Source organism: Nansenia antarctica (genome assembly GCF_963989245.1).
Source record: "Nansenia antarctica genome assembly, chromosome: 2".
Classification (NCBI taxonomy): domain Eukaryota; kingdom Metazoa; phylum Chordata; class Actinopteri; order Argentiniformes; family Microstomatidae; genus Nansenia; species Nansenia antarctica.
Genome location: NC_137675.1, coordinates 45,119,165 through 45,176,664, shown reverse-complemented (window position 1 = coordinate 45,176,664; position 57,500 = coordinate 45,119,165). Strand labels below are relative to the sequence as shown.

The window sequence follows — 57,500 nt, the reverse complement described above, 5'->3', positions numbered from 1 at the left end:
ATAGATAAAACATCTTAGGGGGGGGGGGGGGGGGTAGAAGTAAAGGGAGGGGTTTTGATAGTCTTCTGTTTTCAGAGTGAGGGAGGAGAGTGGAGAAGAAAGTGGGAGAGGAGAGGAGGCAGCAGCGACTGTTGGTGAAAGCGTCCAGCCTTGACGGTGGACTCCAGACCGATGGGCGATTGTTTAAGTCAGCATACTGCTTTCATCTTTGTTTGAGTTACGCCACAATGGACCAGTTGACGCATCAGAAAGGTTTTGATACTCAAATACCCCACAGTTCGGCTTATTTTGGTGTAATCTCCCATGCCTCTCTCTCTCTTTCAAGTTTTAGACTCAAGTGTTCCTTTTGGTTTGTTTATTTGTTCATTTGTTTCTAATAAAAGACTGCTGGTGCTCCGTCCCAACTCCCTGTCTTGTTCTTCGCCGTTTTTTTAACGGTGATGTCATGATTTGTAGGATTTTTCAGGGAGTCCATGTTAGACGGTGATACAGAAACCTGGCGACTGGACTGAGCAGACGTGTCCTCGTTTAACCTGACAGGAGCTGGTACGGGCTCCCACGGGTCCTTGAAATCCATGAAAGTTTGTGAATTTGCGAGAAAAAAAATCAAGGCCTGAATAGTTTTGGAAAATAGACATGGGTCATTGAAAGTGCTTGAATTCCCCTCTCTCTCTAAAAGAATTACATATATTCCCCCAAATGTAATTATAGTAGATATGTCTCTGTATTGCTTAACTTAACACAGTATCTTTACACATATTTCACAATATATTGTTTTGCTGTGCTGTGGTAGAGAAGGCAAGCGACCATCTAGTGTTCAAGCCTCTACATTCAAAAGCCTCTCTTTTTAATTGTTGTCTGTGAGAGGATAGTTCCTATTATATCAATTCTTATCTAGATCTGTCTCAAACTGTGCCGTGTTGGGTCCTTGAATTTGAGGGAATTGAGTCTTGAAAGTCCTTGAAAGGTACTTGAATGTGATGTTTCAGAAGGTGTCCCTGACTGGTAGGGTTGGCTCCCGTGCAGGTGTCCCTGTCAGCGGGGACGCTGTGCTGATGCTGTCCTGATGGAAGTCCTTGAAAGGTGCTTGAATGTGATGTTTCAGAAGGTGTCCCTGACTGGTAGGGTTGGCTCCCGTGCAGCAGGTGTCCCTGTCAGCGGGGACGCTGTCCTGATGCTGTCCTGATGGAAGTCCTTGAAAGGTGCTTGAATGTGATGTTTCAGAAGGTGTCCCTGACTGGTAGGGTTGGCTCCCGTGCAGGTGTCCCTGTCAGCGGGGACGCTGTGCTGATGCTGTCCTGATGGAAGTCCTTGAAAGGTGCTTGAATGTGATGTTTCAGAAGGTGTCCCTGACTGGTAGGGTTGGCTCCCGTGCAGCAGGTGTCCCTCCCTGTCAGCGGGGACGCTGTGCTGATGCTGTCCTGATGGAAGTCCTTGAAAGGTGCTTGAATGTGATGTTTCAGAAGGTGTCCCTGACTGGTAGGGTTGGCTCCCGTGCAGGTGTCCTCCCTGTCAGCGGGGACGCTGTGCTGATGCTGTCCTGATGGAAGTCCTTGAAAGGTGCTTGAATGTGATGTTTCAGAAGGTGTCCCTGACTGGTAGGGTTGGCTCCCGTGCAGCAGGTGTCCTCCCTGTCAGCGGGGACGCTGTGCTGATGCTGTCCTGATGCTGCTGGAGACCAAACGTTTGGCTTTCCACCCCACTGTCTCCTGCAGTAGATGAATACCACGCAGCATAATCCACCCTGTCATCTCAAACTCTACACTGGCTTCCTGTTAAGTTCAGAATAGATTTCAAGATCTTTCTGCTTGTTTCTAAAGCTCTCACTGGCACAGCACCAGAATATCTGAAAGACCTTTTGCTTGCATATCAGCCCAATAGAGCTCTCAGGTCTTCTGACGCTGGTTTTCTCTGTGTACCACATGTACAAAAGAAGAGATTTGGTGAGGCTGCATTCCAAATTGTGGAATGCACTGCCAGTTGACATTAGGGATGCAACCTCAGCAAATATGTTCAAGTCAAGACTAAAAACACATATTTTTAATATTGCCTTTAAATGACTAAATAATTAAATTATGATTATATAATGATTGGAGCACTTTGAGCTGCAACGTTTGCAGGAAAAGCGCTATACAAATAAAAAGTTGTTAATAATAATAATAATATCATCCCCTCACGAGAGAGAGAGAAAACACACCTGCATGCTGCACCCTAAGCCAGCCCCCACCAGAGTGAAAGAGTATCTTTTCACGGTGACACCCCTGCTGTTGACCACTCCTTTATTATTTGTTGTCATGGCAGCGACAAAGTTGGTGATTGTAGAGTCAATATTTGGCCACCAGTCCACTTCCTGGTTTCTTATCGTATGTGAGCTTTTATTAGACCGGTGTTGTTTGTGAAGTGATAAGGTGTGGGTGGTGCCCATGGGCGTCAGCAGCTTTTTGAATGTGGGGGGGACACTTATTTTTCGGGGGGTCTGGGGGTTCTCCCCCCGAATTTTTTAAAATAGTAGATTCAATTTCCTGCATTCTGGTGCGTTTTACACCCAAAATAATCTCCCTCTTTCTTTGTTTTTCCTTGGAGCTGGCATGGTCTGCAATTACTGACTACTATTATGTTTTGGTTTAACTCACAGAGGCCTGACACTGACACTTTGCACTTTTTAGGTACTTTATTAAATATGAAGATTCAAAAAGAATCAAAGAGTGAATTAGAAAAGAATGAGGTAACTTTGAGTCAACAAATTGAAAAAGAAAGTTATGAGGAAACATAAAATATGTACCTAGGCTACTCAGAGCCTATTACAATCAAACTTAGCCCTCTTCAGTGCATTGCAGAACATTCAACTATAATGACAGGACAGGTAAGCACTGTGAGGTGTTTGTCGCCATTCTGTGCTTTTGATGACATTTCGCCTGTGTCTGTTCTGCATTTAAACATGTCTAACCGCACTAGTAATGCCTAACAAAACTGCTAGTGCCATATAGCTGATCTAGCTCGTATTTGGTTGCTAGTAGGCTATGCTAATTCTATTGCTAATACAGAGAATGTCTAAGGTGCTAACATTCTTATCAGAAAAGCTGGCTGTGTTTGACCTTGGGAGAACGCAATGTTGCTGTTTGGCCACTCACGGGAAAACTTGGATGACTTTGACTTACTTTTCTCTTCTTAGAATTTTTTTTCCTTATATCCATCTTGGTGGATGATCTAAATATCGTCTTGCCTCAGTCTGAATGTTTTGAATCTGCGTGCGTGTCTGCTGCTGCCGTGTTACGTAAAAACAGAAGTAAAACGTGGAGTGGATTTCTGGATATGGGCAATCCCCTACTCATAAAGTGGAACGGATTTGATTGTGAAGCAATGAAAATAACGCTGACCAGTCATGCAACATATTTTTGATGGCAAATGTGGGGGGGTCCAAACGACCTTGTTTCAAAGGTGGGGGGGACACGTCCCCCCCCAAATATATGGTGGTGACGCCCATGGTGGTGCCCAAATGCAAGCTATTTAGTAGGCTTTTTTCGCTATGCCAGTATTGCAGTGAAATTGACTGAAATTAAGGATGTATAAAATGCCAGGATGTCATACTAGATATGCCTTTGCATGTAGTATGAATTCCCTGCACAATTAGTTGTTGAATTCACTGAGGAAGTCCTGTCCAATTTTACGGAGCAGATAAAGGGAGGGAAATTGAACCAATTACCGTGAACATCATGGTTGAAATGTGTCACTTACATTTGACTAAACAGTAGGCTCTAAATAGTATGTAGTATGGTTAGGATGTAGTAGATACTTTTACAGGGTTGCCACGCTTGCCTTGAAATCATTTTCCATACCACAGGTACCATGGTTCCAGGTACCATGTTTTGTGATGATATCTAGAGTCACCACTGGGCTGAAAAACTTGGTTCCCTAAAACGTATAGGTGATGGTGGTGATTCCAATTCATCAGAGCAGTCATACGTCATCTCCCTGTCATCAGAACGATCATGCCCCCTTTTGGGTGGTAGAATTGTTAGAAGTTTGACTTGCGGTCAATGCAAATTTATGGTCTTTGCTACTTTTATACATTAAAATAAGAAAACACTCAGTATTGCTTTTTAGCTATTAGGAGCCCAAATCCGATGGCCAGTCAGGCAAACAATTGTATAGTGTCGTTTCCGATCAATGATCTACGTCGTTATATATTTTAAAAATCATGAAATAGAGGTTGATGTGTGTCCTTTCAGTCTGCCTCCATCTATGTGGCTGAACGACCCGACGGCCTGAGATGTCATATAACCCTAACCTGACACAGAGCTGCCAAGTCTCACGCTTTGGCCGTGAGACACACGCATATCAACCAGTTCACACTCCCACACGCCACACCTCATTTCTCACGCCGAGAAATAACAATTGTTTTGCGGGACTTTGCTACCAGACACAAGTTTCGTGGCGTCTTTCTGCACGCGCGTTAACTTGAGTCTGCAATCAAGCGGGAGGCGAGCGCTAATGGAAGAACCTGTGTTCACGCGAGCTACATGTAAGCTACTTTTGGTCACGCTGAACGGGTGGATTCGGCAGCTTTTAGACTGGTTGGGCTGGAAATTGTCAATTCCGTCTGGCAACCCTGGTAGCAAAATATGTGCATGATACAACATTGTGGGCCGGTTTCACTGACAAGGCTTAAGCCTAGTCCTGGACTAAATCACACTTTCAATGTGAAATCTCCATTGAAGGTGCTTTTTAGTCCAGGATTAGGCTTAAGCCTTGTCTGTGAAACTGGCCCTATATATGGTAGCCTACTGGTACTTTCAAATCGCAAGTTGTTTCATCCGGTAACATAAGTTACTGGTTTACGTTTCTCTGTTCTCTTCTTCGGGGTGATGGAGGAGAGATTGGCAGTGAAATTCCACATAAAATCCATGATGGGACTTTGCTCATCATCCTCTGTCCTCTCACACTCATGTTTTCCCCCTCTATTAATCTTCAATTTTAATCTTCAAGTGTGAAAACAGATTATATCCTTTATCTCAGAGACACTTGAACGGGTGCATCGGACTGGAAAATCGACTGAACAGAGAGCCAGCAGACCAATTGTTGCAAGATTCTTTAGATTCAAGGACAAAGCCAGAGTAATGGAGAAAGCTAAAGACCTAAAAGGGACCGATGTGTACATCAACGAGGACTATCCAGATGCTGTTCGCCAAAAACGCAAAGAACTCATACCAGTGATGAAGGCTGCACGTGGGAGAGGAGAAATAGCATTCCTGCGCTATGATAAACTCATCGTCCACCCTGCATCCCGACACTCAAGCAAAGGAGCGGGAGGCAAAGACGAAAACGCAGCCAAGTTTGAAGGTTCGTAACTCAAACATCTCAGGCCTACTGGGCCTGCGATGATGTTAGATTCATTTTAGGTTACTGCTTAATATCATGGACTTGAACTCTTTAAATCTTCCAAACAAAGGCTTGGTGATTGCACATGTGAATATATGTAGTATCAAGAACAAGACTCATGAATTGAACTGCCTAGTGCAAGGTAATACCATTCACATACTGGCATTGTCTGAGACTCACCTTGACTCTTCCATTCAAGACTCGGCGGTATCATTAGAGGGTTACTCTCTGTTCAGGAGGGACAGAGACAAATATGGAGGGGGAGTGGCTATTTACATACAAAGTCATCTTCCTTCAAAATTGTGTGTGGAATTTATGTGTAATAATGTAGAAGCACTGTGGGTTCAAGTACATCTACCCCACTTGAAACCAATATTGGTGGGCTGCTGCTACAGGCCCCCTGGAGCACACTCTCAGTATTTGAATGATGTATGTGATATGATTGACAGAGTTGCTGATACAAAGAGTGAAATTTACTTGCTTGGAGACATGAATGTTGACTGGCTAGCTAGTAACTGCTCCTTGAAGAATAAGTTGTCATCACTAATTAGTGCTTGTAATTTGTCACAAATAGTCTCTATGCCAACAAGAATCTTTACCAATCATGCAGGATATACTTCTTCAACATGCATTGATCATATTTACACCAATGTCTCTGAGCACTGTTCAAAGCCAGTTTCTTTGCCAGTAGGATTCAGTGATCATAACATGGTTGCTACTGCAAGAAAATCAAAGATTCCAAAAGCAAGCCCTAAAATTGTTTCCAAAAGGACATACAAAAGTTTTAATGAAGACAATTTCATACATGATGTTGGAAATTTAGATTGGAATGATGTGTACACTGCTGATGACCCAGAGATTTCTTTAAATGTTTTCATGAATGTTTTTATGGAACTAGTTAATAGACATGCCCCCATGAAAAAGTTCACAGTGAAATCCAGAACTGCCCCTTGGATTGATGAGGGTATGAAATGTTTAATGAAACAAAGGGATGAAGCTAAAAGGGTGTCAGTAAAATCTTGTTTACTAGATGACAGACTAAATTATTGTAGATTGAGAAATCTGGTAACTAAATTGAACAAAACCAAAAAGAAGGAATATTATAAGCAAAGAATAAGTGATGTTAGACATGATGGTAAACAACTTTGGAACACTGAATGAAATCATGGGAAGAAGGAAAAATGGGTGTGCTTCATTTGTTGAAGCCAATGGGATGTTCCTAACAAAACCACTAGATATTGCTAATTACTTTAATAAATGTTTTGTAAGTAAAACTGACAAATTGAGACAGAACATGTGCTGCACCAATTCCAACACTTGTAAACTAATAAGCAACGAAATAATGAAGGGTAAGAACTGTTCATTTGAATTTCAATGTGTTGACACTGAGGAGGTTAGGAAGTTGCTGGAGTCCCTCCCTGCTTATGGTTCGGCGGGTACTGACAACCTAGACAGTAAGATATTGAAGATAGCCGCTAATCACGTTTCTGGGCCTATAGGTCATATATTAAATAGATGTATATTAAGTGGAATGTGTCCTGGATTGTGGAAAGAGGGTAAAATTATACCACTGCCAAAGGATAGTAGAACAACTTTCAGTGGACCTAACAGTCGTCCTATAAGTATTCTTCCTGTACTCAGCAAAGTCATGGAAAGGATTATTTATGTTCAGATTCAGGACTATTTCACGTCAAATGGACTAACCACCAAATACCAACATGCGTACAGGCAAGGCCATTCTACCTCAACTGCGCTCACACAGATGACCGATGACTGGTTAGGAGATATTGATAACTCAAAGGTAGTGGCTGCAGTGTTGCTAGACTTCAGTGCTGCTTTTGACGTCATTGATCATGAGCTGTTAATTAGAAAGCTCACGTGTTACAGGTTCACACCTCCTGCCATTACCCTAATTAAAAGCTATCTCTGCAAGAACACAGAGAGTGTACTATAATGGCAGCTTATCGAATAGTAGCAAATTAGCTTGTGGTGTGCCTCAAGGAAGTTGTCTTGGACCACTCCTCTTCTCTATTTTCACTAATGATTTGCCTTATGCTATAAAAAGTTCTTGTATTGTGATGTATGCCGATGACTCTACAATTTATTATGCAGCAAATACGTATAACGAACTCAATCAAGTTCTTTCAGAAGAATTAGAAATGGTGCATGAATGGATTACATTGAACAAGCTTGTTTTGAATATATCCACAACTCAGAGTATTGTTTTTGGGTCTAGGCACAAACTGGCTTCTATGCCTAAATTGAATCTATATATAGCCAAGGAACCCATCGAACAAGTGAAGAAAGTAAAGTTACTTGGTTTGGTCATTGATAACAACCTGTCATGGTCAGAGCATATAAACAGAATCATTCAGAAAATGGGTGTTGGCATTCACATCACAAGACAATGTGCACCATTTGTACCATCTCATATCCTGGAACAAGTCTGTAGATCACTAGTTTTAACTCACCTGGATTACTGCTCAGTGGTGTGGGCCTCGGCCTCAAAAACAGAACTATCTAGATTACAAGTAGCTCAGAACAGGGCTGCTAGGCTCGTTCTGGGTTGCTCTTCTAGAACTAGCATTCATAAAATGCAGTCTAGCCTATCGTGGCTTAATGTGGAGAAAAGGCTAGCCTCAGGCACAGTGACATTTCTTAGCAATACACTGCGAACACACAAACCTGAGTTCCTGCAAGATCACATAGTATTTTGTAATACTGTTCATAGCCATAATACCAGGAAGGCCGGCAATGGTGACATTATGAAAGCCCACCCAAGAACAAATTTTTTGAAAAGAACAGTGCTTTATAGAGCTAGTACAATTTGGAATGGATTACCTCTTGATATCCGCCAAGAAAAAAGTAAAAGGTTATTCAAAAAGAGACTGAAGAGGCACCTATTAAGTGGCTGATGACAGGTAGCTGTTTTATTTCACTTTGTTTATTTTGGTTGATTCCTTTTTTCATAGAAGAGATGACTGCGTTAGGATCATGTCTTTATAGGTCTTTATATTTTAATGGATTTATAATATTTGCCCTTTTTGTAAATTTTTATTTATTTTAGTTTATTTTGTTGTATTTACTACTGTATCGGGGGGATAGTGTGTGGATGTCGCGGAGGGTCACGCATTGTCCCTTTAATGTATTATATGTTGTATTAATGTATTAGGTGTTTGTCTGTTGATTATATGTGGACCCCAGGAAGATTAGCAAACTGCTACGGCATAAGCTAATGGGGATCCTTTTAAATAAACAAATAAACTATGGCATACAGTTTCTTAATAGGCCTACTCACTTAATTTGGGTGAGATGATAGGCCTACTTTGCAACTTTACAGTTTTGGTAACCGTTTTTTGGTACATTAATATTATTACAATTTACAATATTGGGGGTCCCTCAAAAGAAATTGGGCGAGCTGCACACGCACAAGATCAACCGCCAAGGCCTCATTCTGACCCAGGAAAAACCCTGGTATGTACTGTATAACATGATAGCCATCTATGAGCAATGCACTGTATATAAGATCATGACCAAGGGTCTTTCTGCTGCTGACCAAGGGGCTGATGGGGCCTAATTTTCTTTTAGACTCTGTAGGCTACTGTATTTGTTTATTAAGATTTAATAAATATGATATATTGTCTGAATTTGTCTTGTTTTATCAAATGTTCCAATTATTTTCATTTCTTGTGCTGGTTTATTATGAACAACATGTAAAATTGCAGGAAACTAGCACAAATAATTGGGTGGGAGAGAGGGGCCGCCGCTGCCAAAACATGCACAGTTTTGGGTTGCTCCACCGCCAAAAAATTTCACTCCAAACTTTTGGTGAAACTTGGCAGCCCTGCCTGACATATACAATTACCTTATTGAATCTCCAGATAATGTATTTTTGACATCTATCACTTGCTGAAGTTAAGATACTTTATTTTTCTGTTTTGGTAGTCTGTCCAATGTGACACTTGCCCTCCTCCACCGGCCCTAGTTTTGGATCTAGCTTGCTGTTCATTATTTTGATAATAAATCCTAGCTAGCTAGCTATAACATCTTCATATAAATATATACTATACACACATACATATACTATATATACCATACAGAATAAATACTGATCACTTTAGGTGGTGGGCCGAACGCGTTTATCGCGAAGTTTATCTTTTTCCATCTACAGAGTAAACGATCTCTTACATACGATATTAAGTAATTCTCTTAAGTCTATAACAATTTGTTGGCAGCTGTATTTATAACGGAGATTTTCACAAACTTTTAATCGTCTGTCTGCTCAGGGACATCGCTGGTCGCTCTAGTTGATAAACCAATCAGAATTCGAGTACGGCTTCATTAGGACCCCGAAATGTAAACACTGGCTGTTAACCCTAGCAACCGCGGAAAATTGAAAAAAACTTTTATTAGAAGATTTGCAGAAGTAGGTACATGAAAGTACATATTACATACAAGGTCAACTAACAGGATAAAAACCCAAGAAAGCCACTGGCTTATTTCAATTGGGGTCCTTGATTCTCAAATTGATTCTCAAATAACGAGATGTGATGAATTATGGAGTGTTGTATGCATTTAACAAACCGAACGGACAATATTATAGCATTTTCAGATGCAAGTTGGACCAAATTTGTACATTGTTCTCTACAGTGGGTGAATCTTCACACTGCAGAAAGCCAAATTGCAGAAAGGGCTGTAAAAAAATATAACCTAGTAGTAGACAGTTACATTCCAGATGTGGCAGCTAATATTGTCTACCATAGACAATGCTATATGCAGTATGCCAACATATGAAACATTGAAAGAGCCCGCAAGAGAAGGGTAAAAATCAGTACGGTGTGTTTTATAGCAATATAAGTTATTTATAAGAACAATATGATAAACAAGCTAAGATTAATATGACATGATATGACATGAACATTATTAACAATATGATATAAACAAGCTAAGATATGACATGAACATTATTAACAATATGATATAAACAAGCTAAGATATGACATGAACAAGCTATGAACAAGGCTTCAATGGGTCAGGGTCAGCCCTGTCAGGTCAGGTCCAGAAGATGTGCAGTGCAGTCCAGGGCTGAGCATCTGGGGTTACCTGGGGAAACAGATTAGGAGTTGTAAATAAACTAGGCTATAACTTTGGAAGCATTACTATTACAATGCATAGAGTATCATATGTCTCTCTCTCTCTCTCTCTCTCTCTCTCTCTCTCTCCCCTCCCCCCCTTACAATGTAGTAGAAGCAGAAGGTCAAACTGAAAATGATACACCACCAAAGCCTAGACTTCTCCGCTCAAAGACTACCACTACGTTCAGCCTAAATAAAAAACCACATCTCCTTCCCGCCCAGTGCATAATATGCAGACGGGACAAATATTTCACACTTCACCACAGCCGGAAGAGAGTCAAGGAGAATCTTCAACTGTGTGAAACACTGACAGCTGGTAAGCTGCTTGCTGCAGCAAAGGCACGTGAAGATGAAAATCTGCTCATCCAAATAGGCGGGATGGATCTTGTTGCCTCAGAGGCAATGTACCATGTTACCGCAACTACACACAATTTATGTACCTAAAGAAAAATGTGACACCACATGTAGTCCAAGATGAAGTTGCCACAGCTGGATCATCATCATCATCAGATGAAGACAACACAAACAACGACACAAAAACTGAAACAGATGACACAAATCAGACAAGACTGTTGTTCCATGCAGCCATGACACTGAAAGATGTGATGGTGGATGCATGCAAAAGAAACCCCAAACTCACCTCGCCACCAACAGTACAACAACTGACTCTGTCAGCTGCCTCAAATCTAATACCAAATAAGGTCTTCAATTTCATGGCCTGGACCACAGGCATGTCAACCGATCCCTCTACTGATGACAAAAGAGTGAATATAAGTGAAGAGGCGACTCAGAAGGTTATGTCTACTTGCCAGGATGTCATGAACCTAACAATGAAAGGGAGATGGCTCATGCCCAAACATTGTTCGTTAGCCATGGCCGTTAGACACATGACAGGATCAGCTCAGCTGATCAGTGTATTGAATGGTCTTGGTCATTGTTCCTCAAATTCTCAGGTGTTAGAACACGACACAGCTTTAGCACAGCTACAGTTACAAAGAGGTGTCACATACATCCCCCAAAAACATCCAAGTAAAGCTGCAAGCAACTCTGGTTTGGGACAATAATGATTTTGGAGAGGAAACACTATCTGGCAAGGGGACTACACACAACACTAATGGCATAATTATTCAAAAAATGATTCCATGTGTTGCACCTACCCCTACTCCTGATCATCAGTATCTACTTAAAACAAGGAAGAGGTCTCTTGATCCACCCCCGACTAATCTTGAGACGTACACCAGAGGAAAGCGGAGAGGCCCACAACTTTTTGGAAAAGAAGTTAATCTAGATTTAGAGAACCACATGCTTACCAGGAAAGCAGCACACACCTTAGACAGTGCCTAAAACATGATGAACCCATTCGAACAAACACTTAAAAAAAAAAAAAAAACGTTACCATATTACATCAGGTCAGGTAGCATCAGAAGAAGTCTCAGCTGATCTGTTGAGTGCAAAGGAGAGAGGTGAGGAGGCATTTGTTGAATTCTTTCAGAAACGCCTCATAACAGATGAGGTGGAATTTCATGCTCCAGTGAAAAATATGAAACTGAAGACATTTAAGGACACGGCAACCTCAAGTGTAACCAAAGTGAGAGGCCAGGAGATAGCCCTCAAAGCAGACAGAGATCTCTTCGCAAGGCGTATTGTTGTGGGAACAGTGAGGAAGATAGACATAGGGGAAATGCTGGTCTATAGTCTGGGACCCTTTCCTGCAGCAATTGCGAACATAGATGGCTCTCTTGTGAAAACTGACAAAACCAAATTAATGCACTTTCTAGAAGGATCAGTAAATCCACCAGCCACAGTTGAAATCCCTGATGAATCAACCTGGGTGTGGGATGCAATGGCACTAGTACAGGCTATGAAACCCCAAGATACATTTGGAAGATTTGTGCACTAATGTACCTGATCAACACAGCCAAAGTGAGTAAATCTAAAGTGGTGCATTTTGTCCCTGACACCTACAAAACACTGAGTATAAAGAACGCAGAACGAGGTCGACGAGCAACAAAAGGATGTCAGTTGACAACAATATATTCAGCTGACCAGAAGACACCAAGACAATGGTCCAAGTTCTTGGCTTGTGGCCAAAACAAAGAAAATCTACAACAGTTTCTTTTTGACATGGTCCAAGTAGGAAAGACCAAATTCAAGACATCACTTTGATTGTTGGACATGGGTCTGAGTGTCATGTGGTCAGAGTCAACAGCAGTGGCACAGAACTTGAGGTTTTACCACTGCTCACACTGTTCTCAATACAGGAGGAGGCAGACACCCGGCTGTTGCTTCACTGTGCACATGCCTCACAGTATAGCTCACATGTTGTGATCAGCAGTCCTGACACAGATGTGTTTGTACTGGCTATCGCTTTCTGTAAGGAAATAGGAGCAAACCTGTACTTCCACACAGGGAAAGGGACAAACAAACGCACCATACATGTACAGAGAATACACAGCCATCTTGGAGATGAAGTCTCTGATGCGCTAATTGGATTTCACTGTTTCACCGGCTGTGATACAGTGAGTGCACTGCATGGCAATGGAAAAGTGAAGGCCGTAAAAACACTCCTGTCCAACAAAGAGCATTGTGCTACTTTCCAAAAGTTGGGAACAGCTTTTCAACTGCCAACAGAGCTTTATGAGGAAATTGAGGCATTTACATGCGACCTCTACGACCACAAAGGCTGTAGGGATGTAAATTTAGCTAGGTGTCAAATGTTTAAGAGTGGGAAGTGCAATGACCGAAGTCTACCACCATGCCTTGCACAAACATACTCAGCGGGCAAACTACCAGGCAGCCATATACAGGAGGTCCCTTGAGAGCCAGCCAGACATCCCTCCGCCAATGAGCCATGGCTGGAAGATAGAGGGAGATTTCTTTGAGATTGACTGGATGTCACTTCCCCCAGCCCCAGTCGACACAACAAAATGTGTGAAAGGGAGATGCACATGCAAATCTAACAACCTACCATGTACAGACATGTGTCTGTGTTTGCACTGCGAAAACACACATACATGTTCTCTAACACTTGAATCTTTGTCTAGTCTCGTCAATTATCGGCAAGGCAAGTGAAGATACACTTAGTCTTGGGTTTTGTCTTACCAGCTCACCTCGTAAAAGTGAGACGATTGACAATATCAAAAACATGCTTGCACACACATATAACATACTCACACACAAGTTAATGTTACTGGTCCCAATTTGGCACAATTATTACTGAAAGTATTGAGAATAGACATAGTTGACATAGGTAAATTAGCTATTGTACCCTTTAAAGTTAGATAACTAGCTTGTTAATTAATTAGCTTCACAATCGCGGGTGACGTTAGGTCGGGTATTTCACTAAAATAGAATATCAGAACATGTTTGTATTGACACAACATGACATGGACTTGTTCATTAATATGTGATATGAATTAGTATGACATGCAAATCTTACCTGAAACATTACTTGACAGTAAAGTTATCCGAAACAACTCAGTCTTCCCGTCTTTCCAGATAATACGTTGTTTACTTCATAGTTCCGTATTTTGAAGGAATATCATTGGCAGACGTCAAGTCAGGTGACGCTTTAACAGGTTTTGATTGGTTAGCGGCATAGTAGCCCCAAGCATTCTCCTTATTAACTTATGTATCGTAAGTTTACTTTTCATAAAACATCGTTCGAAAATCGGCTGCCAACAAACGGAAACATGTTCCAAAAAAAACAATTTAGCTTATATGAAAAAATCAACTAGTCTGCAGTTGTAGATCGATCATTTCACAAACGAAAGCAGATAGACAGCTTCGGCCCACCGCCTACTTGGCAAATGCATCATCTATTAAAGTAGCAAAGATCACACATTTGCATTGATCGCCAGTCAAACTTCTACCACTTCCTGAGTAAATCCAACGTTCCTACGCTGAAATATGACCGTTTTAACTTGCGCCCCCCACTCGCGGATATCAGGAAGTATTAGCGCTATAGCGCTATTGGCCGTTACCGTTAGCAACACATTCCAAGCGCTAGCTAGCAAGCACATCAATGTTTGTTTGCAACAATGAACCATGTGCTTGCCAACCAACATTGATAAAGCCACATTTAGAACAGCCACAGACAGTTCCAAGCCAACTACTTACATTTGAGAATAAACTTAAATTATTTTTTTTTGTGATCAATTTTTTATTATTATTTCAGGGAGTAAAACAAGGGGAGTGGTAACATACAAATAAACAAAGGAGAAAATAGAATAACACAAATACGGTTTACCAGTACAAATACAAAATGCGCATAAACCTTTCAACCCCCCCCCCCTCCCCTTCCCTTCCCAATCTCCCTTTACCCCAATAATTCCCCACCTACCCCTCCTCCCACAAATGTCCCTCCCGCCAGATACCTCCCACCCACCCGCCCAATCACAACCCCCCCGCCACCCACCCCCCCCTATCACAGCCCCCCGCCCACCACCCCCCACCCAATCACAGCCCCCCCCCCCCCCCCCCCTACAGGACCCTATGGAAGGAGCAAATCGATTAGCCTATAATAGTGTCTTGAGGATGGTTATAGTTTGGTCCCAGCATGAGACATTGTCCGAAATTGCATGATGCCTGTTGGCTATCCAGTGTTCCATGCTGGCTATGTCAATGAAGTCTAATATCCATCTCTGCGTAGTCAAGAAATGGGGTGACTTCCACCTGCAAGCTATAAGCCTTTTGGCTGCTGTAAGGCCGGCCAGCCAGATGCGTCTTTGTTTGATGTTTAGATCCAGGTTTGAACTGTCATTTAACAATAGGACTAATGGTGAGTGTGGAATGTGTTTGGACAGGATCAGGGACAATGCATCACAAACTGTCCTCCAGAAATCAGCCACTCCCGGGCATTCCCATACCATATGAAAAAAGGTGCCCACTGTATTTCGGGTGCAAAGAGTACAGTTAGGTGAAGGTATGGTCTTTATTTTATGTAGCAGATATGGAGTGAAGTATGTCCTATGAGTAAAATTGAAATGGATAACCTGGTGGTTGGGATTTCTGGAGGAAAGGGATATGTTTTGCCAAATTAATTGCCAATTTAAGTTATTGTGTGATAAAGTATCTTTCCACACTCTGTCAATGTGTAATGGTTTTAAAGAAGCCTTAACCAGGATGGAGTAAAGAGCTGAGACCAGACCCCTGGGTCTGGTGAATGCTATGTGAAATGGATGTATGTCTAATGAGCTATTCCAGGGTACCCCGTATGTGCGCATAGCTGTACGTAATTGAAGGTAGAAAAAAAAGGACGTACCCGGTAAATTAAAGTTTCTCTGAATGTCTTGGAATGAGCGGAGACCCTCAGCCCCAAATAAATCTGAGAATGTGTGAACTCCCTTGTCACTCCACTGGGGAAATGAGATTGGACGGCCTCCCAACTGGAGAATTGAATTTTTAAATATAGGCGAATGGAGGTACCATTTGGTTGAGATTTTGCAGAGCTTTTCTGCGCATCGCCAAACTGAGATTAATTCAGTGATGATGGAGCCGAATTTCAATTTGGACTGTTTAATAGAAATGTTACAGTATATTACATCTTGTAACCTATGAGGATGGACAATGTTTTCCTCTAAGGGGCGCCAAGAAACACGAGCAGCCGGATCAAACCATGTGGAGAGAGGACGCAGCACAAAGGACCAATAATACCATTCGAAGTTTGGTAGCCCCAATCCCCCTTCGTTTTTTAGCCTCTGGAGGGTTGAGAATTTGAGTCTGGGCTTCTTCCCCCTCCATATAAAATGAGAAGAGATAGAGTGTAGTTTCTTCCAATAACCACTTGGTGGGGCTAGAGAGAGCATGGAACTAAAAAAGTTTATTCGTGGAAGAATATTCATTTTAATAACTGAGATACGGGAATGAAATGTGAGGGGTGAAGTTTTCCACCTTTGTAGATCAGAATCTACCTCCTTCAGCACATTCTTATAATTAATTGATACTGTGTTTGAAATTGAGGGGTAGATAGTGATACCTAGATATTTAATATTCTGGACCACTGGGATGTTCAGTGAGATATCTAACTGTCTAGCTGAGGCATTCAGTGGTAATAGAGCTGATTTTCCCCAGTTAATTTTGTAACCTGAAATTCGGCTAAAATTATTAAAGATGTTTAGAAGGTGAGGGAGTGACTGAGGGATATTCTGAATAAAAAGAAGGATATCATCAGCATACAGAGATATGTGATGTTTGGTGTTCTGGACCGTAATAGGATCATGGGTGACTGACTGGCGAACGGCCTGGGCCACAGGTTCCAGAGATAGGGCAAACAGCAAAGGAGAGAGAGGGCAACCCTGGCGCGAGCTGCGGGATACTGGGAACTGTTTAGAGCATGTGTTCCCTGTCAGAACCATTGCTGTCGGGTTAGAATATAGTAGTTTTATCATATCCACATAATGATCTCCAAAGCCCATATAGCGTAAAACCGCCCATAAAAAGTGCCACTCGAGACGATCAAAGGCTTTCTCAGCATCAAGTGAGAGAATAGCATTTGCTGAATCAGTAATATTCGAAGAGTCAATAATATGGAGAAGGCGGCGAACATTGTCTGAGGCAAGGCGATTTTTAATGAAGCCTGTTTGGTCCTCATGCACTAAGGTAGTCATAAATGGTTCCAGTCGAGAGGCTAGAACTTTGGCGTACAGTTTAGTATCTGTATTTAAAATTGACAAGGGGCGATAGCTTCCGCAGTCAGTAGGGTCCTTCCCCTTTTTCAATAGCAAAGAGATTATAGCTATATTGTTGTTTTTGGAGAAGGAGCCATTTTTGATTGCAGAATGAATCATTCCCAATAGCAAGGGGCCAACTTGGGGCCAAAAGGCCAGATACAATTCAGGTGGTAGACCGTCTAACCCTGGTGACTTGCCTTTATTCATGCATGAAAGAGCTTTGTATAGTTCAGATAGCGTAATAGGAGAATCTAAATCAAGGGAGTCATTTTGGGAAAGCTGGGGGAGCTGTAAGGGGTTCAAGAAAGAACTAACAGCTTGATCATTATAATCAATCTCAGAAGTATATAGAGCCGAGTAGAATGCCCAGAAGTTATTGTTAACCTCTGTTGGATCAGTGCACAAAGTACCTGTAGAACTTTTAATTGAAGAGATGTTTGCTAGTTGTTCATTGGTTTTAAGTTTTGAGGCTAGTAAATGGCTTGGCTGTGCGCTGTGCAAGTAATGGTTTTGTCTAGTTCTATGAATGAGGAAATCCGCTCTATGTCTGAGAAGATGGTTAAGATCTTTAAATAACACTTCTCTCTCAAGAACTAGCTCAGGGGTAACATGCGGAGTCATTGTGATCTCCAGTTCAGCAATTTTCTTTTCTAAGTCTTGAATATGTTTTAATCTGGATTTGTGTAGATTAGAGGCAAAACCAATAGTTTTATCCCTAATGAACCCCTTCACCGCATCCCAGAGAATACCAGGATCATCCACAGATGGCTTATTAATTACAATAAACTCATCAAGTTGTTCCTTCATTTCCTTTAGGAATGATTCATTCTGCAAAAGGGTGGAGTTAAAGCGCCAGCGAGGAGCCCTTTTAGGCTTCAAGGAGATCGCTACTCTGCCAAAGACCGCCCTGTGGTCAGAGAGAGACATAGGAAGTAAATTAAAATCTGATGTCTTATCATACATATGTTTGGATATAAAAATATAATCTATGCGAGAGAATGATCTGTGTCGAGAGGAGAAACAAGTGAATTCTTTCACGGAGGGGTTAGAAGAACGCCAGACATCTACCACAGCACAGTCACTAGCCCATTTCCTTAGTGCAGAGGACGCCAGGTGTTGCTCTCTCCCCTCGTTAACCCCAGTTCTGTCCATCGTGTGTAGCCATACAGCATTAAAGTCACCCCCTATTATTAAACCAAAATCAGATAGATCAAACATCAATTTAGTTAAGTAGTCATAAAAGCCAATATCAAAGGAATTTGGTGCATATACTGAAACAAAGGCCAGTTTCTTATCATTTACCATCATTTTTATATAGCTTACTCTGCCCTCAGAGTCTTTCCCAGATCCTAGATCTTTAAACTGAAAACTGCGCTTGGCAACGATCACTACTCCCCTTTTTTTTTTGGTATTTGAGGAGGAGGCAATTACATGGTAATATTTATTCTGTAATCTACTAACATCTTTTTCCAATAGGTGAGATTCCTGAAAGAAGGCCACATCTATCTTTTTTCTCTGTAGGAAGTCTAAGGTACTTGTGCGTTTATGAGGGATATTTAGGCCCCGCCCATTCCAAGACAGAAGTGTAATGTTAGTCATAGCTATCTTGGTAAAAGAAAAAAGTGAAAGATACTAACCGAAGAGCTCCAACCATAGGATCCTGTCCCTCCCCCCCAACCCCCCCATAAGCCCCATGATCATAGCCCACCCACCCCTTGCCCCCTAATCCCAATCGGCACCCCTCTTCCCCAACCCCCCCCAAAAATAAATGGACAAAAAGGTCCATCCAGAGCCCACCCAACCTCCCCCCTCCCCCCAAAAAAAGTGACAGTGAAGAAAAGATAGTCAGATACCCCTCCCTCTCCCTTGTAGCTATTCCTTGTTTGAGTAATTACCATATATAATAAAAAATTATGATAATACAGAATTAGAAACCAAAGAAAAAAAGAAATACTTTTCAAGTATCATTTGGGGTTATAAAGCCATCAGCAATGAAATTATATATTTATTCAGTTCTATTATAAAAAAAACAATAATTGTGTTCAAGCTACCTATAATGTCATACGTAAATTGGGACACCCCATATGTTCAAAATACTCAAATAAGCAAGGTTGTGTGGAACAGGCAAACTTAAAACATTAGGCTATTATACCGCTATTCAATCTGATTAGTCAGCAACCTATCATAGAGTTCAGATTGCGAAATGTGTCGCACACAGTCAGCCACCATACAGCTGGAACAGCATTTACAGTAAATAGGAAGCAAAAATAATAACTATAGTGGTTTTACAGCGATGTCAGCCGGATTTACACTCACTGAGTTGCTACACGATAGAAATAAACAAAGATAAATAAACTTAAATTATTAAATGTTTTAGAAAGCCTATAACATTTTCCAGGACAACACAAGATTTCCATGTTAATTTTAAATTTTGCTCAGTTTCCATGCCTTTTCCAGGTATGGAACAGGGCTCAATAATTTCCATGTTTTCCCTGTTTTCCAGGTAGCGTGGCAACCCTGTTTTAGTAAACAGTAGACAGACCTTTTTTGGACACATCCCTGATTTTGCCTTTTCGTAACCGTTCTCAGAACTAGTGGAATCAACAAAAACACCTTTATTTCATCATAACATCTACTACCACAAAGACACCCTATACATTGTACCTACACTTTATAAAAGTGTTGTGCTATAACAGTGGAAACACATCATCCCTGCAATGTTGCACATTATACGGTGATCAGACCTAGTGCAGCAAAAACTCAAAGGAAGAGTCAGAACGGCACAGAGAAGAGAGGGGATCCAAAATGGCGTCTCGAGAGCTGAGGACCAGCGTACGGCCGGGTGCCTCTAGTACAGCTGGGCGGATCTTGAACTGAACTCACTGTCCATCAGTCAAGTCGTCGGTCTTCATGTCCGGGCGATGTCCTGGTTGGACAGGAACCAATCGCACGTTTTCTTGATGGCTGTAGGGAAGAGGGGAAAGAGACAGAGACAGGGACAGGGACAGAGACAGAGACAGAGAGACAGAGACAGAGACAGGGACAGAGAGAGACAGACAGAGACAGAGACAGACAGAGACAGAGAGAGACAGAGACAGAGAGACAGAGACAGAGAGACAGAGACAGAGACAGGGACAGAGACAGGGACAGAGACAGAGACAGAGACAGAGACAGGGACAGAGACAGAGAGAGACAGGGACAGAGAGACAGAGACAGGGACAGAGACAGGGACAGAGACAGAGACAGAGACAGAGACAGGGACAAGGACAGAGACAGAGACAGACAGGGACAGAGACAGAGAGAGACAGGGACAGAGACAGAGAGACAGAGACAGGGACAGAGAGAGAGAGAGAGACAGAGACAGGGACAGGGACAGAGACAGAGACATACAGGGACAGAGACAGAGAGAGACAGGGACAGGGACAGAGACAGAGACAGGGACAGAGACAGGGACAGAGAGAGAGACAGAGACAGAGACAGAGACAGAGACAGAGACAGAGACAGGCCCCATATTACAAGTCTTTCCTTCATGGCACGGAAGCAAGGAAAGCCTTCAGAGACCTGGCTACAATCAGGGTTGTTTTAGGGGGGGGGGGTTTAATACTTGAGCATGTCAAAGTATGACCTCTGACCTTCTGGGAGTGGCGTGAAGGTGAAGTCTGGGAGGTAGCCCCGCAGCTTAGCGTTGCTGGCCGTTTTCTTCATCTGACCGTCAGTCCTGCTGGTGTCAAACTGATGTCAGTGATGTCAAGGGTCACAACAAGAAAAGCACAGGGGAGGTGGGGGGGCCAAAGGTCCAGACCAGAGCCATTCAGTAGACTGTTCCATGGCTTTGATCCAAACGTCTTGACCAGACAGCAGGTTTGAGTAGACAGACAGCAGGTTTGACCAGACAGACAGCAGGTTTGAGCTGACAGACAGCAGGTTTGAGCAGACAGACAGCAGGTTTGACCAGACAGACAGCAGGTTTGAGCAGACAGACAGCAGGTTTGAGCAGACAGACAGCAGGTTTGACCAGACAGACAGCAGGTTTGAGCTGACAGACAGCAGGTTTGAGCAGACAGACAGCAGGTTTAACCAGACACAGGGGGGTTGACTAGATTAAAAGGATACAACTGTTTGGCCTTTGAAGTCCAGGGCTTGTGCGATCAGCTCCGTGGCCTCCTTGATGGAGACCTCACTGTCCTCCCCAACTAGGAAAGAGAGAAGTGTCAAAGAGCTGGGCCCAGTAATACTCACACTCACTCTCTCTGTCTCTCTCTCTCTGTCTGTCTCTCTCTCTCTGTGTGTCTCTCTCTGTCTCTGTCTCTCTCTCGCTCTCTCTCTGTCTCTCTCTCTCACTCACTCTCCCTCTCTCTCTGGCTGTGTTCGGAATAGCATACTAGCATACTACTCATACTAGATATGACGTAGATTTTGAGTATGTAGTGCGTTCACACTGTACAGTATGCGAGATTTGAGTATGCGAGAAATTTAGTATGTGAGCAATTATTTCCGGGAAAATTTAAGTCAGTTACGATGGACACTAGCTCGGGTCCTATTCCCCTATTCGATTTTTTTTCGCAAAGACGTAGTTTCACCAAAAACTAGAGGGTGGCAACAATTATAATTTCTTAAATAGCGGTTAAGTCATTAAAGCCGAGCAGGTGATTTTATATAGAAGGTGATCAAATACCAATATATCCTACAGCTGCAGCGGAACATGCGGAACGCGCATTACACACACACACACAGAAAGATCAATACGAAGTAGGCCTACATGAGAGTACACGCACAAAACCGGCTAACGTTACTCATTAACTGTTTACACAAGTAAAATCACAGTGTGACAGTCAGATGGAGCATTCGGTAAACAACAACAGCAAGGTAATGCTATCAGTTGAGTTAAAGAAAACCAACTCTTACCTTTGAGGACACCAACATGAGCCCTGCTTACCCGTACCTCCGCCGTTCTGTTCGTGGTGATTTTAGAGGCAATAGATTATTTTTGCCCCGCGCATATTGCTATGACTAGTTCGAAGCTAGGTGCTTGCACGTTAGGTGCGAGAATGCTCGGTTAACCCAAGCGGGAACATTATTTCACAAAATAGGCTGATTTAATTGACCATGAACATCAGAGACATACATTACGAATGTTCATTTAAAATACTCTATACTGAGCACTGGTATAAGAACATGAACCAGAGAACAGCAGTAAATGCAATAACCCACAGTCGTCGCTGATGATGTTCCATTTTCGATTAGGATACGGGATTAAAGGCACCGGCGACGGGCTAAAAGAGAAATCCAAATGTCCCGCTAAATTCGGACCAATCACAAAACTGTTTTGAAAGCGATTCAGTCTCGATTGCAGTGCGAACACAAACGACGAGGTTAATTGCAACATTGTAACATATTATAAATAACTACGCCCTAAATCGTAACGAAATGTTGGTCTGGAAGCGGCCTAAATCTAGCTTCAATCTGCTTTTTTTCTGTTCTCCGGTCATAATAACTCGCTGCCTTTCTGCGCAGCCTGAATCAAAGTGGACTGTCTGAATCAATTAGTTGCGGAGGAAATTCATTCGTGGCGGCCCGCCACGAATAAATGCATATAGAGGAAACACTGAGCTTCAGACGGACAAGTTGGTTGTACATAAGTGCTTGCCCACGATATGTTATTGCTCATATATATTTATTTTAATCATGTTATTTTACCAACTGTTAAGACAACAATATAGTAAGCTAGTTACTTGAGCTAGCTAAAGATATTGACCCCCAAATCATTTTACAACTTGTTGTAATTATGTTACGATATTTCTCGAGTCGAGTGAGTGAAGGTAAGCAACGTAGGGTGCGTTCGTAAAATCGATCTAAGAGCGCCGGAGCGCACACTGGGTGCAACGTCATAAAGGGACCAGGTAATTTGATTGGACAAGAGGCATTCCATGAGTGCTGATCATATTTCCAGGGCGAATTTACGAACGCAGCTAGCGTTCAGAAGACGCAACAAATCGTCAGATCAGATATATAAACGGGCTATTTTGGTAAACTGGACACATTTTGGGAATATATGTGGTTACTTTCTCGCCTGAAAACATATTAAAACTTCATAAAATGACATGTTAACACTTGTAAAGCCAAAATTACATATTTTAGCTAATGGAGGTTTAAAATGGAGGTTTAAATTCGCCGCTCCCGGCGAAATGCATTCTGGGAGGCAGTATGCATACAGTGTAAATGTTCGGCTGGTTTTCACATATTTATTATGAATTTAGTAGGCAGTATGCACTATATACTCATTGAGTATGCTAGTATGCAGTATGCTAGTATACCATTCCGAACACAGCCTTAGTCTTTGTTTTCCTCCGCCCTGTGTGTGTTTAGGTTAGTGTTATGTTAGGCAGGACTGTATTGGGTGTGTGTGTGTTTAGGTTAGTGTTATGTTAGGCAGGACTGTAATATGGGTGTGTGTGTTTAGGTTAGTGTTATGTTAGGCAGGACTGTATTATGGGTGTGTGTGTTTGTAGTAGCCCACTAGTGTTTTTGTGTAAATAAAGAACCTCACGTATTGGTACCCAGCGACTCTGTCCTCTCTGAAGTGGCATTCTTATGTTTATTACTTTGTAGCAGCTCTTTGTTTATGACGTTGAGAGATCTTAGGCCTTCAGTCGTAACATCCCGTTACTATAAAAATGTAATTTAAATTGATCTAAAATATTCCAAATCAATCAAATCGGCGAGTAATCCCCACTGCTACCTAGTTAACTATAACACTACTTTACCATTTTAGCAGGCTCACAAAACAAGCTGTGTTAGTTGACTAGCGAGTGTGTCATTGATTTTCAACAACGCTGAAATGTATTTACATTTTTCAGAATGAAAGTCTGAACATTTGGTTGGTTGCTGACTTGTTCCCGCTTTCACCAGCTGCCGTCACAAATGAGCTTCGTCACAAATGATGAAAAAGTGTTTGTTAGCACTGCTCTGTACTATTTGCTTTTGAAATTCCAATGTTGGGTTGGACGTACCAGAGAGGATGATGGGATCAATCTCCTGATACTCCCGCAGCACCCACAGGAACAGACGAGCCAGGTCCTGGGAGAGGACACACACACACACACACACACACACACACACACACACAACCTTAAGATATTTACACACACACACACAGACACCTAGGATACACTCAAATACACACATGAACCAAACCTACCAGAGAGTAGATGAACTGTCTCTGAGGGGTGCCAGACCCCCACACCTGCAGAGGCCTGCCTGACTCTGTTAGAGAGGGAGGGGAGGTCAGAGTGTGTGTGTGTGTGTGTGTGTGTGTGTGTGTGTGTGTGTGTGTGTGTGTGTGTGTGTGCGTGTGTGTGTGTGTGAGCGTGTGTGTGAGTGTGTGTAAATATATTAAGGTTGTGTGTGTGTGTGTGTGTGTGTGTGTGTGTGAGTGTGTGTGTGAGTGTGTGTGTGAGTGTGTGTGTGAGTGTGTGTAAATATATTAAGGTTGTGTGGGGGTGTGTGTGAGTGTGTGTGTGAGTGTGTGTAAATATATTAAGGTTGAGTGTGTGTGTGTGTGTGTGTGTGTGTGTGTGTGTGTGTGTGTGTGTGTGAGGCACTCACTTTTAGCAATGTATGTCTTATTCATGAGTGCAGAGAGCACATGGCCGTTCTCAATGTTGAAGTTGTCAAAAGGTCCAAATACATTAGTCGGGATGACCGCAGTGTAGCGGCGTCCATGCTGCTGAAAGTACCCTCTGGGGTTAGGGTCAAACACACACACACAGTATACATGGAGTTAGTTGTACCCTCTGGGGTCAGTCAAACACACACACACACACACACACACACACACACACACACACAGTATACATGGAGTTAGTTGTACCCTCTGGGGTCAGTCAAACACACACACACACACACACACACACAGTATACATGGAGTTAGTTGTACCCTCTGGGGTCAGTCAAACACACACACACACACACACACACACACACACACACACACATACATACATACATACATACAGTATATATGGAGTTAGTTGTACCCTCTGGGGTCAGTCAAACACACACACACATACAGTAGATATGGAGTTAGTTGTTGCTCAACTACTGATTTTTTGGGCACTGCTCCAGCTTGTGCTTAATCTGAGAACATCCTGTTGGGTATGAGGTCACCTATAGTCACGTGAATGCCCTTGCCCTAATCTCAAAAACATATCGGGACACAATAATTTTTTAGTAGTATTGGGTCTGTGCCAAATATGAACTAGAAATAAGCACACACATTTCTCAATTCTCCTTCATTTATATCCATATAAGGTTCCGTGACCTTGAAACAATCACGTCTGAATAGAAATTGTTTAAGTGCTTTGTTCTTAACATGTTTTATCTTTCAGCCCTCCTCCCCTTTCCCCTTATGAGGCAGGCCAGCATTGTAAATAAGAATTTTGTTCTTAATTGTCTCGCCTGGTAAAATAAAGGTAAAATAAAATAAATAAATAAAATGCACTCTTTCACCTTGTGTACACTGCGTGTTACAGCGATACATGTGTGAATGATTTCATTGTGCTCAGGCTTGCCAACAATGTTCTTTGCCGTTCTGCGGCATTAAAGATTGCTCTCACTACCATTTTTTGTACTATTTTCCTACAGAATCTCCCCTGGCAAGAGATGTTGTTTAAAGGAGCTACACATGAAATCTGACTTCCCTATGGCCACGCGCGGAAAATTGCAATTAAATTGCACATTTTTAGAGCGGCCTTTTATTGTGACCAGCCTAATCCGAATCAGCACCTGGATATGCCACACCTGTCAGGTGGATGGATTATCTCGGCAAAGAAGTGCTCACTAACACAGATTTAAAACAAATTTGTGAACAACATTTGAGAGAAATAAGCCTTTTGTGTACATAGAAAAGGTGTTAGGTCTTTGATTTCAACTCGTGAAAAATTGGAGCAAAAACAAAAGTGTTTGTGTCTTTGGTACCGGTAGCTTCCATCACAACATCGGCTATCCAGACAACTGAAATAACATCCAGACATGTCAAGTAAATAGACAATAATACATATATACAGTATGAAGTAACGAAATGTGTAGCTTCTTTAACAGCTTCACTGGTATTGCTTTTCTTTGACGAGGTGGTACACAGACAGAGAATGACATGGTCATGTGCTTGTTCCTTCCTTGTTCACTTCAGGCATCTCACCTGTTCTGGATATCAATCATCCTTTTAGCGTATGAGTATCCAAAGTTGGAATCATGAGGAGGTCCATTGTGAATCTACGAGAAGGGGAAAATATTATTTATTTATTTTTTAAAGTGTGGGGCAGTCCCACTCATATTTTCCATTTTATTGGACAGATTTTGTGAAGATAGACAGGAAAGTAAGGAGAAGAAGGGAGCCTGTCAGCAGGGCATGGGCCAGATTCGAACCCATGCCGACATGGGCATATGTGTGCACTTTAGACCGGGATGCTAAACCACTGGACCACCCCAGGCCACTAAACAACCTGATTTATTATTATTATACTATACCTACTGTAGAACTGGCTAGAGCCTTCCTCACTTGGTAGTTACTCTATTGAGTGACTGTCTGGGCCTGACGTTGACTGTCCTATAACAGTATACTGTATGGGCCTAACTGTCCTATAACAGTATACTGTATGGGCCTGACTGTCCTATAACAGTATACTGTATGGGCCTAACTGTCCTATAACAGTATACTGTATGGGCCTGACTGTCCTATAACAGTATACTGTATGGGCCTAACTGTCCTATAACAGTATACTGTATGGGCCTGACTGTCCTATAACAGTATACTGTATGGGCCTAACTGTCCTATAACAGTATACTGTATGGGCCTAACTGTCCTATAACAGTATACTGTATGGGCCTAACTGTCCTATAACAGTATACTGTATGGGCCTAACTGTCCTATAACAGTATACTGTATGGGCCTGACTGTCCTATAACAGTATACTGTGGGCCTGACTGTCCTATAACAGTATACTGTATGGGCCTGACATTGACTGTCCTATAACAGGGTTGGTTACTGAACTCACTATGGGATCTTATAGGTTGCTAAACTCACCATGCTCTCATGGATGGGGTAGGTGGTCTTGTTAACTCACCATGCTCTCATGGATGGGGTAGGTGGTCTTGTTAACTCACCATGCTCTCATGGATGGGGTAGGTGGTCTTGTTAACTCACCATGCTCTCATTGATGGGGTAGGTGGTCTTGTCTGGGAAGATACAGCTGGAGAGGCAGGACACCACCTTGGTGACACCCGTCTCATGAGCAGTCTGCAGCACATTGTCGTTAATGCGGAGGTTGTCCCTCTGTAAGGCAAAAAGACTTGTCAATCAAATAAAAAATGGAAGATATATACATAGAATATGAATGGTATTTGGGACAATGTGCGGCCCAAAAGTTGAATTGCAAGAGTAGAGAGTTTAGGATGCATAGAGTAGAGAGTTTAGGATGCATAGAGTAGAGAGTTTAGGATGCATAGACTAGAGAGTTTAGGATGCATAGAGTAGAGAGTTTAGGATGCATAGAGTAGAGAGTTTAGGATGCATAGAGTAGAGAGTTTAGGATGCATAGAGTAGAGAGTTTAGGATGCATTGAGTAGAGAGTTTAGGATGCATAATCCTCTGAGAAAACTTTGATGGGACAAAGTCAGTTTTTCCTTGGCTGAGGCCTGTGTACTATCACGTCATTTCGTCATGTTGTAGTCCTCTACTAGTTGCTGTTGCCTGATATGTGCATACACACGTGCTTAGCTGGTAACTACTATCAAATACAGGTGCCTTTCAGGATGTTCTCAGGCTCACCAGGAAGTGCAGGTTCTCCCTCATGTGCATGTAGAGTCCGCCCACTTTGGCTGCCAGGTGGATGACGTGGGTGGGCTGGTGTTTCTCGAAAACTGCCCTCGTCTGTCCCGCATCTCTACAACCAACATCATCACACACGTATACAGGATTACTTTCAAACATCATCACACATGTATACAGGATTACTTTCAAAACAATGTGAGTCAGACAAAAGACATGACAAATGAGACCTCTTCCGAATTTCTGGCTGTGGAATTGAAAGGACACTCAGCGTGTCTGAGTACAGTACAGTACTATATAACCAGCTACCAGAGAGCAGGCCATACATGCTCTTGTCCAATAGGCTTTGCCTGTGTATTGCCTGTGTATTATTATTATCATCAGGATTTACGGACCAACATCTTTATTTAGCCTACAGTACATATCAAGTCAGTTCAGAACACGAGTTAAATTTCTATTCATGAAAATGTTTGATAAGACCCTGTCTGTTTCTGGACTGGAGGTATTGTGCAAGTGAGACTGAACAAGGCCTTTCAGGAAGTCAGCATCATGCTATTTACATACATTCAAATGAGCTTGAATAAAGTCTCCACCCCTTTGGAACTAATGGCGCTTTTCCATTGACCGGCTCGGCACGGCTCGCCTCAGCACGCTTTTGAAAAGTTCTGGGTACGAGACGTTTTCCACTATACAGGAACGACCCGGGACTGTAGGAGGAGTTACGTGTGAGTAAGATTCCCCCCGCTATACAGATCAGCGGGGGGAAATGCGATAAGAATTATGTCAAAATGCAGCACTATCGTGCACAGATCAGCCTTACAACATGTAACGTTAAGTGCCTGTTACTTGCCGCTTTCAGTTCTAGTAGACTAGTTTAGATCTCGCAACCAGGGAAATGCCGACATGTGTTAAAGCCCCGATTCTATTTTTATTTCTCCTGACACGTTGAGCACTGTGCTTTTTTTTGTTGGTGAACTACCGTAATAAGCCTAAAAAAGTTAAACTGTTCAAAAAGTGCAACTTCTCTGCTTTCAGAAACTGTTTGAATTTTTTAGATTGGGCATATAGTTAATGAATTACGATAGTTTGAAGGAACGCTGTAGAATCCTGTCTGCGCCGACAGCTCCGGTTTCGGAGCAAGACGCGAATCTATCGGCATTAGTCAAATACATGCTCACATCCAGTCATCCGCTCACTGCTCTCCATCAAAAAGGGCACATCCATCAATAATATTACATAATAACAACTGCTCTGATTAGATTGCTTAGATTGTTTAATACATCAACGGGGGGAAAAGCGAGATGAACTCTGAGCGAGTATCATGCTTCCTCCATTGAACGGAAAGTCCTATCTATTCCATTCAAAGTGTTGTAGCCTTCCCCCTTTCCACTGGTAATAAGGAATTGGCAAGAATAGATCAATATAAATAGATCAACATAATGCAGCACTATCATGCACAGATCAGCCTTAAAACATGTAACGTTAGATATACTGTATAACGGAGCGATGTATTTCTACGGAAAGGCTGACTGACGCGGGGCTCATACAATCTCCGCGTTTGTTATAGATACGAGTGCTCCGGTGTCTTGCTGGTAGTCAAATATATTTATTTATATATACAGCATATGGATGTTACGTGCCTGTTACCTGCCGCTTTCAGTTCTAGTAGTTTAGATCTCGCAACCAGGGAAACGCCGACATGTTAAAGGGAGCAAGACGCGAATCTACCGGCATTTGACTCATGAGTGAACGGCGAAAATGGTTGGACGGCACAGCTTGGGATTCCATTGAAGTTACAGGGAACTATGTGTGAAAGAGGCTTAAATGTTGAAATAACAGTAATACAATGTTCATTGATAAAATGATATAAGGGATGGAAAGGGGAGATGGCAGTTTTAGAAGGGGGATGATGAAGCGCTGGACTGAGGAACAGCATAGGCACAGCACATCGCCATAATAGCAATTTTTTGGTTATGCTTGTTGTAAATAAAAGTTCTATGATGCATTGAAATTACATTAAACTAAGATAATACGATGGTTATCATATTTTTTCAAATCTTTATTAATAAATGATTACAGAAACAGTAAGTGACATTTTCCTAGAGCGAAATCTGTTGTGGTATTTAAAAATGGCGGTTAGCGATGAAATCTATGAACATGGGATGACGATTTCCATTGACCAATCAACGGTGTGCAGCGTCACACGTCACACGCAGCCTGGCAAAAAAGTACATTTCGGCCCTGTAGTTCCTGCTCGTGAAGGGTAGCTAAAACGGCCCGGTTCGGCAAGCTTCGGGCCAGCTCGGTTGGCAATGGAAAAAGGATAATAAACCGGGCCAGCCCGGGCTGACCCGGGCTGGCCCTGTAGTGGAAAAGCGCCATAAGACATGATCAGCAGAGGCTTGAAACATTGAAATTGTTTCTTTTAAATTAAAGGATGTGACTGCAGAAGTTCTCTGGTGTGGTTACGTACTGTATATGGCAAGCTATCATACAAGCAGCAGAATAATGTACTTTTGTCACAAGAAAAAATAAGTGATCAAATGGAGTCAATTCTTAAGTCTTAATTCAACATTAAGGATGTTTTGGGGTAGTGGGTAGTAGTGGTGGAGTTCAACCCCCACCTGGGAACACCACCACTAGTGTGCCCTTGAGAAAGGCACTTAGCCCTCAGTTACTCCAGGGATAAAAGTGGATAAAAGTGTCTGCTTCATGGTAAAAATGTATTGAGTAACTTGTCGAATACCTTTTTGCATTTGAGCAAATTTTAGGAGTGCCATAGCAAAGAGGGTGAATACTTATTGACTTAAGACTTAACACTTCATTTCTAAAAGATAATATACACTTCAACATTATGGGGTATTTTGTGCAATTAAATCTTTTTTTTAGGTTGTAACACAACAAAATGTGAAAAAGTCCAAGTTGGGTGAATACTTACTGTATGTATAGCTTCAAATAATGTTTTGTTGTCAAATAAAGTAATAAATGGTAAATGGACTGACTTATATAGCGCCTTATTCCAAAGGCGCTTTACAATGGCCTTTTATTCACCCATTAACACACCAATGGCGGCAGGCTACCATGCAAGGCGCCGGTCCGCTCAGCAATTAGAGGTTCAGTGTCTTGCCCAAGGACACCTCGACATGTGGCCAGCTGGGGTTCGAACCACCTATCTGATGACCTTACGATCATTAGACAGCGGCACTACCTCCTGCGCCACAGCCGCCCCCAGTAATGCTGCTCTCCTGTCCTAGAAATCCCCATTTGCAGAAACATTGACAGCCTTCCAACACCCAGATGGAACATGGAGGGCCGAGTGGACCCAGCACTTCTCTGTCCAGAAACAAGTGGGCCAGACTGACTTAATCCACAGAGATCCTAACTAAATGTTGTTATCATAAAGACATAATATCAGGTTGCTGTGACGTCACGTACACCAGGTTGGCATCTTTAGAAGACAGGAAGGTCCACTCCTCCCCCTCCAGACGCCCTCCCTCCTCCTTCACCACATGCTCGATAGCCCTGCCCACCAATCCAGATCCACCGGTCACAAGGACGCGCATCGGCCCAGTCTGCGGCTGCGAACTCATCTGTGTGTGTGTGTGTGTGTGTGTGTGTGTGTGTGTGTGTGTGTGTGTGTGAGTGTGTGAGTGTGTGTGTGTGTGTGTGTGTAAGTGAGTGAGTGAGACACAGAGAGACAGAGAGAAGTGGTAAAAGCAGCTCAGAACTGTAGCCAAATTAATTGTGGTTTTACAATTAATACTTCTAAACAACACAACATTGCAGTGTTGGGGAGTAGTTCCATTATTAGTTTAACCATTGCATCCTGCATGCAATGTACAATGTTATTGAAGAATGTCACTGATCCATGTGCTCACAGGTAGTGCAGAATTGTTTTGGGGGAAATGTAACCACTATTCCAGTCTTTGAACTTAAAATTAACTTCCTTATTTTTTCCCTATTTCTTCCCTCCCTGTCTCTGGTCTCCCAACTTTGCTCCACATCACCAGTTTCTCTCTCTCTCACTCTCTAGTCCTCTCTCTCTCTCTAGTTCTCAGTCATTTCATAGCACTCTTTCTGGATGGGCCATCTTTCCGTGACTGATTGTCATGTGTTGGATGATGTAGTGAACTACTTTTGTAGCTTTAGTTTGGTAATTGGTAATTTAGTTAAAAACATTTTCAGAGTAGCTTCCCCAGCACTGTGATTATGGCCTAGCAAAACGTTGCTCCTATATGGTTGTCTATAATCTAACATTCAGATAGGGTAGAACGGGACATTCGTTATGCCTATATTATGCGATATGAAATAACAGCCTAAAAAACCCAAACATTTAACAACATAAAAAAGGCCTTTAAATAGATAAACACTGAAAGTAAACTAATATTCACTTTGTTTTTTATTCATCGTCTTTGTTTTTCTTTACTTGCTTTTGGACCCCTTTTTGAAGTCTAGTTGTTTATTACTTAACAAAAGAAGTATCCTATAGTGGTTTTGGGTCCGTGGTTTTAGTGTGAGAACATGAGATACCGCTATGTGCGGGGTGGCGGTACCGTCCAGGTGGCCTGCTCCACCGGTACATCACTAGCCTCATTTCAGTCCAATAAATGAAATGTATGATTTCTTGTGTATGCTATATTAACAAAACAACATAAACAAAAAACTAGTTGTATATCGTACCTTATAGAAGTCTCAAATGCCGTGGTCAGCTACTGGGAATAAGGCGTAGTTCACCAATGAAAATCCAAGCGCCTAACAAAAACGGACCTTTGAGCCTCTAAATGTAATGTCAGGAAACCTGACAGATTGTAAAATGTTTTATGATACACCTATATTCATCCGTAACAACTATGTCGTCTTTAAAGTCAAATCATTTCGGTTTAGTTATTTTAAAATGATTCCACAATAAATCTTTGACAATAATCTAATCGTTATGCTATTCTTTTGAATATTCTACCTGAAATGAACATGGCACAGGTAGACTAGATGCTTCCCCGACCAGCCCAGGAAGTGAAGTGAGGTGAAGTGAAGTGAAGAGAAGAGAGCGCTTGGCAATGTTGACACTGTTCTGCCTGTTTGGCAAAGAGTCTCCTGCACTGTTTCTCCTGAAGACACCCGCTTTTCCCCTTTACTGTGTCCCCTAAAACTTCTATTGCCCCCCTTGTACTGTTTCTCCAGTGTCTAAATAATAATAAAAAAGTCTAGGTTTAGAAGGTGATAGAAGAAGGTTTTTCCTTCTATCACAGATATCACAGAGACTGCCAATGGCCTCTGGCCTGAGCTGGATTACTCTTCCTACTACGACTGGTGGATTGATTCACTTGCTTAGTCAAATGTATTGATTGTAAATCGCTTTGGAATAAGGCGTCTGCTAAATGCCAAAAATGTAAATGTAAATGAGTTGAGTTGATTGAGAGCAGTTTCAGTGGGGTAGAACTGGTCGACAAGAGTGCATCGTTGTGTTATCATTATAAATATATTATAATAAATAATATATTTGTATACATTTTTTTAAAGTTTGATTGGTGTGAATAGCTTGAAAGCTGTAGGAGGAATAGCAATTCAGAAGAATTGTAATAATAAGAATAAGGATGAGCAATAACAATAGTTGGACTTGGAAAGCTCACTAATAATACGTTAAAAGGTTCCAGAATAAACTTTGTGGGCCTGTAAAGTATTATTTTGGTAGTGGAAATGGTTTAAATATGTTTCGATAGATTTCCTTGGTAGTTGAAGGAAAGTGAGATTGTCTTATGATGGTAGCGGATAATGTCAGAGCAATTCAAATTAGTAAGTAAGTAAGTAAGTAAAATGTATTTGTATAGCACCTTTCCCAGACCAAGGGTCACAAAGTGCAAAATTAGACCTCTCTTAAACCTCACCGCAGTTTGTAAAGGGAAGCTACTCTACCCCTGTTCACCACAAGTTGTTGTTGCCCCACTTTTCACACCAATGTAGTGAACAGCGGGGTAGAGTAGCTCACCCTAAACGGGCATCCAACTCGCTACCGTCCATTTACAAACCGGTCGCGCTAGCTCCTCTCCCCCGCCGGTCTCCAGTGGGTAGTGAGTGAAAAGCATTATATACAGTATATATACTGTACATACTTACAACTTGTGGTGAACAACAGGGGTAGAGTAGCTTCCCTTTCTCTTGCTATGTTTCTATACATATGTTATATACATATATTTGTTTACAAAACAACAGAAACATTAACAACAGTAATAATTGCTCATTCAACAACAATTGCTCATTTATTTGGTTATTTATTTGGTTACAACACTTTCAAAAAGGTATTTACGAGTCATATTAATGACTAATGAGAAGTATCATTTTGTTTAAATAACTTGATAAATGCAGGAAGCTGATGACAATATATGACTATGGCTTAAAAAACAACATTGACAATTAGCAACTTCAAATTGAGTAGTTGCAATAAGCCATGTCATGTTAATGAGACCATACAGCAGAGTAATGCAACACACAGCAATACAACAACATATGACAAATGCTTCAGTGTGAAACTGTCATGACCTTGCACCAATGCATGCAGTTATCCAGAGCAATTACAGTCATTGAATTGGATCTGAAAAACATATTGCACGAGTCATCAATAGTAGTCATCTCTACAGACAGACTTTGCTGCTCCAGAGAAATTTTCACATAACAGTTTTAGTCCCTCCGACTCAGACAGGAAGTGTTGATGTTGGTCTCTTCCACTCAGACAGGAAGGGTTGATGTTGGTCTCTTCTACTCAGACAGGAAGGAATGATGTTGGTCTCTTCTACTCAGACAGGAAGGGTTGATGTTGGTCTCTTCCACTCAGACAGGAAGGGTTGATGTTGGTCTCTTCCACTCAGACAGGAAGGTTTCGGCAGATGACAGAGACCCGGCGATGGCGAGGCACTCTCTGTCCACAGAAAACGGAGTCGGCGTCTTTAAGGATCTCATGAGTGAAGCCGTATCTGGCCTGGTCCCTGGTAAAGACGGCCAAAAGAAATCCGTCAGACAGCCTCAACACTCATGATGTGTGTAACAACAGAGATATTATCCGCCCCCCCATTGGTTGGTTTCACTACTTCCCCCCTGGATGCTTCAGAGGTGGTCTCTAATAAGGTGCTCTCTAATTCCACATGGAAGACCGAAACTAGTCAAACAAACCACTTGTAAAAATGCTCATTGCAGAACCATGGCGTTTAGCTAAAAATCAAAAAGCCTCTGTTGGAGGCAGTGCCCAGCGCATAGAACATCACCTGCATGACAGAACAGCTCAGACAGAGTTCGTAAATACACTCTGAGCGCAGGAGCGCTCTCTGGTTGTTCGGAGACTCAGAGCGTCCCCGTTTGAAAAGTTCAGAGCACTGTGCTCTGGGAGCCTTCAGAGCACACACTGGGTGGTCCGACTGAAAAGACGGTTTGTCCCGAGTGTCTGAACATTCCAATCTGACCGGTCGTAAATTAACTGATTTCAGAGCGCCCGATGACTTTGAGACCAGAGCGCTCTGAAACCAGAGCAGATTCAGAGTGTATTTTACAAACGCGCCCAGAGGCACTCAGGGCCTCTAGAATGACGGCATGCTTACCTGAGGACGTAGAGAGAGGCATTCTTACCTGAGGACGTAGAGAGAGGCATGCTTACCTGAGGACGTACAGAGAGGCATGCTTACCTGAGGACGTAGAGAGAGGCATGCTTACCTGAGGACGTAGAGAGAGGCATGCTTACCTGAGGACGTAGAGAGAGGCATGCTTACCTGAGGACAGAGAGAGGCATGCTTACCTGAGGACGTAGAGAGAGCGTCGGGGGAGAAGCACATCCAGCCATTCAGCAGCATCGTCCTCCTTCACCAAGCGCATGACGCTGTCTGACAACAGGCTGAGGCCGGCGATGGTGCTGCCGCAGAACTGAGAGAGGGAGGACAGAAGGAGGGGGAACAGATAGAGGGAGATTGAGAAAGAGAGAAATATAGAGCAGGAGGGGGGCGGGGTGGGGCATGATTACAGTTTTTCTCAATTGCTAAAACACATTTCACAAAACTTTCCTCCATTTTCCCAAAACTCTAAACACAACACACTTTTCTAAAGCTACATAAACAAAACCACACCTTCTCTCTTCAAAACTCAAACTTTCACACCAAAACAGCTGCTCAAAGCCTGCAAACATTTAAACACTATACGCATCATTACAGACTACAACAAAACAACTGAAAACACAATGTTCAGTGTGTGAGAATGTTCTTTATAATACTCTACAGTGATATATTCTGAGAACAGATACTGTAAGGTTTCTAAAAATGTGCTTTGGCAAAAAAAAAAGAACATTCTCACACACTGAACACTGGTCATTTGGTTTAGAGAATTGGCTTTTGTGTTTTAGCAATTGGGAAAAACTGTAAAGATGTAGAGAGAGAGAACATGGGAGAGGTTGTCAACATGCGGGTTACGGGTGGGGAGAGATGGAGCTGGTAAATATGTGAGGACTCACTGGTGCGTGGTTCCTAAGCCCAGGGTGCGACAGTAACGCTTGCCCTCTTACCTGGAGCAAGTAAAAAAATCACCGGGTTTGTTTGAGCAAGCCCGACGACGCTGCTGGATCCTGGATATATTTGGATAAATATGGATAAATATATCCTGGATATATTTTTTGTGAAGAACAACAGACGGCGCAGGCGCCAGACCAGACGAGATGATCATGGAGTGAAGATATTATTAAAGCGTACGCAATGCAACGGGTGGTCGACAGGCGCGTACGCTTTAATAATATCTGCCCCCCCATGATCATCTCGTCTGGTCTGGCGCCTGTGCCGTCTGTTGTTCTTCCTGCCCACAGGTAAACAGATCCAGGATCCAGCAGTGTCGTCGGCAAACAATTGCTACTGTACAGCTCGACAAGCCTACCATTCTGTCCCCCGTGCCGCACTGGGCCACAGTGACCACATCCTCATACACCTGATCCCTCGCTACAGGCAGAGGTTAAAACTCTCTAAGCCTGTTGTACGGCGCTTCAGGGTGTGGTCCAGTGAGGCATGTGAGCGACTCTGCGCCTGGTTGGAGAGTGCAGGCTGTGACCAGGACTTGGTGGAGTGGGCGGGGCCAGAGGCTGGTAACAATCTGGATGTATACACAGACACTGTTACATCATTTATCAGCTTTGGCGAGGTGTGTGTCCCCCTCCGCTCCAGGAAGTCTTTCAACAACGACAAGCCCTGGTTTTCATCCCAACTAAGGCGTCTGAGGTCAGAGAAGGAGGTGGCTAGGCGCAGTGGGGACGTGGACCGGGTCAAGCAGGCCAAGTACAGGTTCGCCAAAGCGGTGAAGGAGGCGAAGCATCGCTTTTCGGAGAAGCTGCAGCAACAGCTCTCTGAGGGGGATTCCGCCTCCGTCTGGAAAGGCCTAAAGACCATCACCAACTACAAACCCAAGTCCCCGCTGATGTCCGACAACCTCCCTCTCGCTAACGAGCTGAACGAATTCTACTGTAGGTTTGAGAAAGAGAGGTTCCCGCCCACCCCCGCCCTCTCCCTCCACCCCCCCCCGGCTACAACCACCACCCCCGTCCCCCAGGGGGGCCAATGTCCCTCCTGCTTCCCCGGAAGGCAGCTGGTCCGGATTCCGTCTCTCCCTCTGTCCTGAAGCACTGCGCCGACCAGCTGGCCCCGGTGTTTACCCACATCTTCAACGCCTCGCTGGAGCTGTGTCACGTCCCAGCGTGCTTCAAGGCGTCAATCATCATCCCGTCCCCAAGAAGGCCAAGGTCACAGGCCTCAACGACTACAGACCCGTCGCTCTGACCTCTGTCGTCATGAAGGTCCTGGAGCGCCTTGTCCTGGCCTACCTGAAGCTCATCACGGATCCTGTGCTGGACCCCCTGCAGTTCGCGTACAGAGCCAATAGATCCACGGAGGACGCCGTGAACATGGCTCTGCACTACGCACTAGAACACCTAGACACTGCAGGCAACTACGCCAGGATCCTGTTCGTGGACTTCAGCTCGGCCTTCAACACGATCCTCCCACACATCCTGGAGCACCAGCTATCCCTGCTGCAGGTGCCGGACTCCACCTGCAGGTGGATCACGGACTTCCTGACTGACAGGTCTCAGCGGGTGAAGCTGGGGAAGAGCATTTCCAGCTCCAGGTCCACCAGCACGGGCTCCCCGCAGGGCTGCGTCCTGTCTCCAGCACTGTTCTCCCTATACACCAACAGCTGTGTCTCCCGCCACCCCTCGGTCAAGCTCCTGAAGTTTGCAGACGACACCACCCTGGTGGGCCTCATCTCCAAGGGGGACGAATCTGCCTACAGGGGTGAGATCGAGGGGCTGCAGAGCTGGTGCAGTGTTAACAATCTGGAGCTAAACGCTCTAAAAACAGTGGAGATGGTGGTGGACTACCGTAGGAAAGCAGCCCTGGCCCCTCCCATCACGCTGGGAGGTACCCCGGTGGCCTCCGTGGAGTCATGCCGCTTTCTAGGCATGACCATCTCCCGGGACCTTAAGTGGGAGCGGAACACCGAGGCCCTCACGAAGAAGGCCCAGAAGAGGATGTTCTTCCTCCGGCAGCTGAGGAAATTCAGGCTGCCGAGGTCCATGATGGTCCAGTTTTACACGGCCATCATAGAGTCCATCCTCACCCACTCCATCATCACCTGGTTCCCTGCTGCAACGACCAAGGACAAGGCCAAGTTGCAGCGGGTGTTACGTTCAGCAGAGAGGGTGATCAGCTGTCCCTTGCCCTCCCTCAACTCCTTGCATGACACCAGGGCTCTGAGGAGGGCAAGAAAGATCATGGCCGACCCCTTCCACCCCGGCCACGGCCTCCTTACCCTGCTTCCCTCTGGAAGAAGGTTGCGGCTGCCTAAGGCACTGAAGGCCCGCCACAGGCTCAGTTTCTTCCCCTCAGCCGCCAGGCTGCTAAATGACTCTGGCTTCCCCCTCCCCCCCGCCTCCAAGTCTGCCCAGGACTGAACATGCACTAGACCTTGTATAACTCTGCACTGCACTTTATTTACAGCACTATCCATGCACTGTCTGTCCTGTGTTTGCCTGTTTTTGCATTTGTATTGTACTTGTTTTGTTCATATATATGTGAAAAAAGCATAAATGCACCTTCTTTAATGCCAAAGCAAATTCCTATATGTGTCAAGCATAATGGCAATAAACGTTATCTGAATCTGAATCTGAATCTGAATCTGAAACAAACCCGGCGATTTTTTTTACTTGCTCCAGGCAAGCGGGCAAGCGTTACTGTCGAACCCTGCTAAGCCCAACCCACACCAAGTGATGGTATCTAGGATTGGATAAATGACAGTGTGAAATGTGTCCGTCTGTGTGTTAAAGGTGCAACCTGTCTCCTCTAGCCATGGGACCAGCGGAGGTTCAAACTAGAACAGACATTGTAGCCTTTTTTCTTTTTTCTTATTTTTCTTTTATCGGCAGCCAGTAATTTTGTTGTTGTTTTCTTTTACACTTTATCTTTTTTTTTATTCTTAACTAAACGAATGGCCACTGCTGTGTACACCGGTGCATCATTATTATTACAATACTCAATAGTGGAGCGGATAACAGAAAAATCTTGCAAATTATGATACAAGCATGACATTTGGCTTGGTTGTTCTCCAGGGCTTCTCCAGCTGGAGAGGTACGGACGGTTGAAGAGGTGGCTGACATACACACGCAGGACCAGTCTGGCTCCAGCCCGGTTACCCCAGGCAACATATCCATCTCTCCTGTCATAACCAGCCTTAGCTCATAGGGCCCCTGGTTACCCTGTCTCCGTGGTGAAGGTAATGACTACATACACAGTAAAAACATAATGATACCATGCTCCTGACCTCACTGACAGATCATTGTCGGTTCATGCCACTCAATTTAAGAATTGATGTAAATGCAAATGATGAACGGAAACATGTCTAGTATGAACCTCATGTCGAGACACATGTACTGTATATCACAGTATTGTGGGTGAAGATGGACCTCTTCACACCAATGAAAGAGAACTTTACAAAAAATGTTGAATGAGCCAGTAACACTGATCTGGAGAAATCCACTGTTCAAGGTCTGAACTCGGTATCGGAAACTGCATTCCTCAAAACACACTGTCTGTCAGATCAAGAACACTACCATTTTGTGTCTGATATTTAGCAAGTCACAAAGCTTACTTGGGTGGAGCCTTGTCCTCCCCAGTTTTCAATCAAGAGATGTCAATGTCAGGAACCCGAAGCCAAAGAATTGGACTGGACTCTCTTACACTTGTGTAACGTGATGTAACGACACACTTGAAACTTGTCACTATAGTTTCAATTAGGGTTAGGGTAAGTGCCGTAGAGGGGTTGGCCTAATGGAAGCAGCTTACCTTGACACTGTCGACGTGGGGCTTGATGTAGCCAGCCTTGTCCAGGTCCAGGACGTGTACGGGCCCGAGTAGGGAGCTTCCCTCGTGGAAGGCCACAGCCCTGAGGCGGGCCAGCGCCTCCTCGCACACACTGCCCCAACGGAGGCGCTCCATCTCCCGGTACCCATGAATGGCCTGGTGTGGATTACAAGTCAGAGCTGGGTCACAATGACGATTCCATTCATTTCAAAAAGGTTAAAAGGATTCTGGCTACATTAGGTGTTGTTGATAGTGGTTGAGGTACTCTCATTACTCCCCTGCCCAATTCCCCCCCTAGGAATTTTAGGAACTATTGCATTTAGGCCTAATACAGTTCATTGGCTTTTCTCTACTCCTGGGTGTGTTCTCTAGGTAAGTGTCCCGTTCTCTTTCCGGGCTGGTTTATTACACTACATTGACGTTGGGAAAGCAGTTGAAGAAGCTTTAAGTGATTCTGCATGCAGGGTCATCAACAAAGTGTAAACTACGGGGAACATGCATTTTAACATGCAGATATATATGACCTGTCATCTGTTGAGGTTAAGGAACTACATTCCAGCAGCAATACTTTTGTTTGGTAAGCATAATCGATAATGGCATCGATATCATTTTATTATTTCCCATCCCTAGAGAGGTATCATAGACATGGAGGGTTGACATGGAGGGTTGACACCCGTTCCGTTTTTCCGGGGATTGTTCTCTTTTTTCAGCAGCTGGCCCGGAAAATGTATTATCTTTCCCGGGACACAATTTGTCCTGTTTTTTTGTGTGTAAAACTTCATTTGGTTTCCTTCATAGAGATAAAGGTTTCCTTCTATTGCTATTCTGTTTTCTTCCTGTTTATAGCCTACATCCAATCCTGTGTCTATAAAGGTTTAAACAGATACGATTGGCCATGTCTACTTTTATTTGATTGGTACGGAGCCCCCCTGGGGTCACATGTTAGAATTTCTTTTTTGTTGATGTGTGAATCCGTTCCCTCGGTTTTGTAATTCGTTCCCTCGGTTTAGTAATCCGTTCCCTCGGTTTAGTAATTCGTTAGGGTTATGGTTATGGTTAGGGTTAGGGTTAGCCCCTACGAGCCAGAACGATCGCAAGGATTAGGATTAGGGTTAAGCCCAATGCACACGGCCCCGATTTTGTCGCACCGCCGAATTCGATTCCATTGTTTTGAATGAGACAATGCACAAGGCGTGCGATGCGATTTTATCGCACGACAACATTCGATTCTCCATTCACAGTTCACACCAATAATTCAAAGAATTGAGAATCGAATGTTCGGCGGTGCGACAAAATCGGGGCCGTGTGCATTGGGCTTTAGGTAAAGCTGCGTGCACACAGGGCCATTGCGTTGCACCGGAAGTCATTCATCTCAATGGGGCCGTTGCGTTGATCAGTTGCCTTGCTCTGCATTGCGTTTCTTGACCGTCAGGGTGCGGCAATCAGTCAAAACATTTCAGCTTTTTGCGTTGCGTTGGATCCGTCAAAACAACCGGAAGTAAACCGGAAGTAGTTTCTTGCCCAGAGCTCTCGCCTCAGATTTTAAATCCTCAATTTTGGCCGCCATTGGCTAAAATCTGTAATTTGGCTCTACAAGTGTTAATATGTCATTTTATGAAGTTTTTATATGTTTTCAGGCGAGAAAGTAACCATATATATTCACAAAATGTGTCCAGTTTATCAAAATAACCCGTTTATATATCTGATCTGACGTTTTTTTCCCCACTTCTGTGGGAAACTTCGCTAGCAACACGAGTAGAGCTTTGCATCTGCATCGCACGTTGAAGTACGTCAAGTCCATCCCACCAGGTTGCGCCAGAACGGTGGGTCACGGTCCGCGGTTAGAATCCTTGCGATCGTTCTGGCTCGTAGGGCCTAACCCTAACCCAAAACCCTAACCCTAACTAATTACTAAACCGAGGGAACGATTACTAAACCGAGGGAACGAATTACAAAACCAAATTACAAAAAAAATGGTTCTACCATGTGACCACAGGGGGGCTCCGTAGATTGGCAACAGTGTTCATTAAAACACTATTTACCTTTACTTTGTGCCTGACTCCTGTGTTTGCATTTGGTGTTCATGGGTCTGTAACTGGTAATAGCCCCCCTCCCCCACCAAAATTGTTTTTCACAAATCCAAGGTGGCAACCCTACTGACATCTCGGGTCAACTGCTTGAAGGCAAATCAATTCCATTTTAAAGGTCAGGTTGGAGCACTTACATCATCCCAGTGGTCGAATTCGTATCGTTTTCTCCTCAACACTGGCTCAAGTTCTTTGATGAGAGCACTCTCCTCTTCCAAGCTTATGAAGTCCGTCCTAACCTCCACTTGTTCGTGTAGCCTTTGAACGACGTCTGGGGTCGAGCCGACAACGAGCCGGGCATGTTTCAGACTCTCCGCAGGTCCACAACAACTCGCTGCGGGACTCGGACAAGACGAGCGACTACGCAGAGGTCGTTTAGGGAGTCGTCTTACAACTTGCAGTAATATCATACTTCCCAATGACTTCGTTATTTAGTCTGTTTAGGCAAATAGCATAAATAAGTACAAATGTGTTTCTAGTTTAGGTATGTTTTGTTGATTTTTCTGGTGCGAGAAGTCGGATTCTGACGAGTAGCCATTTTGAAAACGCATGGCATTGTGGGAATTGTAGTTCGTGGGCTGGCTCCCTAACAACGACGGGCTGGCTCCCGAACGTTATTGTAAACAACAACGACCGGTTAATTAAAAGGGTTGAAAAGCACCGGACAATGTTTACATAATGTGTACAGCTCATGTAGCTGGTTAGATAGGTAGCTGGTTAGATAGGTAGCTGGTTAGATAGGTAGCTAGCCAACTAAGCTACATGTTGTGCAGTGTGGCGGTAGTAGTATGCGTTGCTAGGTAACGACATAAACAATGAATGTTTTTGTTAATAATAATAATAATAATAATAATAATACTAATACTTAATAATAACCTTTATTTGCATAGCACTTTTCCTGCAAACCTTCCAGCTCAAAGTGCTTTAACATATCCACACATATATAAAACATAATATAAAAACAACATGAAAAATTATAATAGATAACAATTAGTAATCAATAAAACACACAAATAGCAATAATATAAACTGCATAATAAAACAAGAATAAACCATACAAGGGGCATAGAACAAAGATAAACAAAATAACAAAATAATATAATAAATACCATAAGATTTAAATACGTATACAAATATATACAATATATAGAATAGAATAGAATAGAATATACTTTATTGTCGTTGTACAGTTGCCTATACAATGAAATTGTAGTGGTTCTTCTGAAGGTGCAAAAACAGAAAACATATTCACATATTCACAAACATATACACATATAACATATCACAAATATTACAGACTAGGCAATTAAAAAGCGAAAATGCTATAAAACAAGCTAAGAGACAATGAGGTCCGTGGTGTCAAGTGCAAATAAAGACAACAATCTTAAGAAAATAAAAACAACTATAAAAGCAAGCTAAAAGACATGAGGTCAGTGGCGTTCTAATACTATAATAATACTGTAAAAATATATAAATGTATAAATAGGCACTTAGAATAGAGTTATTGCACATTTCTATTGCACTTTTTCCCCTGAAGATAAACATTTATGAACATGTCTTATGTCTATTGTTCAGTGTTCTGATGGTCCATGGGTAGAAACTGTTGGACAGCCTGTTTGTTCTAGCCTTTATGCTCCTGTACCTCACTCCAGAGCGCATCAGGCTGAACAGGTGGTGACCAGGGTGGAGGTGGTCTTTAAGAATCCTTCCTGCTCTGGAGAGGCACCGAGAGCGTGCCACGTCATCCAGGGAGGGCAGGGGACAGCCGATTATTTTTTCCGCTGACTTCACCACTCTCTGCAGTCTCTTTTTGTCCACTACTTTGCAGCCAGCGTACCATGCTGTGATGGAGAATGTCAGCACAATGATGGAGTGGTAGAAGGTTACCAGCAGCTTCTCCTCCACCCTGTTTCTTTTGAGAACTCTCAGGAAATGGAGTCGCTGGGCCTTCTTTACCACCACTGTGGTGTTGGCTGACCAGGTGAGGTCCTCTGAGATGTGGGTTCCCAGGAACTTAAAGGAGGGGACTCTCTCCACAACGTCTCCGTTGATGTAGAGTGGAGCAGGGTCTGCCTTTACCTTTCTGAAGTCCATGACCACTTCCTTGGTCTTCTTGATGTTGAGAGTCAGGTTGTTTGTGACACACCACTCTGTCAGCCGCTGCACCTCGTCCCTGTAGGCTGACTCATCCCCTCCGGTTATGAGCCCCACCAAGGTGGTGTCATCCGCAAATTTAATTATTGCATTGGTGGGGTGGGTGGGGGTACAGTCATGGGTGTAGATGGAGTACAGGAGAGGGCTCAGAACACAGCCCTGTGGAGAGCCGGTGCTGAGCATGAGGGTGGAGGTGTTGTGTGGACCCATCTTGACTGTCTGTGGGCGGTTGGAAAGGAAGTCTTTGATCCAGGCACAGGTGGCGGGGGGGAAGTCCAGGGCAGCTAGCTTGTCCACGAGGATATCGGGGATGATGGTATTAAAAGCTGCACTGTAATCAACAAAGAGCATCCTCACCGAGGACTCCGGGTGTTCTAGGTGGCTCAGAGCAGTGTGGAGGGCTGTAGAGATGGCATCGTCAGTAGACCTGTTTGCTCTGTAAGCGAATTGGTGAGGATCAAAGCCTGGGGGAGGCGGTCTTTGATGTGGTGAGATATGAGTTTCTCGAAGCACTTTGAGACCACTGGTGTTAGGGCAATAGGTCTGTAGTCATTGAGGTTATTTATGGTTGGGGTTTTGGGGAGTGGGATTATTGTGGCTGATTTGAGGCAAGGTGGAACGGATGCCTGACTCAGGGAGAGATTATATATACAAATATATAGATTCATCAACTAACATTAAAAAAATACATTTAGGAAATAATAGTCATATTAAAAAGATGAGTTTTTAGTCTTGACTTTATATCTTTATATGTAGTTGTTTTAAGTAGTGTTTTATCACTGACACACTAACTACAATAGAGTATGGCCGGTTTAGCCTTCTGCATCATTTGCCTAATTAGCTTTTGTAAAATCCCACCCAGGTGGTGAAGTAAGCGGTGCAGGTTTCACACAAGTCCATTGCTATTATTATATTATTGCTCAAGGCGTGGCTGTTGGTCATTTCCATTTCAAACCCATTTTCTAACTTGTGGCGACGACTACAGTTTTTAAGGTTTAAGGTTTTACGGTATCAAAATGTTCATCTGTGTCCCAGGATTCGTACGGTGTAAATATCTAAGATGTGTCATTTAACAGTTTTTCAAATATTCAGTGTTGTTTGAAAAACTATTCTCCCCATTCACACAAATGGTGGAATGTTCAAAACAACACTGTAGCGGCAGCTGGTCATTTCCAGCGTCTGCACCACTCAATAAGCAGTTCAGTAGCAAGCATCCCTCCCTTCCATAACTGTGCGTCCCTGCCGACAACCAGACTCTCTACATTAGCTCACAGTGACAGAATTGACACAACAGCACCTTGGATGAGAACAGGTTCCTCTATTTGATTTGGGATTTGCCTGTTTGTGCCCTGCCTTACAGGAAACAGACCCTCTCCCAGCACAGTGGATAAGAACAGGTTACTCCAGATGGACTGTATGATGTTTACATTATGCCTCACAGGAAACTTCTGGGCCAATGGCAGTGGCCACATTGTAGGACAATCTACACCAGTATCAATGATCTGGCCGTTCAAACTAGGGCCTGAATTGTTCACCCTAGCCCTGTTTACACAGCGTTGACTAATGCCATGTGTGCCAAGGGCAGTCGCTTTTCCACAGTCACTCCCAGGCTCCTACTGAAGTCGGTGCTTACAACTCTGGCTTTTAGCCTTCTCTACCCCCCCCCCCCCCCTCATCGGGCCCAATGGGGCGTGGTTTAGAGCAAGGGTGGGATTTTCCTGGAATTTGAGCGCTTTAATCTTCGAGTCATCTTGTTGGGTGGCTAGCATCATCCAAGTGGCCTATTGCTATAAACAGACACAATCTTATTGATTTGAATAGCGCTTTCACAAATACAAATGTCCCAAACGTTTCTCTGTTCTAGTTTGCCACCTTTACAAACAGCAGAATGTCAACAAAGTGGAGATCACACCACAGGGCGGGGGGCGAGAGAGCATCAGCTGCTTGGTGCCTGCTGCTCTCTCTGTACCACAGGCCTGGGAGGGAGAGGAGGTGAGGGACAGGACACTTACAGTACCACTTTCTGACACTGGGTAGCAGTATCGTGTTAGAGTTCCCTTTGCTTCTGGTATAACGTCTGCATCCCTATCAGAGGCTTCATCATCATGACGCAACATTAATCGTCTCCGTCCATCACTTAGCACCGTCCATCACACAGCACCGCCATTCTTGTCCATGCCCTGGTCACTTCCCGTATAGACTATTGTAATGCCATCCTCTTTGGTCTTCCACACAAATGTCTCCATAAACTCCAACTGGTCCAGAACTCAGCTGCACGCATCATTACTAGAACTCCCTCCATTGACCTCCATCACTCCAGTTCTCCAACAACTTCATTGGCTCCCCATCAAATTCCGTATTCATTTTAAGATTCTCCTCCTCACCTCTAAGGCTCTCCATAGCCTAGCACCCTCATACCTCTCTGAACTCCTTCTTACTCACACTCCCTCCCGTAGTCTCAGATCCTCCTCTGCCAACCAACTTGTCATCCCTTCTGCCCACCTGACTACTATGGGATCTCGAGCCTTCAGCTATTCTGCTCCCCGCCTCTGAAACTCTCTGCCACCTAACATACGCAATATTGACACTCTCACCACTTTCAAATCCAGTCTTAAAACACACCTTTTTTATATATCTGGTTTTGCTGTTTTTATCTAATTTTGCTTTGTTGATTTTAATGTTTTGATATGTGGTTTTAAACCGTCTTGTAAGGTGTCCTTGAGAGCCTTGAAAGGCGTCCATAAATAAAATGTATTATTATTATTATTATTATTATTTATTACTATGATCATCATCATCATCATCATCATAAGTGATACATTGAAATTACTCTCATATGAGTTGCCCCTCACATTTTCTCTCTCTTCACACACTCATGGACGCAGGCACACACACACACAAACACACACACTATCCCTCTCTCACTTATACCACAGTGCTTCAAAGGACGGCTGTTCCACTATCTTTCCCCTCCCAGAGAGAGCTGGCAGGGGCAGCAGAGGGCGTGGCTCAGTAAGGAGCAGTAAGGACAGGTCCCATATGGAACATTCCAGCATTCTAGAGGTGGCAGAGTTACACCCTTCTCCTTTAAAATTGTAGTAATGCAGCTAAAAAGCAAGCTAAAATGATATGTGACACAGTCTGGTGAAAAGGGTAACAAGTCGGCAGCCAATTTAACGTTCAGACATTTTATTTAGAAAAATGTATGCATTTCAGCGTTGTTACAATGTTACAATGTAAAGTAGTGTTATAGTTAACTAGGTAGCAGTGGGGATTACTCACCCATGTCATACTAACAGATTTTTGTCTTTATGTAGCTAAATGAGAAATAATACAGCCCTTTTAACAATTTCTGACTAATTGGAATACTGTAAAAGAATCCTGTGTTTGCCTCATATTAACCATAGATATAAACTGCCCTTGGAAATAAGTCAGATTCACTGACACACACACACACACACACTGTCTTTACCATCATCGTACTGACGTCAATGTAATGCCCCAGCACTGACAGGCTCTTCTCCCTCGATTAGGCTACGCGACTGCAATGACAGTAACCATCATTAATTGTGAAGGCTGGCCAGCGGCGGTGTGCCTGAGTGAAGGCACGGCTAGTTCAGACTGGGTTCTGTTGGTCAGGCCCGCTGCCGGCCGACACAGCAGCAATGGAACCTGGGTTGAGTTCTGCTGAGGAGGCTGACACGCTCTCACGGCTCTGGGATAGAAACACAAAAACCAGAGAAAGGGAGAGGGGGAACGGGAGAGAGAGAGGAAGGAGAAGGGAGAAGAGGGAGATAGAGATAGAGAGAGAGAGGAAGGAGAAGGGAGAAGAGGGAGATAGAGATAGAGAGAGAGAGGAAGGAGAAGGGAGAAGAAGAGGGAGATAGAGAGAGAGAGAGGAAGGAGAAGGGAGAAGAAGAGGGAGATAGAGAGAGAGAGAGGAAGGAGAAGGGAGAAGAGGGAGATAGAGAGAGGTTGGAGACAGATTAAGGCCAGTTCAGACCAGAGATCCGCGACGAGACGAGACAAGACCGTTTTAGAACGTCGCAGAGAAAAACTCAACGACCACGTTGCAACCGACGTTCTAAAACTGGACAGTTCAGACCAAAAGATGAAAGATGAAAGATAATTCAGACCGCTGCAGCTAAAAGCTGGACGTTCTAAAGCGTTCTCGTCGCGGATCTTTGGTCTGAACTGGCCTTTAGAGGGAGGAGAGAAGGAGGAGGAGAGGGAGAGAAAGAGATGGCAGAGAGAGAGGTCGGTCTCCCGACGCGGACGTGGGTGACTGCGTTCTACGCCTCGTTGCCTCCCTCATTCATCCCTTCCAGCTTTCCTCGCAAAGAGGAAGTAGTCTTGTCAGAACGCTGGAGTGACGTGTCACCGTATTGACCGTCACCTATATTGAATATCCAGGTGGCTCAACTCAAGTCATCCGTGGCATGACAACATTCTCAACTTAGATTTCCATTTATTCCATCCATTCCTTTGCTTTTCCCCCCTTAGGTAGCCCAGGGGAAAACCAACGGCGTGTTTAGTAGTTGCATTCAGGTTCAAGTTTCATTCAGGTAGATGGAGGATATTACAGGTAGATGTTACAGGTAGATGGAGATGTTACAGGTAGATGGAGATGTTACAGGTAGATGTATATGTTACAGGTAGATGGAGATGTTACAGGTAGATGTTACAGGTAGATGGAGATGTTACAGGTAGATGTTACAGGTAGATGGAGATGTTACAGGTAGATGGAGATGTTACAGGTATATGTTACAGGTAGATGGAGATGTTACAGGTAGATGGATATGTTACAGGTAGATGGAGATGTTACAGGTAGATGGATATGTTACAGGTAGATGGAGATGTTACAGGTAGATGGATATGTTACAGGTAGATGTAGATGTTACAGGTAGATGGAGATGTTACAGGTAGATGGAGATGTTACAGGTAGATGGATAAATATCTTAAATCAATGCAATATATGCTTGTTTTTTGTCTGACTGCACTCATTTTAAGACATCTTTTACTTATTTTAAGAACATCTTGGCAAGTGTAATTTTCCTGTTCTGTTGGCAGATCATTTAGCATATTTCAAGTAATATTTCCCTCATGTTACCTCCCATTTTTACCTCCCATTAATCATCTCTCACGGATGAATGTAAAAATCTGATTGGTACTGGGTCTGTAGTAGAGTCATATGGTACTGGGTCTGTAGTAGAGAGTCATATGGTACTGGGTCTGTAGTAGAGAGTCATATGGTACTGGGTCTGTAGTAGAGTCATATGGTACTGGGTCTGTAGTAGAGTCATATGGTACTGGGTCTGTAGTAGAGTCATATGGTACTGGGTCTGTAGTAGAGTCATATGGTACTGGGTCTGTAGTAGAGAGTCATATGGTACTGGGTCTGTAGTAGAGTCATATGGTACTGGGTCTGTAGTAGAGTCATATGGTACTGGGTCTGTAGTAGAGAGTCATATGGTACTGGGTCTGTAGTAGAGTCATATGGTACTGGGTCTGTAGTAGAGTCATATGGTACTGGGTCTGTAGTAGAGTCATATGGTACTGGGTCTGTAGTAGAGTCATATGGTACTGGGTCTGTAGTAGAGTCATATGGTACTGGGTCTGTAGTAGAGTCATATGGTACTGGGTCTGTAGTAGAGTCATATGGTACTGGGTCTGTAGTAGAGTCATATGGTACTGGGTCTGTAGTAGAGTCATATGGTACTGGGTCTGTAGTAGAGTCATATGGTACTGGGTCTGTAGTAGAGTCATATGGTACTGGGTCTGTAGTAGAGTCATATGGTACTGGGTCTGTAGTAGAGAGTCATATGGTACTGGGTCTGTAGTAGAGTCATATGGTACTGGGTCTGTAGTAGAGTCATATGGTACTGGGTCTGTAGTAGAGAGTCATATGGTACTGGGTCTGTAGTAGAGAGTCATATGGTACTGGGTCTGTAGTAGAGTCATATGGTACTGGGTCTGTAGTAGAGTCATATGGTACTGGGTCTGTAGTAGAGTCATATGGTACTGGGTCTGTAGTAGAGTCATATGGTACTGGGTCTGTAGTAGAGTCATATGGTACTGGGTCTGTAGTAGAGTCATATGGTACTGGGTCTGTAGTAGAGTCATATGGTACTGGGTCTGTAGTAGAGTCATATGGTACTGGGTCTGTAGTAGAGTCATATGGTACTGGGTCTGTAGTAGAGTCATATGGTACTGGGTCTGTAGTAGAGTCATATGGTACTGGGTCTGTAGTAGAGAGTCATATGGTACTGGGTCTGTAGTAGAGTCATATGGTACTGGGTCTGTAGTAGAGTCATATGGTACTGGGTCTGTAGTAGAGAGTCATATGGTACTGGGTCTGTAGTAGAGAGTCATATGGTACTGGGTCTGTAGTAGAGTCATATGGTACTGGGTCTGTAGTAGAGTCATATGGTACTGGGTCTGTAGTAGAGAGTCATATGGTACTGGGTCTGTAGTAGAGAGTCATATGGTACTGGGTCTGTAGTAGAGTCATATGGTACTGGGTCTGTAGTAGGGAGTCATATGGTACTGGGTCTGTAGTAGGGAGTCATATGGTACTGGGTCTGTAGTAGAGAGTCATATGGTACTGGGTCTGTAGTAGAGTCATATGGTACTGGGTCTGTAGTAGAGAGTCATATGGTACTGGGTCTGTAGTAGAGTCATATGGTACTGGGTCTGTAGTAGAGTCATATGGTACTGGGTCTGTAGTAGGGAGGATGGAAGGAAGGAAGGAAGGAAGGAAGGAAGGAAGGAAGGAAGGAGGGAATTAAGGAAGAAAGGAAGGAAGGAAGGAAGGAGGGAAGGAAGGAAGCAAGGAAGGAACGAAGGAACGAAGATTGTAAGGAAGCAAGGAAGGAAGGAAGGAGGGAAGGAAGGAAGGAAGGAAGGAAGGAAAGAAGGAAGGAAGGAAGGAGGGAAGGAAGGAAGGAAGGAAGGAAGGGAGGAAGGAGGGAAGGAAGGAAGGAAGGAAGGAGGGAAGGAAGGAAGGAATCAAGGAAGCATGGAAGAAAGGAAGCAAGGAAGCAAGGAAGCAAGGAAGTAAGGAAGCAAAGAAGGGGACAGGACAGAGCAGTAGTTGAGGTATTTTGGGAGATGGGGATACCAAACTGATGACAAAGACGGTGTCTTGAGGAGTGATAGAGAGATGAGCCAGAGAGAAGAGGAGTGATAGAGAGATGAGCCCGAGAGAAGAGGAGTGATAGAGAGATGAGCCAGAGAGAAGAGGAGTGATAGAGAGATGAGCCCGAGAGAAGAGGAGTGATAGAGAGATGAGCCAGAGAGAAGAGGAGTGATAGAGAGATGAGCCCGAGAGAAGAGGAGTGATAGATAGATGAGCCAGAGAGAAGAGGAGTGATAGAGAGATGAGCCAGAGAGAAGAGGAGTGATAGAGAGATGAGCCAGAGAGAAGAGGAGTGATAGAGAGATGAGCCAGAGAGAAGAGGAGTGATAGAGAGATGAGCCCGAGAGAAGAGGAGTGATAGAGAGATGAGCCAGAGAGAAGAGGAGTGATAGAGAGATGAGCCAGAGAGAAGAGGAGTGATAGAGAGATGAGCCAGAGAGAAGAGGAGTGATAGAGAGATGGGCCAGAGAGAAGAGGAGTGATAGAGAGATGAGCCAGAGAGAAGAGGAGTGATAGAGAGATGGGCCAGAGAGAAGAGGAGTGATAGAGAGATGAGCCCGAGAGAAGAGGAGTGATAGAGAGATGAGCCAGAGAGAAGAGGAGTGATAGATAGATGGGCCAGAGAGAAGAGGAGTGATAGAGAGATGGGCCAGAGAGAAGAGGAGTGATAGAGAGATGGGCCAGAGAGAAGAGGGAGTAGGATGATGTAGTAGAACAAGAGGGAGAAGGATGATGGAGGCAGAAAGAGAGTGAAGAAAGGAGGAGGAGTAGGGAGGAGTGCTGGGAGTAGATATTCTGGTGACTTCATCACCATCCCCAACCCCAACCAAGGAGCTGCCCTACTTACACTAAGGACAGGTTAGCCTCTCTCTCCCCCCCTCTCTCTCTCTCTCCCCCCCCCCCCTCTCTCTCCCCCCCCCTCTCTCTCTCTCTCCCCCCCTCTCTTTCTCTCTCTCTCTCTCCCTCCCCTCCTCTCTCTCCCCCCCTCTCTCTCTCCCTCCCCCCTCCCTCTCTGTCTCTCTCTCACTCTCCCTCTTCTACCCACTCTTTTATTTATCACACTCTCTCTCTCTCCTCTTTCCCTTCTTTCTATGTCCCTATTACTCTCTGTATCTCTCTAGCTTTCCCTTCATTTCTCTCTCTCTATGTGTGTGTGTGTGTGTGTGTGTCCTCCCCCTCTTGACAGGCTACCCTCCTCTGGGCTCTTTTTCTATGGAAAATGGGAGCAAGTGGTTGTCAAGAGTCATCCTCAATGAAATGATGATTTCTTTCTACATCAGAGCGTATGAATGAGACCTTTTTTCCAACAAAGATGGCCTTTGCCAGGGCGATTGAATAGAATCCAAAACCAAAATAAAAACAAGACGTGAATGTGAGCAGTGCCCTGCACTTGTGAACAGGGTAAATAATTTCAGCTGTTTAAAAATGCACTGTGCTTACATCAGCACCACTGCTGCCTGTGTGTGTGACGCACCAGCACCTAGACAAGCACAGCACTACATCAGATACACACACACACATACACACACGCACCATGCACGCACCGCATACATACACACGCATAAGCACACACACACACACACACACACACACGCTCACACACACCATGCACGTACCACATACATACACACACATACGCGCACACACACACACACACTCACACACACCGTGCATGCACCACACACATACACACATTCTCACACACACCATGCACGCACCACATACGCACACACACACTCACACACACCATGCATGCACCACACACATACACACACACACTCACACACACCATGCACGCCCCACACACATACACATACATACGCGCACGCACGCACACACACATTCAGAGCAGAGCCATGGGTGAGTTTACCTCTGTCTGTGAGCATGCTGTGAATCCCAGTCAGTAAACATCATCAACACAGTCTACTTATCGATCCAAGCATCCACACTAACAGACAGAAATACCAACACACATACACCCTCCAGTATAGAAACACTGACTTGAATGCCATTTAGGTTTTTTGGAGTGTTCCATTCATTCATCCATGATCCATATTATTTGGGTTCTGGTTCGTATTTTGGTTTCTGGTCTCGTCTGGTGACTAACTTGGAGCTTAGTCATGGGTCTACATTGCATAAAGGTGCTAGAACACGGCTGCCATTGCATCAAGTATCGATACCATGTGACCATGGGCTACATTTAATCAAATGTAATAAAAATATATATTTTTAATAATATGTTACACAGTCTAATCATCTGGTCCGCATGTCGGATCAACCAATCAAAATGTTCAGACTTTTCTTTTGAAACACGGAACCACGTTTCAACGTTGTTGAGAATCACAGCACAAACTCGCTGGTCAAGCCAAAATACTGCAACGCAGTGGATTGGGTGAGTAATCCCCACTGCTACCTAGTTAACTACAACACTACTTAACATTGTTAACAGGCTCACTAAAACAAGCTGTGTTAGTTGACTAGCGATGTGTCATTGATTTTCAACAAGGCGGAAATTTACTCAAATTTTTTGAAAGAAAAGTCAGATCATTACATTGGATCCCGACATGAGGACCAAAGCATTACAACGTGTCACATTATGATATGAGGACCAAAGCATTAGAACGTGTCACATATGACATGAGGTCCAAAGCATTAGAACGTGTCACATATGATATGAGGACCAAAGCATTAGAACGTGTCACATATGACATGAGGACCAAAGCATTAGAACATGTCACATATAGCCCTTTTTTCCCTGGTCAGATGAGACCACATGATGACCTAGAGCTGCTACCGCCAGGTAGACCCGCCTCACACACACATGATTTACCTATGACAGATAATGTGTGGTGTGTGTAATGTGTGTGTGGATGAAAGTATAATGCAGTGCAGTACTTTGTAAACAAGGACAAGGTGGATTTGATTTGAAGTCCAGCCAAGGCATTCTCTTGAGGAAACAGTGACGTACATTGACTTGAGGAGGTGTAGGTGGTGGTGGTGTGCCTCTATCTAGAGGGACGGGGGCTGTGTGAGTCTAGGAGGTGGTGGTGTGCCTCTATCTAGAGGGGCGGGGCTGTGTGAGTCTGTAGAAGCAGGTGGTGGTGTGCCTCTATGTAGAGGGGCGGGGCTGTGTGAGTCTGTAGAAGGAGGTGGTGGTGTGCCTCTATGTAGAGGGGCGGGGCTGTGTGAGTCTGTAGAAGGAGGTGGGGGTGTGCCTCTATCTAGAGGGGCGGGGCTGCACAGAGTCTGCCAGCGGATGGTTCACCAGGGACAGAGTGCTCTACATGCATTCAGCCATTGAATTATTCAGTCTTATGAATCATTAAGTCCTAGCACTCCTTTTTAAGGCTCTCTCTCTCTCTCTCTCTCTGCTTGCACCCCAGCCACATCGGTACCTAGAATGATTGCCTGAACTTCCACTAACGATGAAGACACATCGGTCTCACATTTAAACAAAAATGATCACTTTTAAGATGTACGGATAATAATCATAATTCATAGTAACTCATGATAAACCGATAATATCTGAAGCATCCACAATATAGCAATTGTATAGGGTTTATCATGAGTTACTAGGAATTATAATTATATTATGATATTATCATTCATAAGAATTTCATGCTATATGGCCAAGTTATGCCACCCAGCACAGTGTCTCCTGAGACACCTGCTTCCCCCTATACTGTGTGTATACTGTGTCTCCCAAAATGTCTACTACCCCCTTGTACTGTACAGCAGTGTAAAAAAAATAATAAATAAAAAACAATTATTTCTTCTTCTATCACGACGACTGCCAATGGCCCCTGGCCTGAGCTAGATTACTCTTCCTGCTACGACTGGTGGATTGATGATTCACTTGCTTAGTCAAATGTATCGATTGTAAGTCACTTTGGAATAAGGCATCTGCTAAATACCCCAAATTTAAAATGTGACATTTGGCAAAGGACCAAATATCACACTACATAATGCAAACTTGCTTATTAACACTAGAACAGTGCCTTTTTACCTACTAAAAGAGCCGCCTCTTTACAATGCTCAAGCTGCTACTTACACACAACGACCACTAGTTGGCTGCTTGTAAATTAGCCTGCTTCCTACACAGAAAAACAGCAAAACAGCTTTATATTAGCTTATCCTGGTGTGATTTTGAAAATGGATACTGGGTGGTAGAACGCACATAGGAAAAGTCATGAAAGGATGGTCCTGAAATTTGATCGAGTGCAAAGATATAACATTTTTCTTTACTCACAGGCCTCATGGCTGTTCTAGTGTTAAAGTGGCAGACTGGGATTTAAACATCAAAAGGGGTTGGATGTAAAAGTTGGATGCTTTGGATGTAAAGATTGTACAAAATGATAGTTTTAACCATGTGTTGAAGCTAAAAAGAAATAAAATAAGCATATATCTTGGGAATTATATGTATGGTGCGGATATATCATTCATTTAAAAGTCCAGAAACAGATGTACCAATCCCAGATTGCCCCTTTAAGCTTACTACGTTGACCACTTCTTTAAAGTGGGACCCACCCATCCACACGGTGACAATGTTAAAAGTCACAGTCACGGTCAATGGCAAACCACCAGAGAGCGTCCACAACAGTGATGGGGCCTACACACCTTGTCAATCACACCTTGTCAATCAACGGATCAATTGCGTGGACACTTCTCCCGTGGCGTAGCCCTGTGATAGGCCAGGTGGTCCATTTCTGGTCAGGTTGTGGTTGTACTGACCCTAGTCTACTTCTGATACCTGTGTCTCCTCTGTCACTAACGCAGATCACAAAGGGGACAGCGGGTAGCCTAGAGGTCAGAGAGGCCGGCTAGCAATCGGAATGTCGCTGGTTCGATCCCCGCCTCAGGAGGGAGCTGCATGTGAGCTGGTGACTGGAGGGTTGCTGGCATCATAATCATAGCTGCCGTTGTGCCCTTGAGAAAGGCACTTAACCCCTAATTATCAGGGACACTGACTATGGCTGACCCTGTACCTGGAGCAAAAAAGTACATTTCCTTGTCCTCTGTGAAATGACCAAAACGGTTGAATCCAATCTAAAACATAGGTAGGCACTGCCTGTCCACTGGAGAGGGAACACAGCTGACGTGATCACCATCGCTCCGTCTTACCCTCGCTGTCTTTCTCTCTTCGTTCAGCTCCAGAGGGGAACATGCTCTGTGACGGGGTGGCAGCAGGCCTAGGGGTGTTTGAAGAGGGGAGAGAGACAGGGTTTCCTGCAGGGGTTATCTAGTTCTGCCCTACTGAGCGACATCACTGGACACACCAGGGTGTCAGGGCTTCTGATCAGGCTGCGCACACATACACACACACACACACACACAGGCAAGCATGCACGCACGCACGCACGCACCACACACACACACACACACACACACATGCAAGCATACACACATGCACACACACGCATAAACGCGCACACAGGCACACACAAAGACCCACACACATGATGATGATGATGATGGCGATGATGGTGATGATGATTTTGATGATGATGATGATGACGATGATGATGGTGATGATGGTGATGATGATGATGATGATGATGATGGTGATGATGGTGATGGTGATGATGATGATGATGATAGTGATGATGATGGTGATGGTGATGATGATGATTGTGGTGATGATGATGATGATGATGGTGATGATGATGATGGTGATGGTGATGATGGTGATGATGGTGATGATGATGATGATGATGGTGATTAAGGATGATGATAATGGTGATGGTGA

General features: G+C 43.8%; 2 protein-coding genes across 2 annotated transcripts; both read right to left on the bottom strand.

Moving 5' to 3' along the window:
- Positions 1-20,093: 20,093 nt before the first annotated feature.
- Positions 20,094-31,600, bottom strand: LOC308151038 (GDP-L-fucose synthase-like; the record flags this gene model as incomplete). Its single annotated transcript, XM_080523848.1, has 10 exons — positions 20,094-20,149; positions 20,818-20,917; positions 21,299-21,378; positions 24,196-24,262; positions 24,384-24,448; positions 24,791-24,924; positions 26,382-26,455; positions 27,387-27,515; positions 28,011-28,125; positions 31,446-31,600. The coding sequence occupies 10 exons, from the start codon at positions 31,598-31,600 to the stop codon at positions 20,094-20,096; spliced, it is 975 nt and encodes a 324-aa protein (XP_080379974.1).
- Positions 31,601-34,285: 2,685 nt separating this feature from the next.
- Positions 34,286-42,989, bottom strand: alkbh7 (alkB homolog 7). The gene is made up of 4 exons (XM_080524001.1): positions 42,600-42,989; positions 40,358-40,531; positions 35,788-35,912; positions 34,286-34,987 (listed from the first exon to the last, which is right to left on the bottom strand). Exons 1-4 carry the CDS (start codon positions 42,870-42,872, stop codon positions 34,867-34,869), a joined length of 693 nt encoding a protein of 230 aa, XP_080380127.1. The 5' UTR covers positions 42,873-42,989; the 3' UTR covers positions 34,286-34,866.
- Between the last annotated feature and the right edge of the window lie 14,511 nt (positions 42,990-57,500).

Bases quoted from the DNA above. Each gene is read 5' to 3' on its own strand.
- alkbh7 (XM_080524001.1), bottom strand. From the start codon at position 42,872: ATGATATTACTGCAAGTTGTAAGACGACTCCCTAAACGACCTCTGCGT. The intron at 40,532-42,599 runs GTAAGTGCTCCA...AATCCACACCAG, and splicing joins AATTCGACCACTGGGATGAT to GCCATTCATGGGTACCGGGA. The intron at 35,913-40,357 runs GTAAGCTGCTTC...TCCCTCTCTCAG, and splicing joins CCCACGTCGACAGTGTCAAG to TTCTGCGGCAGCACCATCGC.